The sequence below is a fragment of the Strigops habroptila genome, chromosome 1 (genome assembly GCF_004027225.2).
Source record: "Strigops habroptila isolate Jane chromosome 1, bStrHab1.2.pri, whole genome shotgun sequence".
In the NCBI taxonomy this organism is placed as follows: Eukaryota; Metazoa; Chordata; class Aves; order Psittaciformes; family Psittacidae; genus Strigops; species Strigops habroptila.
In genome coordinates, this window is record NC_044277.2 from 19,807,871 (window position 1) to 19,868,093 (window position 60,223).

At 39.7% G+C, this 60,223-nt stretch overlaps 2 protein-coding genes across 3 annotated transcripts; one reads left to right on the forward strand and one right to left on the reverse strand.

The window, feature by feature from the left end:
* Window positions 1-757: 757 nt before the first annotated feature.
* Window positions 758-32,036, forward strand: DPYS (dihydropyrimidinase). 2 transcript variants are annotated; one of them, XM_030504039.1, is made up of 10 exons: window positions 758-1,149; window positions 4,859-5,017; window positions 7,046-7,225; window positions 8,419-8,608; window positions 14,990-15,146; window positions 16,129-16,270; window positions 18,950-19,092; window positions 27,973-28,180; window positions 30,301-30,406; window positions 31,902-32,027. In XM_030504039.1, the coding sequence occupies exons 1-9, from the start codon at window positions 970-972 to the stop codon at window positions 30,376-30,378; spliced, it is 1,437 nt and encodes a 478-aa protein (XP_030359899.1). In that variant the 5' UTR covers window positions 758-969; the 3' UTR covers window positions 30,379-30,406; window positions 31,902-32,027. The 2 variants fall into 2 exon arrangements, with proteins under 2 accessions (XP_030359899.1, XP_030359908.1); XM_030504048.1 differs by lacking the exons at window positions 16,129-16,270; window positions 18,950-19,092 and having other exon boundaries at window positions 31,902-32,036.
* A 7,624-nt stretch (window positions 32,037-39,660) lies between these two features.
* Window positions 39,661-50,627, reverse strand: DCSTAMP (dendrocyte expressed seven transmembrane protein). Its single transcript, XM_030487924.1, has 4 exons — window positions 50,553-50,627; window positions 43,851-44,909; window positions 40,924-41,244; window positions 39,661-40,785 (listed from the first exon to the last, which is right to left on the reverse strand). The coding sequence occupies exons 1-4, from the start codon at window positions 50,571-50,573 to the stop codon at window positions 40,660-40,662; spliced, it is 1,527 nt and encodes a 508-aa protein (XP_030343784.1). The 5' UTR covers window positions 50,574-50,627; the 3' UTR covers window positions 39,661-40,659.
* Between the last annotated feature and the right edge of the window lie 9,596 nt (window positions 50,628-60,223).

Sequence of the window (60,223 nt, forward strand, 5' to 3'; positions counted from 1 at the left end):
TGGCGCAAGGCGGTGGCTACCGCAAGATGGTTTTCACGTGGTCCTTCGACAGCGGCCACACGACCGTGCCGCTTGAGCCTCCTCCTGCTGCCAGGGTGAGCAGGGGCCGCGGCAGGCTCCAACGGCTGCCCCCGCCGGCCCGTGTAGTGTCCGTGCAGTGGCACTGCGTGTGTGTGTTTGGGTCCCGAGGGTTGTGTGTCCCAAGTGATCATCTGAGAATCAGGTCGGGAGCAGTTCTGATAGCTGGTGTGTTCCGGCGATGGTTCAGTCCCGCGGCAGCAGGGTGGACCCCCCCATAGTCCGCGGGGCTCGGCTGAGATTGGCACAATGCTTGGAGCACTGCAGCCCGGTGCTCCCCCCGTGCCCCTGCACAAGCTGCAGTGAGCTCAGGTCACCCTTGGGCTCCCTGGGCACTCCTGTGGAGAGCTCAGGTCACCCTTGGTTTCCTCAAACCTCGCTGCAAAGAGCTTGGGTCACCTTTGGACATCACAAGCTGATGAATGGCCACATTTTCAAAACAGCCCAGCATGTTTCAAACCCTGGGGTATACAGGGCAGGCTGGAGCCAGTGCCATGAGCCAGACACTCTTGAAAGCCTAGCCTTTTTTTTTTTAAGGCAAAGATTCTGGAGCAGAAAGGGCCCAAAGCCAACACTCTGCCATCCTGTGGGCGTCTCACTGCATTCGCAAGGCATTGGTCCTCCATTGGAGACTGTAGGAGGAGCTGCCAAGGGTAGAGGGACAATTCTGTTTAAAGAGCACTGTGTGGTATGTGTTTAGGGCCATTTGGAGATAACCCTTGCTCTGTGAGAAGGGTGGGCAGTGAAACGCTTTCAGGCAAGAGCAACTTTCTGAGCCTCACTTTTGCCTTCTAGGCTCCCACGCCACCCCAGAACCTGGCTCAGCAGAGGCTTCTGATCAAGGGGGGGAAAGTTGTGAACGATGACCTCTCCGTGGAGGCTGATGTGTACATGGAAGATGGAGTGGTGCAGCAAGTGGGACCAAACCTAAACCCTGAGCCACTGACTGGACTCGTTGTGCTGGATGCAACCAACAGGCTGGTGATCCCTGGGGGCATCGATACCCATACACACATGCAGTTCCCTTTTATGGGTAGCAGGTCAAAAGATGACTTCTATTCAGGAACCAAGGTGGGTGCATATATACATGTCTGTGTGCGCATTTAGGCTTTCGTAGAAAGGGATGCCTGCTGATTATTCAATAACACTTCTGAAAGAATGGAGTGTGAATCAAGCACAGGCAATTGTTACTGTCCCTTGGCTGGGACATTGTCATAAACAGTTGGGATACTCAGAGGTCCACCTTCAACCAGTGTATTATTTGGGTTCCTTCAGAGACTTTTCTGGCTGCAGATGTAAAGTGTAAAGTGTAAAGTGCAGTGATTTGCCCTGGCTGTCTTGTGGACTACAGCTTCCATTGGTGCATGCAACAAGCCTTATACTTTTCTGAGCAAAGGTTAACTAAAGCAACAGTGTAATTCCCCAGTGCCCTGGGATGGTAATCTGATTTTTCTGCTCTGTTTAGCAAGGGACAATGCTAAATTTCTTCCGTCATTCAGCCGCTGCACACCTTACTGTGTCTCTCAGTGAGAGTCCAGTTCAAATAGCTTTCTAAAAGTGTCTTATTTCTCCCAGTTTTATACTTGGAGTAGTTTGGGTTTGTTTTTTTTTTTCCTCAGCTTTTTAGCTGATCTCATGGCATTCCTTGCATTAGCAGTGTATCAGTTACTCCTATTAACAGTATTATGCATCATCTCCATATAGTAAAAATACACAGAGCTCCCTAAAATTTGCAAGGTACTTCTCTAAGAGCTTTCCTGTGCAGGCTGAAATCCTTTGCTTACAGAAGGGATCACATTGCCCTACTTTGCTTGTCTGTTAACCAGCATCCTTAGGGAGCCTGTTATATCCTGTCCTTCTCACAGCAGAACTGAGGTTTGCTAAAAAGCAGAAAACGATAGTGTAGTGCACACCTTCAAAATAAATGGATTTCATCAATGTGCCTTTTTTCTGATGTGCAAAATACCAGTTTTCCTCTTTGAAATAGCTGAAAAAGTTAAACTCATTTTAATAAACGGTGTGGTGCAATAATCACACAACTATTAAGAGCCATTAAAGTTTGCACTCTTGCTTAGATTGACCCTGTTCTTTAACAAGAAATTTCATTTCTTGCTTGCCCCACCATGTCATGAGAGTGTAATTTAGATTGAGTGACTTAATCATAGAGTCATAGAACGGGTTAGGTTGGAAGAGACCTTAAAGCTCATCTAGCTCCTTCCACTAGACCAGGCTATCCAAGCCCTGTCCAACCTGGCCTTGTTTTGTCTCCCCCTAATTGTGCATTTCCATACTCTTAACAAGGAGCTGACTTTTTCTAACACTGACTCCAGTGTACTGAAGGGAAGATTACAAATGACCTGTATGCTATCCTTAAATTACTGGCATATTTCTTTCAATAACAGTATTTGTTCCAACTCGAGATAGATTTGAATGCTGTTATTGCTGCTGTTATTTGAATGGAAATATTTTACACTGGATAGTTTTAAGCACTAGAATTGTTCTTTTCAGGGAGCACTAAAGTTGTAGTGGCTCATTATAATAGACTGTAATTATTCTGCAAAACTTTGACAAAAAATTATTTTGTCCATAGCAGCAGATCTTTGCTGCCATACCAAAATGGCTGCTATATCAAACATAACATGTCTCCAAGTCAAATGTAAGATAAGATGCAAAAGGAAAGCTACAGCATGGAATTTCCACCTCCAGAACTGATAGCTGGAAAGGGATTATAAATGTGATAATGGGAATTTTTTTCCATAGACAGGGAATGTTTTTTGGGGAAAAAAAAAAGAAAAAAAAGTATTATAGTTACCATAATGGCTTCCACAAGCAGATTTTGGCCTTCACATTGCTTTTTGTGACAAATGGTGAGAAAAAAATCAAGCCCACAGTGTCTGTTCTGCTTGTCTACAGACATCACAGAATATGTTTCCTGGCTGAATGACATGCAGAATTTAATTTCTGGAATACTTACTTTACATGATAGTACACGAATATGTATATTAATATTTTTTAATTTTCTGCAACAATCTTTTATTTCTCTGTGAAGACCACTTTTGTAAACTAATTATCAATGGTGTATCTAGAAATTTGACATTGCAAGAAGAACCAAACAAATGTGATTTGAAGCCAGAAGATGAATTTTTTTGACAGAAGAAAACATGTAAAAGAAACAGCAGTGACTGTGGCTTTCTTTTAAGATGCCTTCTCAAGGTGTAAGTGATTGCATTCTTAAAATGCCTCCATTGTTTAAAAAGAACCAAAGATGCAGACTAACTCAGATATAGGTGCCTGTACTGTCAAATCCCAATGTAGGGGAGATAAACTGTGCAGAAACTTGGGGGGGAGGGGGGAAGATAGGGATTTTTTTATTTAGATTTGAGGTTTTTTGAATCACTTTTTTGAGTCACTGATGAGGGAAGCTGCAAAACAGAGACTGCATACACAAAACAGGATGAGCAGATAGTGCCTAAGAGAAGACTCTAGATCCAGCCAAGTGATCAGATGCCAAAAAGTTAGATATTGTGGACCCTTTTAACCCAAGTTAAAGTGTCAGTGTGTTCAGAGCTATTTACTGAAGGTCATAATCTTGAAGATATCCTGGCAAGAGACAGAGCTTTGTTCCGTCTATTGCAAAATATGCTACAATGATTAGCTAAAATTTACCCATTCAGCCGAATAAATAAAGGCACAGAATACCTCTCTTGACAAAGAGAGAGAAAAAATAGATGTTAGGGAAAAAAGAGAATTTGAGTGAAGTTGTGGAGCCCATTACTTTTTTTTTTCCTTCAAGTCTATAAATATTCTTTAGTTCTAAATCCTGTTTAAAAAGTAAAAAACAATCTGTCTTGTTGAAAAAAATTTGACAGTTTGAACAACTTCACTTGGAGAAAATATTTGCTCAATTCATCACAGATTCACAAATGTTTATGTCACTCTCCAAACTTTTTTTTTGCAAAATATACTGACATATTTACAATTTTGCTTCTGATTGATAAATGAAGAGGAGGAAGGGGCTGATTGATCTAGAAAGAGGAAGAGTAATACAGCATAAATCTGATCTGAATTGGTTGTCGCTGGGGTGCAAAGGGATGTTGTTCACAGCAATAGAGAGGATTTCTCTGGCTAATTGCAACAATTATGGCAATCTGGAAGACTACAACAATTACAGCAAAAATTTGTATATTGGGTCAATTTCTGTTAGTTGAGGATCTGGTTAGTCTGGGAAGGACTAACAAAGATCCCTCAAAGGAAAAATAAAGGTAATAATTTGGTATTAGACAAGAGTTTAGGGATTTTCGAAGTAGGTTTTCAGACTGAATCTGTTCTTTTTCATTGTGTATCTGCCCCTCAATAATTTCCCATCTCACAGGGTTGGTTTTTTTAGCTACAAAGACTCATAAGAAGCATTTCTCAAGTTGACTATTGTCTTTTGGTGCTCTTCTTTCTCAGTGATCCCAGCTTCTTCAGGAAACTCACTGATGCATCAATGCCGCAGACTCATCTCCAAAATTTTCTTAAGATTTTGTACATGTGTGGAAACTTCAGTCTGAGAATTTCCTCATGGTTCTCCTGAACACCTGTTTGAGAACAGCCTTCTCAAAGGAGGCAAAATTAATCTCCACAATCATTTTACAAGTTCAGACTTTACTCAGGGGAACTCCTCAGTGAGTTTTGGCTTTTCAGTGTACCAATATTAGTTGTTGCACAGGCAGTTGGAGAGGGTGGGAGGAAGTCTGCATTCTCTCTGATTGCTAAGTATTAACTTTCTTCCTTTCAGGCTGCTATAGCAGGAGGAACCACTATGATCATTGACTTTGCCATCCCTCAGAAAGGCTGTTCTCTGATTGAAGCCTTTGACACATGGAAAAGCTGGGCAGACCCTAAAGTCTGCTGTGATTATTCCCTGCATGTGGCAGTTACGTGGTGGAGCAATAAGGTAGACACAATAGCTGATTTTCAGTTCCATGAATTGGTACCACACCTGCTTTGAATTACTCCTCATGTACTAAATATAGCTTGCTGGCAGTGTAATGTTATTTTTGTGTATTAAAAATACATTTGAAATAGTCCAAACCCTTCTAAAAGTACATGTTTTTGGAAAAAAAAAAAAAAAGTAAGTAAGTCTGCAGACAGCCTGTGTCTTTGGATAATACTGCACAAAGTTAAAGGAAGCAGTTGTGCAAGACCAAGACAAGGCAAGCCAAAGGGGGCAAGAGGTGTTTGTATAAATTTTGCCTTTTATTTCTTGAACACTTGATAATTTATGCTCCTGTTGAGTCTTGATGGTGATGGTTTTTTATTTGTTTGTTTGGAGGGATTTTTGGTGGTGGTGGTGGTGTTTTTTTGTTTTTACTGACTGCAGTAATATCTCCATAAGGTAAAGCAGGACTGCAGCCAATAGTTACTTGAATATTAGATTATATAAAAAACCTTTTGGAATTTACAGATTGGAAAATCGTCCTTGTTGTATGAATGTTTGCTGATAGCCTGAAACCTTTACTGAATAAATAAACTTTTCAGGTGCTTGACATGGGTCTGAACCTGACCCATGTTTTACAAGATCAGTTTGGATCTTCAGAGGATGTGCATCAGTACATAGATACATTAAGTAAATTCCATTTTAAAATATGAGTACTTTCTCTAATTTTTAACTTTTAACATATATGAACCAAAGCCTTCACACTGCAACGCTCCATCTTTGGTATTCCGAGCACTAAGCACTAAATAAACTGACTGCAACTTCTAGCTCAAAGCAAAGACATAAAATAAATTCTCCAGTGAATGTGTGTTTGAAACAGCCTTCGTAGAGAACAGTGGCATTGTACTGAAAAATCCAATAAAACTAGTGAGGTGTAAATCAATGAAATGTTGTGGTTTATGTTAAGAAGTTAACTTTTTTTAAAGGCCAAGATTGAAAGAAATAGAAAGGTCTGATGTTTTGTAGCTGTAAAAGATCTGGGTAAAGACGACTGATATTTCATGCCTTTCTAATTAGCTATCATCACCTCAGGATTGAAAGTATTGATTAAAAACATACATTCATTATAGAGTTTTCCCTTAGTCATCGTAAATAGTGAAGAAGAAAATAAATGACATGCCCCTATGTTTGTGCCAGAGCAGGATCTTGTGTCAGGTATTTATTCCCACTCAAGATATGGTCCCATCCCTCCTCTGGACAAGCCAAGAAAATTTCCTTGAGTTTTATATCAAACCTTTATTGGGCAGATCCAACCAGATAATTAGAGACAAGATGAAAAACAATGTTTTATTTTCTGAAAGGAATTCATCTTGTGGAAATTGTAATAGTATCACAGATACAGATTAGTGTCACCATCATTTTACTGGGAAGTGAGAGCCTTAGTTAGGTAATGGATAGTTCTGGTTAGCTGTAGCTAACCAGCTATACAAGAAACCTTTGGGCTAAAATCTGCATCTTTCTTTCTTTGGAAAAGATGTTTGTTTGATGACAAATATTTCAAAAGCTGTGTGTTGTTGTTTAGAGTCAGGACAAAGCTCTAGGAGATAAGATAGCTTTTTCACTGTTATTTGCCAGATGATGAAGCCTATTTTGATCCAATTTTGAAAATCAGTTTTGCTCACACCTCTGTACTGTATAAGTTGAATACATTGATTGTAATGTTGGATTGGGTGTTTTGAACATCAAGAGGTTTATTTGGAGTGAAATGCTGCTTTGCTTTCTTTTGTAAAAATCATTCCCTTCCTGCAATTAACCTCCAATATCTGCACTGGAGTGGTACTGGTTTATATACTTGAAGGATGAATTTGATTGATACAAGAAGAATAGTATAAGTCAGTCTTTAAATATGTGACTTGGACTGTTTGGACTAAACATATGTTTGATGGGTGAGTAAAGGCTCACCCTTCATAATTACGATTTCATTATATGAAATTATTAACAGGGTAAATATAATATTGCTGTTTTTTGAAAACTGCTGTCTTTCAGGTGAAAGAAGAAATGAAAAGTCTTGTTCAAAACAAAGGTGTCAACTCCTTCAAGATGTTTATGGCCTATAAAGATATATATATGCTCAATGATGAGGAGTTATATGAAGCCTTTTGCTGCTGTAAGGAACTTGGAGCAGTTGCTCAAGTCCATGCGGAGAATGGGGAGCTAATTGCACAGGTAGGCATTTGACATTTTGTCCATCAAAGTCAAGAATAAAAATAGTCCTGTTGCCATTTATAAGCACTTCAATAGCTGTATTAGTACCATCACTGTGTCACAAGGAAAGGCTTTTCTACCCTATTTTAGTTCCAGGGAACTGACGACAGACATTCTTGTCCAAGATTGTAAAAGATGCTTGTGGTGAGCTAAGAAATTGTAACGTGGAGTCTTGGATTCGGGCTAGACAAGAGGCAAATGATCCTGTTATAATGAGAGTTATACTTGCATTATAGTACGTATACTTTCAATATATATATACTTGAGTGACTAAGAGAACAATAGTCAAAACCTGATCATCAACCAAGTTAAGAGTGGAACACTTAGCCACGTGTTTAGACATCAGGTATGTAATGCCTCACCCTAGGTCTCTCCAAACATAGTCAGCTCATCTAACAGGAACGAATCCAGAAGTACGGAGAAAGCTCCACTGGCTGGACACAAAAGTCCCACCTTTCATACTTACTATTTCATTATGCAAAATTATTAACAGGTCCCTCTGTGCCTAGTTAGACTCTCTTCACACTTGCTATTGCCATCTTAGTGCTGTGTGGAGGCTCTGGGAGTATAACTACACTGATGTCTTTGAGTTTCTTCAACTATTCTAGTCAATAGAGCTTTGACTCTGCCCCAGGTCCCGGAACAGAGATGAATTTATTGCTAAGTAATCTCAAATCAGCAAAGCATAAATTCCTGGAATATAGTAGGGTTAAAATCTTAGGCCTCTTAAAACCTCAGAGCCTCATTCAGGGGCTCTGGATGTGTATCTGTGCATAGTAAGGATCTTTCTTTTTTCTTTCCAGTGAGGAGTTACTACTGTCACCTCAGTCACTGGCTGTGACCATTTAAGAGCACATATTGAGAGAGGGGTAGGGCTTTCAAAGGGGTGATTTATCCCTGCAAGCCAGTAGAGGGTGTACATTAAAGTCACTTAGGTATTTTGAGACCTGTGTTTATTAAGAGATGTATTGGATTTCAGATAACACGACAATAACTTCCTTTGAAAAAAAATCATAACTACCTTGTTATTTTGTTGGGGTTTTTTTCTCAAACTATCTGTAGTGGCTTATTTAAGATCCATTTGGCCAGTGGCATATTCATGACACCATGGTTGCACTTTATCTGACTCTTACATGTTTTTGTGTGATGTTCAGGGTGCAAAGAAGATGCTGGCAATGGGAATAACTGGCCCTGAGGGACATGCACTGTCTCGTCCTGAAGAAGTGGAAGCTGAAGCTACACAAAGAGCAATTTCCATAGCAAATGCTGTAAACTGCCCCCTTTTTGTAGTCCACGTAATGAGTAAATCTGCAGGAAGGTTGATAAGTACTGCACGAAGAGAAGGTAAAAGTCCTAATTCTTTTGTGCTTGGGCTATGGCATTGGAGAAAGGGTCATGGAAAACCCAACATAGCATCAGTGTTCTACTTGTCATGGGTGCCATAACCCCCAGAACATGGGTGAATTTCTTGGAGGGGGATGTCTAAACTGTGTGTGTTTTGTGGGGCCTAAAGAGAGCTAAGCAATGTGGCAGAACAGCAATTGGGATTGAGACTTTCCATTCTCCCCAGAGCAAATTTTTTTCTCCCTTATGCTGTACCTCCAAGATGCTTTCAAAATCATGTGACCAGTCCAAGACAATATGTGCTCTTCTATTCCTCTCCCTTGAGTTATAATCTGCAAGCCTTTACCAGCTATTTAGATGAGAAATTCTACAACAGAGACCACACCATGTTTTTGCAGACAGTGCCATGACATGACAAGGATTCCTGTTTACTGTGCACTTATAAATCATGGTGATGATGGCAGCATCTGAAAGCATAGATCCTGTCAGGGAAGGGTTTCTCAGGTCATGCACTGCAAGGTTTAGAAATAGTTCTGGTCAGCCAAAGGAAGCCTGATCCTCTTGACTATCCATTGGTCAGGCTAGAAGCAGCCTGAAAGATGTAGGGATTCAGGATGTTCTTACCTCCTCATCTGTGGGTTCATCTAGCCAGGGCAGCCTGTGGAACCACAGCACTGTGAGGAGACATTATATGGGTGGAAGAAGCAGGACAGAAGCCCATGATTTGAAGGGCCTAAAACTTTATGGAATATCTATCCTCATCATCTGACCTTACATGAATTAAATACAGATCTCAGTTTCCTTATTTCTTGACTTTAGATAATTCTTACCCAGCAGGTGAAAATTATTAATAGCAAAATCTGGAGTATGAGAGCTTGACCAAAGTGCATGAAACCGTTGTGCTAATATAGATGGATATATGTAGAATATATATTATGACTTCTAGTAAGACTTATCAGTAATTCAAGTTTATAAAGGAATCTACCAGAATATTTTTTACTAGCACATCTTTCAGTACTGTGCTATATTAGATTCCTCCACTAGATGACAGTGCTGCTGGTGATGTAGATTGTATCCATCAGTGTACGGTTATTTATACATTCACAGGTGTGATGTCAACATTAACTACAAGAGGATTAAAGATGAAAGACTGGCTGTGAACATGAAAGAGCTAAGATATGAGGCGGTGTTTTATAACACGCTATTGAAGTAAAAAATTCTATGCTGATTGTAAATACTGTAAAATATTGTTAGGCTTTGTTGTAAGAATAGTCTGCAGTGCCAGTTTGATAACTAACTTGATATACATATGCTGCTTCAATGTGTAAAATGAAGAATTTGGTACAACTGAACTGTTATTGTGGTGCAAATTGAATTTTATAGCTTCCCAGGTTGATGCGGTCAGAGTCATCAATGCTTGCCTTTGTGCACAGCAATATATAACATCTCTCCATAATTAATTTCTTTTTTCATGGATGTATACTGTTTAGGAAACAAAAATCTAGGATTGAGTAAGACATTCTGAAATATAGCTAGTGTACCACTAAGATAGTTACAACAATTATAGTTTTTGATGAGACTGATCTGTATAATTTCTGGCAATTAGAAATTCATTGCTGTTAGTTTCAGTAGAAGTTATTTTCCATTCTTCAGTTATAAGTAGTAATATAAAACAAGGAGTTCTAGACACAAAAAAAAAAAAAAAAAAAAACCAAACTCAAAGTATTGTATGAATTGCATAAATAAAGCCCAAATATTTTGCTGAAAGATTTTCAGCTTGGACAGGTTAAAACCACCTTAATGTAAAATCTATGTAAACTGTTAAATATCAGAAAGCTCTCAAACATTTGAAATATTCACTATAATGCTTTATTCATGTTTATTCATGTTTATTCATGTTTTCAAGATTATGTCTCCATCTCTTCCTACTATTTACAATTGTGAAATTTTTCATGCTAGTTTCCAAGCATGAAGTACAGTGTGTGGATGCATATTCATCCCTGCCCATGTCACAGGAAGATTAATATCCCTTCCTATTCCATCACTGACCTCAGAAGGGGAGAGACTGATCTTCAGTGAGTGTAATCTATTTTCTGGGTGACAGTGTGATACCAGAATTGAAGCATTGCTTCTCAAATTCTGTGGGTTAGTAATTTTCCCAGTCAAAAATATAAGTCAGAGCCCAATTCTTTTTTGACCTTCATTTAGCTGGAGACCAAAGGCCTGATGCAGTTTGCTGAAGACAGTAGGCATAATTCTGTTGTCTTCAGTGAGGTATGGCTCATACCTTACAAGCTAAAATCAGTCTTATAGGCTGTAAAAGGATACTAGTTCTTATACTACAATAAGCAAACTTTAGGGAAATAGCACAAGTAACTGCCTTCTCTCCTCCATGCCAAAGTCCACCATCTATGTCTACTCTGATCTTCAGCAACACCACTTACTGAAGGAAATCTCCAGATTGTAGCAGCATGTTTTTCATGTACATCAGTAACAGCTACAGTGCTGCTGAATAGTCAACAGAAAATCCAAGATTTCCGTGTTGCAACTGTGGGAGGGACAGGCTAACAGATGCCCCCATCCTGTTCTTTTTCTGGGGCCCTACCAGCCTTCTTTGCCAAAAGCAATTGGTCACTAGTTCACCACTTGAGAGGGTCAAAACCAGCACCTCTCTGTGAGAACTGTTCTTGCTTGTCTCAGTGGGTTGTTTCTTCATCCCTGTGCAAAACATGATCTTGAATCTTGCTCAAATAGGTAGAGGAACTGTCTGATTCCACAAAAGGGCCTTCTGATATCTTTGTGTGCGTGACAGTCTTGTTCCCTTGAGTGGAAAGACAAAGAGGATCCTCTGCCTGCTATTGTGTAAAGTCTTTCCTAAAATGAGAAGACAAGGCTGCAGAGTGCTGGTGTCAGTCAGGGCAGCTCCCTCGCCTTGTAAGGACTACTTGATGTGAACTTACGAGGGAAAACTAATGCAGCCCATTCCTTCAGCCAGTAATGCCAATGGGGAAGCAAGGCTAAAAAAAATGTGATTTAGGGATATAAAATGTATACTGCCACTTAAAAATGTTTTCATTCTAAGTGTACTAAAGGCTAGAGATCATGTTCTATAACTGCAGCTGTAACTGTGCTGTTACAGGTAAGGAAATAAGACTTTCTAATGCAGATGAGTATCTTTACGTGAATATAAAGGAAAGCAGTATCTTTCTAAAAAGTAATTTTTTAAAAAAGTCTCCCCCTTTTAAAAGAGTGCATACAAAAATATGTACTTGGTCAGATACAAGAAGCTTGCTTAGACTTAGAAAGTTGGTACCTCCTACCATCAGTCGCAGGTTAGGTCTCCTCAGTGAGAGGAAGGGCATGTCCATAGCTGGGGGTGTACAGACTGTCAAGCTGATTCTGAGCACAGGAGAGCAAATAAAAATGCGGGCTGTTTAGCCAGCTCATGCAGGACAGCTCAGGTCCAGACTGGAGGTAGTATAATTAATGCAATGCTATGCCTGATTCAATAAACCCTTTCTGTCAGCTGGTCAGTATCTGTGCCCTGTATGACCTTATTTTAAGCACTTCTGAAACTTTTGCTAGAATAAGCACACAGGGACCAGTTTTTCAAGCCCGTGAATGTTAGTTGGTGTTTCTCAAGATTATAACTCTGAGTTCTGATAAGTGGTAAAATAAATTATAATTGCATGTTCTTCCTTCTTATAAAGTAACTTATGTGAAAACAGTTCTTGCCAGCCAGTTTGGACAACTGATGAAGAAGTCACCAAGTCCACAGCTATTTTCCAGAAGCTCAGAGGTGTCAGAAAGACCCATCAGCAGAACGCTTTCTGCTTACTGTTTTTATTGAATGCAGGAAAGCATAATAAATGGAAAGACCTGATTTATTACTGCATTATTCCACTTTTATGCCTATAGGCAGAAGCCAATCTAGCTAGAAGAGCTTAAATGCAGAATTTTCTTGCTGCCAGTGGAGCTAAAAGAGCCTTAATGCAGAATTTCCCTGTTATTTGGATTAAAGCAGAATCTTGATATTATTGTACCCTTCAGGCTGGCTAGTCACGGTCGAAGTGAAATGTGAGAAATTGCACAGTCAGCAGAAGGGTCCAGATGTAGTCTGTTAAAACTGCAGTGTTCAGACTCCAGATCACTTGAGGAAATGACTTGTACTTCTTCCCATTCATGGGAATGAGGGGAGCTGCTCAGGTCAAATTCTGACTGCAGAAATACTGTCATCAGCTGTGGTACATGAGTTAAAATCGACTCAGCATATAAGTGAGCTTGGAGACTTTTCATTTTATGTTATAAAACTGAGATAAGAAAATTATTTATGGAAGCTAAACATTTACTCTTTTCCTATCATTTTAACTCTTATTATTTATAGCTATGTCCTAATGATTCATAGTTCAGGTTTACTTTGGATAGAAGTTTCTTTAGCTTGTTTAGATATAGTAAGAAAGACCACCACACCACATTCCTCTCCTTCCCCTTCCTACTGACTTTGCTTATGAAAAATCTGCCAAAAGCCTAATAGGTTAATATAGGAGATTGTTTATATATGCAGAATATTTCTGTGTATATCAGGGTTTGTGTCAGTCTGCCCTCCAATACTGTGTTTGGAATTTCCCAGGGAAGGTCAAGATCCCTCTGACTCCTGCAGCACCTCTGAATTGGGAAAACACTAATCTGACTCAAACCTCCTCATTCAGAGTAGTCATATCACGTCTGTGGATGGCCTCATATTCAGTGCTTTAAGTTTTGTAAATAAGATGCAAAAAACAGTAAATAACTGCTTAGGTAGTGATTTGAAGTCCAAACAATAGTGGTGGTCTCGCCCTTGAGTCCAAGTGTAAATCTATGATATATGTAGGTAAGTGGGACTGGGAGCTTAGAATGCTCCAAATGAAGCCATAAATATGAGACATGTCAGAGCATGCTGAGGTGGTTATAGCAAATTAATAATGCTAAGAGGGAGTCTTTGGGTCATGGAAGAAGTTATGCTGTATAGTACTTGGAGTGAACGTACAGTACAGTAAAGTCAGAGCAGGTCTTGAAACCCTGTAGAAATGACAGTAGAACTATGGGGTTTAAATTATATGAGGACTTTATGCAAGTCTAACACAGAAGATTTAACGAATGGCACTATTGCAGTGGGACGCATATTTTGAAATTAACGGAGCCCCATGGTAGCAAGCTGTGCCAGTGTAGCAGTTGTAATTCAGTAACTCACAGAAATACTAGAATCTAATGTACAGAGAGAAATCTGCAAAGGTTTGCTATGTTGTTTTCCATCAGGACTGCGAATGTATGACTGACTTACACACAGGAAGCCAGAGAAAGGTAATTGTCTTATATTGTCAAGCCATTACCAGCTGAGCCCTTGCTGGGGTAATGCAGTGATAGTTCTAGTAAAAATTGTGCCTTGAGTGAAATCTGGGATCCGCAGCAAGTTACCTACTGTCTGTAGGGATCCTTGCTGGAATCCAGCAGAGGCTGCCTGTAACCAGCACCAAGCAGCCTATGAGTGGGTCCGTGAAGTCCCTGCTTGCTCTGGTTCTTTGGTGACCATCACAGTCAGGGGCATTATCACCTGTCACCTACAGAACTGCAAAGTGGCTGGACCACCTCTTCAGAGAGTGAAACATCTTGTTTCACCTCCCATCTTGTTCTGGTGGGTTTCAAACCCATGTTTCTTAAGAGGAAAAGATAGTGAAAGTATGTTAGCTCTATCCAAAGGCTAACAGCTGGTGTGGGTTGGTGTCCTCTTCTGAGAAATCTAGAATGCCATGCAGCAAGAGCTAAAGATTAAAATTTGGGAGATAACATTTAAAATTATTGATGTTAGTTTTTCATTTGGGAAGTGTTTTTACATTCTTTAGTTTATGTCTTGTGCCCTATCGTTCTTCCTGGAACAACTACAGCCTGATGATTAAAAGTATCACCTTGAGAAGTCTGTATGCCGTATATATTAACTTACATAGTCAATAATTTCAGAGTACCAAACAGGTGCTACCAAGAAATTTACAGATCTTGAAAATAATTAATGCAACTGAGGACTGCGTTCCTTTTGAAATCTCAATCACAGGCCTAGTAAACAATGTGTAAACCCCATTATAATATATCTGTCAACAATTTCATTAAAAAACTTGCCCAAGCAATGTTCTTATGAGGAAGTATATTGGGAGATCACCAGCAGAATATTCAGAACAGAGATGCTGTGTTATAGCTTATTTTATTATGTCCTTCCATATGTTAGTGTTTAATTCGAAACACTTATTCAAATTTAGATCCATTGCCATCAAAAAGATCCGCAACAGAGAAAACACAAGATATGCATTTTTATGTTGTTTGTTGATGATACTAGTGCATTATGTTTTTCAGGAAAGGTGGTTTATGGGGAGCCTATTGCTGCTAGTCTTGGCACCGATGGCACCAACTACTGGAATGAAGACTGGGCTCATGCTGCAGCATATGTCATGGGACCTCCACTGAGACCAGATCCATCTACTCCTGGTTTCCTCATGAACTTACTGGCCAAGTAAGCAGATGAACAAACAGTGACAGCTGATGCCAAATACACAGCAAATTCTGTCTGGAGTATATAACAACAGGTTGATGCCCTGGAGATTTTCAAAGTACAGAATGTTAACACTATCAGGAAGGAGGGATGCAAGGTGAAACCAGAGATGAAAAGCATTTTTTGTAGCAGAAATTAGAAAGTGTTCAGATTTTGTTTCTCTGGACTCTCGTGGCCTCTGTCCCCATTGATTTTAACCAATAAGACTTGCCTTGCTAATACTGCATCAAAAATTGAAGCATGACCAGGAGGACAGTAAGGCTGTAAGTCAGTGGGAAATGTGTAAAAAGTGGGGTCACAGCTAGGGGTTCTGGGTTTGGTTATCAGCTGCCTTTTTCACTTGAAATTTGGACACTGCATAAAAATTAAGCCTGCTGACTTCTGAAGGTTGTCCACTTCCGCTTTCAGAAAGAAGTAGGAATAGAAGTATCCTTCAGATATCTGCAGTTAACAGCATGTGTGGTTTGCTGGTATTTCATTACCAATAAAGCTTAACTCCACAAAAGGGTTGAATTTGACCAGTCTGTGAAGGTATGCCTGAACACTGGCTGATGGTTGTGCAGATCTGTGGCAATTTCGAAGGGTATGTGGAGTGACACAGTCTAAAATTGCCCTAAGTGAGGACAGAACCAAGCCCTTTACTCTGGGCAAAGTGTGTTAGTCCTCCATTTGTGGGACACTTTTGATATATATCCAAAGTAAAAGTGTTAGTTTTGCTGCTTGGTTCCTTCTGAGGGGTTTCTGAAGAGGAAACTAATTTACAGGGGAACTGGCTGTACTGTGGAGCTACTCTTGGAGGATGGGACTGACGACAGGAAGGCAGGGCATATCAGTTTTTCCTTGCAGCATGGATGGCTGGATCTACCAAGCTTTGCAATGGATTTTCCTATGTGGCACTGTCTGGTACATGCTCTGATTCATAAAGAACTTTGTCTCTCCATAGTGATGACCTATCTGTGACAGGGACTGACAATTGCACCTTTGACACATGCCAGAAAGCTCAGGGGAAGGATGACTTCACAAAAATCCCTAATGGAGTGAATGGTGTGGAAGATAGGATGTCAGTCATATGGGAAAAAGGCGTTGTAAGTATATCAATTATCCTGGGTTCAGCTGTAACAGTTCTTTTTCTCCTTCCTAGCAGCTGGTGCAGTGCTGTGTTTTGGCTTTAGTCTGAGAACAATGCTGATAACACACCAATGTTTTAGTTGTTGCTAAGTGATGCTTACCCTGCTCAAGGACTTTTCCGTCTCTCACGCTCTGCCAGTGAGGAGGGGCGCAAGAAGCCAGGAGAGAGCAGAGGCAGGACACCTGACCCAAATTAGCCAAAGGGGTATTCCATACCACAACACATCATGCCCGGAATATAAAATGGGGGGAGTTACCCAGAAGGGACCGACCGCTGCTCAGGTCAGGCTGGATATCAGTCAGCGGATGGCGAGCAATTGTATTGTGCATCACTTGTGTTTATTGGGTTTTTCCCTTTCCCCTTTTAGTTTCATATTCTCTCCCCTTGTTATTTCCCTTATTATTATTGTTATCGGTGGTAGCAGTAGTAGTTTTGTATTATACCTTAGTTACTGGACTGTTCTTACCTCAACCTGTGGGATTTACATTCTTTCGATTCTCCTCTCCATCCTGCCTGAAGGGGGTTGGGAAAAAGCCGGGGTGAGTGAACAGCTGTGTGGTTCTGAGTTACTGGCTGGGCTTAAATCATGACATCAATAGATCTGAACATGGAAGTAGTTGATTTCTCCAACAAAATATAATCTCTCAGCAGTTATCAACCCTCCAGTTTCATCAGGTGTATATATCATAGGATAACTCCTTTGATAAAATACCATAATAGAGTCCTTACTACCTTACTGTCTCTCACTTTATGGTCCTGGGAGATAGAAGAAGATTCTTAGTGCTTAAAATACAGCACGACAGAATCATTTCCATAGTTTAGAAGCAAAGGACTGCTAATGTTTCGGCAGTAGTGCGCAGTAGATTTACTTGCAGCATTTTTTTCAACAAGTGAAAGGAAAGTAGAAGGAAGGAGTTATCCACAGTTTCAACTTGGTCAGTTCTATATTTTTTCTTCTTTGATCTCTCTCAAACTTAGCTGTTGGAGAAGCTTCTGCACTGGGTGTGTGCCTGTCAACTTCTAATTTGTGTTTTCAGCCAGAGGAAACAAGCTAAGGATAAGAAATGCTTCTTTAATGTATGGCTCAGTCCTGTGATATGATGAGATAAGCACCTTCAAGTGCCATTGACTTCAGATTGTCAGTGCCAACACAAGAATGTTCAGTGCTTCTCAGGACAATTCCCTTCAGGCCCTAAACAAATATAAATACAAAAGCTAATGGCAAGGCTTTTTGAATACAGGGTAGTCTGATGGGAGACAGGGAGGGAAGGTGAGGCAACCTGGTGAGGGATCTGCTGCTTAGTGGATTTTATGATTGCTCTGGCTAATACAATACTGTTAAGTTCTGGAGGCTCTAGTTCAACTTTCTAATTAATATTAAGTTCTCCAGCAATACTGAAGTCTTATTGATAACACACTGCAAGGCATGTTTATTTGTCACTGTAGAATTATCTACCTCACAAAAGCTGGTAAGGATGTGGTTCAGAATCTCTCTTTTTATCTGATTTAGGATTCAGCTCAAGTTGGCATGTACAAATGTACAGACCTCAAGTTGGCATGTACATGTACAGACCTCTGCCTATGTTCACCTGTGGCATATCTCTAGTGTGATTATTTATTGTGTAAACTGGAATATAATCTAGCTTGTGGTTAGTATGAAAGTAAAACATGAGTAAGTACATCAGTGCTGCTTTTGAACAGTGCATCTTGTTGGGCAAGATAATTTTTCAGAAGGTTCTTCAATCAGGAATATCCTCCCTTTTCTTACTTTTAAAATATTACACAGCTGTGAGAATTTGTGTGGAAAGCTTCTCTTCCTTCCCACACACCATTAGTTAGAAGAGCAGTGTTCACCACTCATTAAGCTTTTCTTCTTAGATGCTCACAGGCCACCATACAAACACATTTTCATGACATTCTGATTCCTAGACTGACCTATGCAGTATGACTGCCAGTGTATCTGGCTTTCCAAGCAAACAACAGTCACAGAAATTGGATTACAACTAGTTATGTAGCAGTGAACAGTCCCAAGGCACATTTACATCCATTATTATTTGCCATTTTGCTGATGTGTCACATCAGCAAATTTGATTTTTATACTGCTTGTTCTCAAACATTTACTGAACAGTTCTGTTCTCTGTGTTATTGCTCAAGACATTTGCAAATCAACTTTCCTATATTACACATTGTGTCTTACCTCTCCTTTATCATCTTCTAGGGTCTCCTTATATCGTCTCACCATTTTGCAAAACCTAGATACTTATTATGAGAGATGTTATGTCTCCTGAGGAGACTGCTGAGCAGGACTACAGATGCAAAGCCACATTAAAAAAATTATTTCAGATGATTTGGGACTGGATCCACTGAAAATATGGATTTAAAGTTGTTGTTTTTTCCTTTTGCTGTAGGATAAAAAAAAATTATTGTATTCAGTGAGTGTACATTGCAGTTTGTGCATCTCAGACAAATAGTTATTTTTATTTCTTTTAAACTCTTCGGTATGACATTACAAAAAAACATTGATGTGATGCTGGCAGAGACCTGTCACTCATCCTAGCCTTTTCAAAAATAGGAACATTTTTTTCATTCCTTGTTTTAAAAAGTAATGAGTTTGCTTTTGTGTACTCCTGTGCAGCACAGTGGAAAAATGGATGAAAACAGATTTGTAGCTGTTACCAGCACAAATGCAGCAAAAATCTTTAACCTTTACCCAAAGAAGGGGAGAATTGCTGTGGGTTCTGATGCTGACATCGTTATTTGGGATCCCAAAGCTTCGAGGTATGTATGGGTAGTTATTTCCTACCATCCAGCTTCTCCACAGGAAAAAATATCTATCTGTACAGCAGATAAGCCTTTGGGTTGAGATTATGGTGGTTTTTGATAGCACTTTACATGAATTATTTACATGCTATTTGCACCCTGCGATACTGTATGTAAGCAGAGGTCTTTGATCTCTGGATGGCTTAAAAAAAATTCTCCTGAATTTCTGACCAAGTCCAAAAATAACAAGGTCTGCACATTATGCTACCAGGGCTTGGTATCCTGAAAGTAAAATTAACCATGCTGGGATCTTAGAGTAACTCTGTTAAGTGCTGGAGTATGTTTAGCTTCCTCCCACTGCAAAGAGCAGAGAAAGGACCCTGTGGTCCTGCAGGATGATGCATTACAAGCTTGTGTTTTGAACTTACAGCTATTTCAGACATATTCAAAAGTGGTCAGGATGGGTGGTGAAAGTATGGGGTCTTGCCCTCCTAATGTCTTTTCCCTAGCCGATAGAGCAAATACAGTGATAAAGCCAGGAGTGAGCTTAGTTCTGAAGCTCAAGCTGTGCATGCTTATGCTTTTATTTATGGAGTTTTCTGATTTTGTGCACAGTATGTCTGTTAGAACAGAGCTTGTCACACCAACAACAGATGCACAAAAGGTGTGCTGTCTCACTCTGCAAGACTTGATGACATGGTGCATTTTTGCTACAAAGGGCATGCAGTGTCTTTCTAGGAGCCTCAACTCACACAGCATACTGTGCATTACAGCTGATTCCTGCCTTCACGCCATCAGACAGCTCCATACTCAGGCCACTATATATTTGTCAGGAATTATATGTCTTCGAGTCTTGCCCTGGCTCTTGTGCCCATACTGGTCTTGTTTAAACTGCCTGGAAATGGTCTGGCAGCTGGCTGTCACAGAGCTAGCTCATCTGGGGAGTAGCCTATGGGCTGTGAGAGTGTATCTCTGCTCTTCAAGTGCTGAGCAGGTTGGCTTAAATCTGCAGGCACTTTAACAGCTGAGTCTTACATCTGATCACATCCAGCCCTGCACACAGCAGCACGAGGTCAGGATGTGGGCTGGGCTGGGCGGGGCTGGTTCTCGTCTTGGGCTCAGCTCTAGTGAGCAGCGTGAGCATACAACCGTGCTGAAGGCCCACATTGATGCTCCTTGAAATCTCTTCATCAGTGTCATCCAAATAGTCAGTAAATCCACAGCAGATAGATGGCAATCAGAAACCCTAGATGAGTTCTGTGGGCTGTTAGGCATGATGGCGGTACGGCCGGCTTTGTTGAAGGTTATCACAGCGTTTGGTGTTCCTAAATCCTGAGCTGTTGTAACTCAGATGACATTAGATTTTCAGCATTTGGGTTTTTTAAAAAAAGAGAGTTGAAGACCGCCCTCATTGTAGAGGAAAGTTTTGAAACATAACTGGGGAAATCTGATTTTGGAAGCCAAATGGAGGCAAAAAAAAGACCTAATCCTAGATTTACCTTGCACAAACAAAATTTTCTTGACCCATTTTCTGTTTTTTAATTTTTGACAATGCAATACTTGCTCATTTCAGTGCATTAGTGAGTACCAAAACCATGTGAGAGTTAGAGGAAAAGCATTCTGTGTTTTAAACTGCAAAGCTTGAGGATATGCAGGTTGTTATTCAGAAGTCCCACAAAAAAACTGGCAGCACCAGCAAAATAAGTTTTAGGAGTGTCAACAACGCCAATAAACATAGAGGCCTGCCTAGAGCTGGGTCAGAGAGATTTTCATGTGCATTATGCCTTCTGGCATGTTGAGCAAGCATATTTTGAGATACTAGCAATGAGTATTTCAGGACAGTGAAGCTATGTACTCTGATTATAAAATCCTGAAGGATTCATTTCTGAGCTCGCTTCTGCTCTGCCTGGGGACAACTGAATCTAGAAGAATAGCAGAATTCTGAAATTGTTCTCAAGGTGCTTTGTCAGCTCCTGTAATTATTTATCCTTTTGCCTCTCAAACATTCCTTCTGCCTCCCTTCACTCTCCTGAGTGCTCAAATTGCATTTTGCCCACTGCAGCTGTGAAGGTGCAGTTCTTCAAATATTTTTTCAAATATTAAACTGCATTTTCTTACTAAGCAAGCTGATTTTAAGTTCAGCCAATACTTTTTTCCTGATTTGGTGCTGTTCTCATTGTTTATCCCTTTGGCTTTGCTGGAAACAAGCCTCTCTACAGGTATGATTGTGTGAACTACATGAATAAGTATAAAAAAATCTCACTAGTGCTTGTCTATTCATTTCACTACAAATCCTGAAGAGGGCATAAACAGTCCAGCAGAAAAAAGGATCTAGCTAATGGACCTCAGCCTTTTAAGATATTACAGAAGGTACAGCCTCGTGCTTTGTTGACTCTAGGGAGTGATTTTCAGTTTCACAAGAGGCTTATTCCTCTTTCTTGCTAAATCCTTCCTCTTTCGAGAATGACTGCTTTTCGCGTTTGTAAATCGAAATCTGGTAAGAGGAAAATGCAGTTTTCCAGTTCTGATTTGATTCTACGTTGCTGTAGTCTTAAAATACTGGCTGATACTAGCCTAAAGAGTTAGACAGTTGCTGAAGTATTGCTGTGAGGAATTGGTATTATAACAATCTGTCAGAGGAAGTCTATAATGAAGATTCTTAAGTCCTTCTGAAAGGTAATGAAGCTCTTAAAAAAAATAAAAACTTATATTCCTACAAAATCAGCTTCATTTCCCCTCCCACATCATTGCATAATAGCAACATATTGGGTGCTATCTGGGCATTCAGGATTTTCTCTTTCTAGGTTGCAAAAACCTAGTGAATTCAACGTGACAGCTCTGCCAGCTGGGAGCAATTGCAGTTCAGGGTTCTGCTTTCATCACTTTGCCACTTTAGCTGAGGCTTGCCTTCTATAGGTCAGCTTCATTGGCTGGTCTGTTTCTGTAGTGTTTTCTGGTAATTTCTGCAGAAAATGTTATATAAACAGTTATCAGATTCGCTACACTGTTTAAAAGCTTCTAAATACTGGGTTTAGCAGGTCTGCATGAAAGAAAGCATTACTAGGAAGAAACATAATGAATAAATTAGAAACTTTTCTAGTAAAAAGATGGGTTGTGAGTTCTGACATTAGATCTATTTCTTAGCTTCCTTATACTCGTCCCATATTCATTAAAGAGCACACAAATACCAAAGGAACCTGTTGGTTTGTTGCAGCCATGTGCTATCAATCATCATCTTGCAGATCTCAACACCCTCAACATTCCAAGTACAGCCTGTGCTCACATTACTGTTTTGTGAGCATTCCTTGGAAAATGCATGTAGGCAGCAAATATGTACCATCTTATTTTAATCTGTTCTTTCATCAGGAATGTTCACTGACTTCTTTCACCTACACACAAATAATATAACAGCCCCAAGTCTGTGAAACAAAAGCAACTGTAAAGACTGTTCCAGAAGGAGAAGGTAGAGTAAGCAAGGAAAAGGGAATGTCACCTGTCAGCAAGTCAGCATCCTCTATAGTTGATGCCTTTAGCTATTTGAAAGCAAGCAAGAGTACAGAATCTCTAGGGCTGGTTTCAGAAATGCTCAGCAAGGAATCTAAATACTGCAGTACCCAATTCAGACCATGGAAAGAGCTGAGCATCCCTTGTAAGGTAGGGGCAGAAGGTGCTAAAGATCTCGTAAGAAACATGAAGTTCCTGGCGGATGTTAGGGCTCTATAAACTTACTGTAGCCTGTCGGACCCTTGCAAATAAGCCCTGGATCAGGCCCCAAAGGCAAGATCAAACACCCACAGGGATAAAAAAACCTGTCTCAAATGGAATTTTTCTAAGTCCAGCTGCTTCATTATAACAACATGCAGTCTGGGAAGCCTCACCCATCAGGTTTTTTCCACTCACTAAATAGACCCTAAAAGGTCTTTTGAATGCAGAAGCAGAGCTGGCTGTGCAGTAGCAGTCTCTCATGCCATCCTACTTGAGCTCTGCTGGAGTGTCCCTCTATGGCAGGCCCAGAGTGTGCCCCACATGTACCAATGGAGTTGGGATCAACCCTGATAGCTGGGCCAGTGATGGCTGCAGCCCCAAATACACATCTGATGTAACAGGGTCCATGATTAGCAGGGAATGCAGCAGTCCTGAGATGAGCAGGAGAGGGAGAGAAAAGGTGTGTTACTCTGTAATCTACCTGCTACAACATGACTAGGGAAGATGCAGTTAACAGCTTGTTTCCAGTGTTGTTTATGCATTTTAGGGGAAACAGTCGCTGAATGCAAATCTGGGAGGAGTCAGAGTGTCCAGGTCTGCTGGCATATGTTTCCTCAATGCCTTTGTTTTTGTGTAGCTGTGTTCATGGGGAAATCTTTTGTATTTGTTAGAAACAAAATCTTCAGCCTATGTCTGCCTCATTTGTGGTGAAGTCTTCAGCCTCAGAGGCTTAAGTGGGAACAAGTTACAACATTTAAGCACTCTTTGCCTGTCATTTTTCATAAAATGAAAGGGGAAGAAATCAAGATTTTAGCAGATGATTAGAATAAATAATGCTGCAACTGTCTTGCTCTTTTGATGAAGGAGTACAATTTTGAATACTGAGTATATGGATAACTTCATCTAGACACAATGAGGCAAAATGAAATAATATGGTATACAAATAAGTATGCATAGGAGAAATGTATTCTGGCATTTTCAATAGCCCCGTGTTCTTTTGCACAAGTGGAAGCATGTGCATGCATGAATGTACACTAATTCACTAGAATCAGAGTTCCTGTCAAAGGACTGTTATCTCAAATTAAGGGGACATGGAGAAAGAAACAATAGGCACAAATTAAAATACAGGAAATTCCATTTAAACATTAGAAAGAACTGTGGGTTGTTTTTTGTTTCGGTTTGGTTTTGTTTTTTTCCTGCGAGGATGATCACAGGTTGCCCAAAGAGATTGTGGAGTCTCCATCTTTGTTGATACTTAAAACCTGACTGGACATGGCCCTGAGAAACCTAGTTTAGCTGACCCTGATCAGAGCATAGGGCTTGGAATAGATCTCTCCAGAGATGCTTTGAACCTCAGTGACTTGGTGATTCTGTGAACTGTAAGAAAATAAGCCTCTCTGAGTGAGCATGATGTACGTTTCCCTAGTAACGTGCTGTCTCACCAAATGTCAGCTGCTCTCTTTAGAGAACTGAATCTTAGAAATGTTACACCCCAAAATTGAAATCTTTCTTATTTTCTCCTTATATAACTTTGCCTTTTTCTCTCTGGTAATCACTTCCAGAGCCTCTTTAGACATTGATAGGCTAATCTTTATTTTCTTTTCTTTTTATGCTTTTCTGAAGGCTTAATTTCTCAGTAGTGTTTCCCTCCTGCACATTATACAGGCTGAGAATTTTCACTTCCATCTCATATCAGCTTGGAGTGATTGATAGGATCAGACTGATGGGATTGTTGACAAATGAGTTACCATAATCGAAAAAATAATTTTGTTGTCACTTGCTACCCACTTCAAAATGATGAATTTTAAGAGATATGATTGCATAAAATAAAGATCCCATCCCTCAGATAAGTCACTTGGACTTTGAGCTCCCAAACATTAACTTCCTACCCCTTGCATCTGTTGTTTTATCCACAAATCCCCTCACTTGATATAGCTACTCATAGGCAACACATATTTAAAGATATTTTTAAGAAACTAGGAATACAGCTTTACGAAAAGTTGCCTACATGTATTTGCATATGCAGTCATTGTGATTCCTTAATATAAAATAGGCCATCAGGTTTTTAATCCGCATTATAGGCTTATAGCTAGCATTTTTGCACATAGGTTTCAAGACTTTCTCTTCCTCTCTTTTTTCCTGTTCTTTTCTTCTCGATCAAAATGAATCTAACATTAACAAAGTTCAACTTATTTAGCATTAAAAATGAGTGATGGCTCAGGACAGCAATGAAAAGTGAACAGTCTATTTTTCCTAGATTTTAAGAAAAGCAGCTTAATAATATAGAGAGTTCAAAGGCATCTGAAAGTGACATGAAGAGGCAACTCTCGAAGGCTGGTGTTGTTCAGCAAACTGGCATTTCTCACCTACCCCAGCTCCAAAAAGCTTAGAGATACTGCGCTGTAAGCACTGAGAGAAGTTGCTTACAGCTCAAATACTCACCCTTACATAAGCTGGATTTCTATGGCAGCTGTCAACGAAGCAGTTGTTTTCTTGTCAACAATGGACTCATTATAGCTCATTATATCTGCCATTGTTACTATGTTTTAAATTAAGGAAGCAATTCTAAAATAGGTGTCTTCCCTTTACTGAGATGTTGAGCAGCTGTTCTTGCGTAAGGGCTGTCAACTACAGAATTCCTTCATATTCTTGTACTTGGAAATTTTTAGGAAAACCGTGTGAGGTATACATCCAGTTTTCATTGAAAGTAATTACGTTCTTCATTTTCTTATAACCACCTTGGAAATTAAAGTGATAACCCTTACAGCAGGCAAAGTCTTGGATTTCTTAGATTTTAAGTAGATTATAGCTGTTCTTGCCATTAGCTGAACAGTCAATAATGTTCAGACATTCGAAGCAAACAATGGAATTTCCCTAAGATTCCCAGCAAGCTGCCTGCTACTGAAATGGCTGATACAGCAGTAAAAACTATATTGCATAAGGTTGTTGAGTTGTGAGCTTCAGACCCAAGCATACTGTCTAGTTCTGGTTTATTGGTTGATTGCTTGCCACCTAAAACTTTCACTGCCATTGGTGATGTCAAAGGGTTAAATCACAGGTGAATTTTGGTGATCTGCATCAAGGAGAATGCTCTTCAACCTTCAGAAAGGGCAATGTGATCTAAGGCTTGTTTCAACAGAAGAGTTATAAATGAGTTCTATACAAGTTTGTTGTTGAGACAAGCTCTGGGAAATGTGTTTTGTCATATTGTAAGGTTTATCTGTACAAATAGGTGTTACTTTTGAATGTGCTGACTTCTGTTCATTTTGTATCCTTTTATGAAGGATGCACTTACCTCCGAGGCATGTTTACCTCTAATGATCCTGCTGTAGCACAATTCAACAGCTCACGAGTTGAAGGATCTTATTTTTCTGTTTGTTAGCTCAAATTATCTTTTCCATTTTAATTTTGTGTCCAGTGTTATTGTGCAAATAGATTTGATATATACCCAGAGAATGCTAAAGAGAATTATATTACAGTTGTTCTTACTTACTGCTCTAGCAATTGGATCCATAAGGCCAGTGCAATGAGCTAGAGGAATATGTTCGCAAACTATTTGTAAGGCTATTATAACACTCACGGATAAAGTTGTTTGTCAGTGTTCATAGGATCGGTGAATACAAGAGAGGTCTGACTTCTATTGCTCACTCTTACCATTGTGAATCCATAAAATGACGCTAATACTGGTAAGCAGGAATGCGTAAATTTTTTGTCCAGTGTTTGCTGAATAAAGAAAAGTTTTTATTCCTGTGGGCAGATTGGTGATAGAGAGTATTTCTATATACACAGCCTTTGAAAAGTCAATCAGCAGCAGGATTTAAATGTGTCCCTTAGCAGAACTAATTTCTCTTAGTTCAGCGGAATGATAGGAAAGGAAAACAAAGTATTCTTCCACAAATTCTTTTTTTCCTCTGTATAAGTAACCATTTGAAATCTTTGGTATGTGATTACTTTTGAAAATGAATATACTTCAAGAAAGATAAAAATTTTATTGTGGTTTTCTCATTTTCATAAGGATATTAACAGAAGTTTTATAAAATTCTTCTCCAAATAGATTGATATTTTAATCTACCAATATTTCATATTATTTTTTACTTTGATAATTCTTTTGTGAAAGATGTAGTCTCTGGAATAATGTTAATGCTATATATGCATGGTAGGTTCTTGACTGTGAGAGCACCTGTTCTGGAAAATTCTGACTGCTAGACAAAAGCATGACACTTCCTTCCTTTCAGAAAATATAGATAACAATAAAAATATAACTCTCTATGCTATTAAAAAAAAAATGTAGATTGGAAACAGGAAGTTAGTAAAGTAATTTACTAAAATTCAAACTCCCATTTTAGATAAGAGTAACTAGTAAGTAGCTCAGTAGGGAAAACAGATAATAAAAAAAGAATGCACAGCCTGCACTTCCAGATGCTAATGTCAGCTCTAGCATTGGCTCTGCTTTTAATGTAGCCAGTTAGAGTTGGAGAAATAGGCTAGAAAAATGGTGACCATGAAGAGTGAGGTCTATGCATAAACAAAGCAATAATACTGTAGCTCAAATGAGTACTTTTGAGGTGTAAAATTTGCTTAAAGCAGTTGGAGAAAAGGTGTGTAGAAGTGTGATGTTCTCATTACTATTTAGCAGCATCGAGATATTTGGGCTGTCAGCCAATGGACCAATCCAACTCACATTAAGCGTTACCAAAATTCATTACCATCTACTGACCTTCCAGTGAAATAGTCTTTGTGTTATTCGTGAGTCTCAATCTTTGAAACGTCGCAGCCATGCTTTTCGAACTTGAAATTGCAAGTCATTCTAGTTAAAAGGTCAGAGCTTTTTCTGACCTTATCATGCATAGATATTTGCTTGACAAGGCAGAATGAAATCATGTTATCCAAATAAAATATTACAACCTGATTTTTTTTTTACGCCAACCTCTTTCTTGTGGAAAATTTTGCGTTTCAAGGCTGCAAAGTTCTGTCCTTTTGACTCCCTCTTCATTCTTTTGAAATACAATTACTGTTCAGTGAAATGTTATTGCTCTGTCCTATTTTTACAGCTGTTCCATCATGTACTGTACAATGTTGTATTTTAATAATGCTGCTAATTTTTCTTCCAGAATCAATTTCTCAAAATTTTATAATGAAGTGAAATGCAAGAATCAGAGCAATTTTGGGTGTTGTTTTGTTTTGTAAACACAGGACAATATCTGCAAAGACACATCACCAGGCCAACAACTTCAATATATTTGAAGGAATGGTCTGCCATGGAGTCCCAGTTGCGACAGTTTCAAGAGGCAAAGTAGTTTATGAAGGTGGAGCTTTCAATGTCACAGCAGGAGAAGGAAAATATGTCTCCCGTCCACCATTCCCTCCATATGTCTACGAACGAATCAGGCAGCGGGAGCAGGTTAATTAAACTAGTAAATCTCTATAATGCTTTGTACAACATTAGGATAACTAGCTCTTGGGAAGAGAGGTTTGGGGATTCAATGGTAATTTCCCTTACTAATCAAAATCTGCCAAGGTGGGAGGAAATGAAACTAAGGACTCAATTTTTATTGCTCTTTATCTTACAGAGAAAAATTATAGACTAGTTCCTGCTCTTAGGGTAGTCTGTACAGCTTGTAGACTAAGCCTGGGTGCTTGTTGAAATAAACATGTCTCGCTTCCAGTAAAAGTGGACAAAGTTTTGCTCATAAGTAATATGACTAATTGCTGCATTTTATCACTGAATTCACTGAAAACCAAACAGGCATAACATCATATGCAGGAAGAAATCTTATACTGAGGAAGAAATCTGTAATTTTCTAACTCTTTCATGAATCGGATATTTGGAGCTAAACCCTGTAGAATACTGAAGACTTAGCTCTGTTCCAGCAGGAATGTTTTATAAGCTGAACATGTGCAAAGTGCACTGCTGGACCAAGCAAGACAGCTCTCTTGTTCTTGGTTTTTTTGGGTTTTTTGGTTTTTTTGTTGGTTTAGTTTTTAGCCTTTTTTTTTTGAGAGAAATATCACAAAATACGTGAAGATTGAATTTTCAATGCCTATTTACCACACAAGCATTCATGAAGAATGCTTTTGCATCCTTAGTGTAACTCACTTATGAGCAGCACTTTCAAAAGCAGCCAGACTAAATATATTTTAAAATAACAACCTGAATCAATGTGATTCACTGCAAGATCTAAAAGTTGAATCAGACTAGCACACATGTGAGATATAGCCCATTGAAATGCTTCCAAGATAATTCTGTGTGTTTCTTCCTGTTGTTGTCTTGGTGGACTGAGAAAGGCATGTGAAAGTGACTGAGTGAGGCTTTCCTCCAAAAACACACTTTCAGAGGAGTTGGTGGGCTGCCTGCACATAATGCAGTGGATAGGCAGGGAAGTCCCTCCTGATACACAGTTTTTCTCTGGGAACTAAAAGAACAGGAAAAAGATTATTGCATTTATTATTGCATTTTGAGAGTTTGGGGGGTTTTTTTGGGTTTTGTTTTTTTTTGGTACTAGTATAAGTCAGTGTAAATTAGATAAACGAGATATTTTCAATTGCATTACTGTTAGCATCTATGCTATTTCTACTTTGCTTTTATTTTGAAACCAGATCCCTCATTTAAGTCTGTCCAGAAATTTTATATATTCTATTCACCTTTTCAATGTGAATGAACATTAATGTTTCTGGGGGAAAGGAATGGCAAAGAAAATAATCTCTGCCTCTAGGACTTCCAAGACCTAGTAGAAAAGTGAACCAGTAGTCCAAACTGAATTTGTCTGGAAAAAAGATCTTCCCTTTCCACTGAACATGTAACTGAATTGAAAAAATTGCTCCAAAGGTCACTGCTCACCTACAGTAGACTCATTCTGCATTTTTATTCTAGATAGATAGATTCTCTTTGCAGTGTTCCTCTTAGAAATAATTGTCATATGGATCTGTCTACAGTGGGATATGTGTCATGCACAAAAAGTCGTATGTGCCTGTTAGTCTATTTAATCCACTGGACACTGAAGATGCTTGGTACTTTGTTAATGAGAGGTGCTTATTATTGTATCACTTTCTTTGTTGTTCAGTGTTGATCCCTTTGACTTTTAATGCAAAATAAGTGCCATGTAATGGTAATAAAAACTAGCTATTGAGGACAAATTTGTACTGCCATTACAGTAGCAAAAACTTGGGCTATTCCTTTTTGTGTAAGAGAACATTGCAGTTATTTAAGTCTCCTAAGGAAGGGCGAAGCATCAATAAAATGAGGTGTAACATGGTCAGTTGCTTTTTTAGAAAAAATTGGTTTAGAATTGCTTTGTTACAGTGCTGAACAGATTGAGTCACCCAGGTTCTGATGAAAGCTGAGAATTGAATAGTTTGATCTCAGTGTAAGGGATCTTTACAAGAGACAGGTTTGATGAAAGTGTTGGGATGCATAACATACATGACTGGGTTATCACAGGACTGCTATTTTCATTGTGTCCAATTAGCAATTGAAAGGGGAAGACAAATAATAGTGAAAGATTTGTAATATTTTTTTTTCAGGTCTGTCAGCCTGTTCCTGTTAAGAGAGCACCTTATACAGGCACGGTCTCAGAAACATGGGTCACACAAAAACAATAGACTCATTCCCCAGTTGTGGCTTTTGCAGGTAACGATCTCTTTTGATTAATGAAAACTTCTTTGCTTAATGTTTCTCTGAAACTTCAAGAAAGTGAAAGTGTAGCAGGGCGTCTAGCTTGTGGCAGGCTTGTCTGAAATAAACCTTCTCAGAAGCTGAGTTGTCTTCGTATCTTTAAATTTGATGAATATGTGTGGCAGCCCAGGTGGGGAGGACCTCTTTCTGATTGGAGCCTCATTAAAAGAGCTCAGTTGAGAGATGCAAATGGAGTTTAACTGCTAGGCTGAAAAATGGGTATGAAGGCCCATAGAAAACCTGAGTTCAGTTAGCACCAAGAGTACAAACAGAGCATAATTGTTTGGCTTTCAAATTTACAGGGAAACAAACAAACAAAAGCAGCTTGATGTAAAAGAAAATATTCTTTAGTGTCCCTGTGTTACAGACAATAACTTTCCAACAATTGTGCTGTTTGGTTAAGCTGATAGATCTGGTTTGCAAGGACCACAGCTGTATTCATGCAATAGAGGTGCTGCAGTCAGTGCCAGCAGTGGTATAATGGATGACTGAGCCACTGTAAAGCTCAGTGCTGCTAACAGGGGAATAATATCCAGCATCTCCCCTTCCCTCCTCTACAGTGTCCACAGTGCCTAGCTTGGTATTGACATTCCCTCACCTGTATATGCCTGGGTGCTCGGTGGATCTTTCTGTGAGCTGATTTACTTGCTAAGCCAGCAGAAAACAATTTGCTTCTTTTTTCTGGGTTAGTTTTCTGTTGGCTTTGTGAGTTGAACTGTCTCTCAGAAGACCTAGCAAGGGAACCGAACAGTGCAGCGTATGGGTAGGATCAGGCAGCTGGGAAGAAGGAATAAGCAACAACACCTCACTCTTTCATTGTTTAACAAGCAAAAGAAATGCGTCAGGAAAAAAAGAACCAGGTAAGGCCTTCAGCAAGCCCAATTAAGACATGATGCTGCTGCATGCCAACTGCAGCTGAAATGTTGTCTACTGCAACAGGGGAGTTGATTAATATGGGTCAGGGGGACACTGAGTGACAGTAAGCATGACAAAATCCAGGCTGAGTTTTGGGTGCATATGTGTACCAATGATGAAATCAGCTAGTCTGGATTTCCCAACAGATGGATGTAAAGCCCTCACATAAAATGGATCAGTTCTTAGTACTAATTAATATGAGGATAGGGACAAACCTGCAGTGGTAGGAGAATGAAGTTAGCTTTTCCACATTTTATTGTAGCATTCCTTTAAAACTACCTCATGGTGAACCTCATCCAGGGCATCAGTAGCAGCAACAGGGTGCAGCATCCTATTTGTTTTCCTCTGTCATAAGGGAGAAAGCTTTTGTAATAGAGAGGACTAAAGGCTAAAGCTGCAGTAGAGTGAAGGAGCAATAATCATTCTCTCTAGCTCCTAGCACTCTTTCTCCATTATTACCTCTCTGAGTGACAAATTGCAAAGTGGAGATTTTCTTTGGAAAGATTATATCACATTGTCTTCTTCTTCTCTGTAGATAAAAGCAAATGAAAATGACCCTGCTGTCCCTACCAAAGAAGTGCATTCTGGTTCCAGCAATCAATCTACAATCAACTTCTCAAGAGCCAACATGAAAACAGCAACCAATAAACATTATACTGGGCTTCCCGCATGAAAGTTGTCATTGCAATTTCACTTTAAAAGGAAGTTTTTTGTAAGAATTGGAAAATTCTTTTTAGAAAATTGATTAATAATAATAACTACAATATAATGTGGTAACAGTTCTATAGGTTCTTAAAAGGAGGTAAGTTTGGGGATGATAGTGCTTAATATTTATCTTTAGAAGGTATCATACCCTTCTTTAGAAGGTATCATAACCTTAACATATAAAGTAAAAGCAATGAGCAATGGCCTTTAAGCACATTTTCTACATTCTTGCTCTGTTAGGTCACAGGAGATGAATCCTAATTTTCTAATTTCACATGTTAGGAAGATCTCTGTTGTGCTTAGCAATGCAGAGAATTCTGATAGAGATGCTGAATTTGACTTTTTGTTTTTCCCTTCTGGAAGAAGTTAGGACAGAAAAATGCTGGTTCAAGTGAGCTGCCACTATTTTAAAGCTGCTGCTACATGTCCGTATCCCTGTCTTTAAAGGAGTGTATACATTTCGTCTCTGCACAGCCAAGCATTTTTTGGTGTGTTCAAGTGTTTCGTCTGTTACACCCTAGGCAAAGCTATGCTAACCATACTGGTGAATTCACCTACAATACTCTTTGGGGTTCTGGCTTTATGAAGAGACATAAACCACAACTTCAAGGCTTATGAAGTGGGAACATCAGAGCACGAACATAGTGCATTGATTTCAAAAAACTTTTTCTTTACTAAGAAATGTGAGGTTTTTCCCAATGTAGCTAATACTTTGGGTTGTGTAGAATAGAATTCCTAATTTAAAAAAACCCAAAACCTCAATTGCTCAATTTATTTGATTTCCCATTTGAGAGGTAATTGTATTCTTAGAAGCATGATTCTCTTACTGTTACCGTGTCTAGACAGGTTTTACCTAGGACACCTATAATGTTGTTTAAAGTTGCATTTTCACATATGATAGCTTTTCTTTTTAAGCAACTGTCACTGTGGAATATTTAAGATAGAAATGAGGCCAACACAAAAACACACGTTCAGTGAGTTCATAGTTCTATGTGTAGAAACAGTATAACCTGTTTTTCTGTGCAACCCATGGGCCAAACAGGCACAGAAAGACTTTCATATTTTAAGACAGATACAGAAAGCATGTTATTTTTAAATGTTATTTTTAATTTGTAGTGGAAAGCAGACTTACAGTTCCTGCTATATTCATAGGCATACAGTGATGTATGAGCTTGTACGAGAAACAAACTACTAAGTCTGTAATTCTTATGTCTCTAAATAGCAAAGTAGAATTTTCTTTGTAAGATGGTGGAGGATAATCATGGGGATGTTCAGAAAGAGCTATCACAGGTTGCCATTTCTCAGGTAGTCTTTGGGGTGGCAGAACAGCAGAACCAGGCATCCAGCACTATTACAATGACTATTACAAGTGAACGGGGTTCAGTGTTGACTTCTATAATGGTCTGCGTCTGAGTTTGTTGTCTATTCTCCCTCTGTAATCATCAGAGAGGAAGGTTCTTCTGGAACATTATTTGTCTCTGCATCAAGATCTAAACCAGGCTAGGTGAAGCTGTCCACAGTTGTTCTTTGGGGTGAGATGAGTAGTTTTCTTGCAATGCCAGTTTGTCTCCATTGACTACAAAGAGTGTGACTATGATGCAGATGTCTACTCTGCAGTTGTCTTCTATGTAGACTGTCTTTGCTTCTCAGACCTGGAACTATCTGGTATGAAGGATGCCTGTCTTATGTTTTGTCTCGTCAAGGGCGTGTGTGAATTGTGACTCCATTCTTTTCAATTGATGTTTTGCTTGGTAGAAAAGCAGAAATTTGGGAAGAGTAGGGAAAAAGGCATGGGGGAGGAAAGACCTATTTCTGCTTTTAACAATATCTTATATTTGTATAGTCTTTCATCTGAGGCTTCAGGTTTTAATAATTATTAGAGCCTTGCAATTGCATGATATAGCTGTGAGACAAGTAAAGATAGAATAAGTTTATGGTTGTGAAAACTATGGATGCTTAAACCTCTGAAATCACCCAAGTGATTGAAAATATATGTAGTTGCCTTATGTTTAACATCCAGTGCTGGCTTAAGTGAGTTGCTCAAGGCCAAAATGATTCAATTATGACAGAAATGAAACCGAGGAGTAAAGACTGCCAGTCCTTTGGATACTGTGGACATGCCCAGGACTTTCAAATGTCCTTTGGGTTCTTGGGATACCTACTGAGATCAAAGTGATAAAAAGGACTGCAGATCATGAAAGCCCAAATGAACCGAGTTAGTGATTTTTCTAAAAACAGATGTTTTCACAGTGTGATAACGGTAAATAGTTTTATGAGTTACATAAAAACCCATTTTGTAACCTGAGCTCTCCAAACCATGGAAGTGTATATCCATGGAAAAAATTATAATATTTTTAGGTTTCCTATAGATTTTTATTTGATTAGAAATGAAGAAGCTTCTCCCTTTACAATTAGCAGAGTTCCTAATCTTCATGTTGGTATTTACTGCCCTGTAGCATGGATTATTCTCCTCATAGGAGGTATCCTTTGGATTTTGTTCTTAACACCTACTTTTTAATTCCAATGACTGTTTTAACTATTGTGCGGATGTCATGAAAAATTACCTGCATATTGTGAACAGGGATTTACACCAAAGTATCAGTTGTGGTTTTACATCCGTGAAAGCAACAAGTTATTGAGCCTGTCAGTTTTGTGATACTTGTATTTTTTTTGCCATGACATGCTGGCCCTAGTACCTGAATCCTGCCTCTGTTTACAAGGTGCCAAGGTGACCTTGAGAAATTGTGTGACATCCAAAGTATTTCAGCTGTACTATTCAGGCATTACTACTAAAGTTGAAACTGTCAGGCTCCAAATCCCTGCAATCCTTGTTCCTTTTACACTTATGTGGGCACACTATGGTGGTGGGATCTTCATAGGGGTATAATTTTGGAACTGTCCAGGTCCCTGTTCCATAACACCAGTAATGAGTGACAGCAGAGCCAAATTCAGTAAGATGTTTTTTCTAGTAGGCATATAGTTAATTTGGGTTGCGATGGGATTATAAAACACATTTATGTCAATACAGATCCTGAACTGGAGCACTAGAAGGAGCACTGAGAGGTCTCTCAGTCCTGCCTGAGGCTGTAGACCCTAACAAGACTTCTATATTTGTCCTACATCTTCATCCCAGCTATCACTTGCTTGTTACATTCTCACAAAGTTGTTGCTGGGCTGTGCTATAATTGTTTTTCTAAGACAAGAGATGCCTCACATTAGGTTGGAAAGCTGGTTTAGAGGTAACTTCGGCAGCCCACACAGTTTCCTTGAGCCATTCACAGAAAAGAAATACAATGCCTTTCCCAGATGTTTGAATCCTACCTCATTTAGCCACAATCCTCAGGCTTCTGCAGCACCAGCTGAGAAAAATGTTTGCTTTCTTTGATTTGTCCTTAAGTCCATTGGTCACTTAGGTAGCGTAGACTATCTGATTGCTTTAAGATGTAGCATTGCTGCATTAAACCCTTTTTTCTCTGAAGTAATACATCTCAGTACAAAGGAGCTGAATATCTGTTTTGTCAAGGCTCAAACACAGAACAGGCTTTCCTTGCTTAGCACTTCCCTTTGCAATTCTGCTGGTTTCCCCTCGTTCTTGTATGGTAAAGTTGAAGACTCAAATAAATTGTGAAAGTAAGGAAAAAATCTCAGTTAACCATATTTTTATCACTCTCCCCAGCCAGACAGAAATCTGGGATCTTTAGAACTTGATTCTGCCTGGTGATGTGGATTCTAGGTGCAGAAGCAGAGAAGAAATTTGGGAGGTCTGATCCTGGCATACCTAATATTGCTTTCATCCCTATAAAATCATAGAATACCACCATCTGCCAGAGAAATCCTCATATAGCCAGTATGTGTTTATTGCCCGGTTGTCTGTTTGCTATCATTTTACTGCTTGTGAGGGGCTTATGGCTGTGGTGCAAGCGCCTACACCTTCAGTGCTTCTCTCTTCAGCCTGAAGTACCAGGGGATCTCTGCAGGGCAGCAGTACTGGGGCGTGTGGCTTTCCTGGGCCACTGGAGGGCAGGGCTGGTATTACATATCAGGAATGAAAAAATGAGCAGGAAGTTGCTCTCATGCACAACAGCACCCATGAAGCACGTTTGTGTATTTTGAAGTCTATGCCCATAGAGTAGGCAATAACATCCCCATTTTCAGCCTTTTTTTCATCACTAGCAGAAAGCGATCCTTTGATCCTTCCTTAGCACTTTTGCGATGTAATACAGAACTAGAGGAAAGGCTTTGCCTGTTCATTTCTTCTTTAAGTGCCAGCATCTCTGGGGTGTTTAAACTGTGATGAAAACACAGTGAGTCAGCATGACAATATTGACAGAGCAGGGATCAGGGTGAAAGCAGTTGTAAACCCAGCACCCTCTGACTTTGCACACCCAGCTGCCCACACGGAATGTTGCAACAAAACACGCAGAGAAAAAATAGAGCCTTAGCTTAGCTATGAAGCAAGCCGCGTTTGGCAGTATGGGCTGGTGATAAGGAGAGTTCCATAAGGATGGTTGTTGAAAGGAAGCGTCCTTGCTTATATTGTGCTTTGGGAGGGTCAGGAGCACTGGCATGTCTCTCTGAATTATCATCACAAGACAATCAGGTCAGCCTTTCATTAATTTTACAAACCAGTTTTGATCCATTTGGGGCATTTTTCACAGTAAATCAAACAGCTTCTACACTGGTGAAGGACATTTAAAAAAGGAAGTTGAGCTCATCTGTGAGCTGGGGGAAGGAAAGGGATGAATGAGTCAAAAGCCAAATCCAGACTTCTCCTCAGACTCTTGTTCTGAGTGCTGAGTACATTTCTGACAAGCCCTAGAGAAACAGTTAGAGAAAATGCCCAGTAACGTGAAAGATATTAAAATTTTCCATTAACTCAATAAATGAATAAATAAAATCCTTAATTATAACTGTACCTGTAGTTCACTTGTGCTCAGCAGAAATAAAAAATACATGCTTTTATATGTGGGGAAGAATCATGTCAGAGAAGAAGAAAAAATACCAAAAGAGGAAAAAACACTTTGAATGACAAAGACAGGGGAAAAGAGCCGAAATAAAATGTAGGAAATGTGAGGAGAGAGTAGACAAGAAGAGAATCAGAAATAATTGTGGATGGAATACTGAGGTTTTATTGTAACTTGTAGAGGTTTTGGGGGGTTTTTGTTTCAATTTTTTTTAAAGAAAAGGAACAATGTAATCATGTGATTGAGGGTTATGGTAAACAGAGAGACCAAGGGAATAGCTGAACAACTTGCAAAGGAGACAGCTGAAGATAAACAAGTCTCCAGGCTTCCCCAGCTCACAGGACAGAAACAAATGGGAGAAAACAGAAACCAAGTAAGTTCTGCAGAGAATGAGAGGTATGTCTGTGTAATGCCAGGAGAAAGGCAGACCTGCCCTTTCATCTGTACAACTAAAGAGAACTGAAGGAATAGACCTAGTACTGTAGATCAAGGTAAGAACTGTTCTACCACTGAGAGAAACTTCATTGTCACAGTGCAGAATGTGACATTTTCCCTGGTAACCCAGGTTTAGGGAGATGGGGAAGAGCAAAATTATCCCTTTGCCTGTCATTCAGCTCACCTTCAGTACATGGGTATGCATGGGTATGGTCACAGAAGCAAACAGTGCATTAGTTCACTCAAATGAGTTACTCCAGTCACTTGTTGTCACTTGTAATGGCAACAATATTTGCCAGGTAGCACCCTGGTGCTGGCCCAGCACATTCACAAATTAACACAAGCTTTTGATGTGCATGTCTAATATTTTTTCTGTACTGCTGTGCATAAAAGTCACCAAATCATAGAGTGCCTGAGGCTGGCAGGCACCTCTACAGATATCTATTCCAGCCCCACCACTCTGAGTTGCTCAGAGCCATGTTTAGTTGGATTTTGAGTATCTCCAAGGATGGAGACTCCATAACCACTCTGGGCATCCTGTTCCAGTGTTTGACCACCCTGACAATAAAAAAAGTTTTCTTATGTTTGCGTGATATCCCAGTCAAGTCCTGGCCTTTATGTTTGGAAATGGCTTCCAGAGGAAATTGCTCCATCACTTCCTGACAAACTTGTAGTTTCACAGATCCTTCTTCTTGCATTTTTGAAGATGGGAGTGATATTCTCCATCTTTTAGTCCTCAGTAACCTCTCCTGATGACCATGACCTTTCAAAGATAATCAAAAGTTGCCTCACAATGACACAAGCCAGCACCCTCAGCACCCATGGGTGTCTCCCATCATGCCCTATGAACTTAAGTATGTCCAGTGTGTTTAAGTGCTCCCTGGCCATGCCATCCTTCATGAAGGATGTCTTCTTTCCTCCAGACTTTCCCTCTGGTCTGAGGTGTGTAGTATGGCTAAAGATCGGTCTTACCTATACAGACCAGGACAAAGAAGTACCTTAGGCTTCTACATGTACTTTGTCACTGGTAGTGGGGTCAAGCATTTAGGTAAAATGTTTACCAGAGTTGAACATTTTGTACAGAATTACAGCTAGCTTCTCAAGGATTGCCTTTTATCACTGCCATGACTCTTACCAGTGTGAGGGGGCAAGCCAAGCAATACTCGGTAAGCTGTCCTTCCAGTTAGTGGTGGGATCCCCAGCATTCAGGTACAACATGGTTCTGTAAAACCTGCAAAGTCCCACCTACCCTACCAAAGACTAATTACTCTTTTTCATAATCAGTCATTCCCACTAGGCTTAATTTCCTTATGCAAATGCAAAGTATAGACATAGCATTGTTCTAAGAGTGTACTCCAAAACTCAAAATCTTAAGATTTAGGTATCTCTCCCAGCCATTGACCCCTGTCTGAGGCATTTTGATGAACCATTCCCATGTGCTGCAAAGCTTTCACTTGCTGCTTGCAGAACAACAGAGAGAAAAAGTATGCTAGGTGACAACACACCATCAAACAATACAGGCAAGAAACTCCAAAGCAAATATCACCTCCTGATGCCAAGTGAAGTGAGTAATATTTTGTGGTAGTGGTGTCAGTCAGACCTGTCCTCATCTCCGGGTGTTGTAATCAGTAGGAGATCAGGGCCTCTCAGCAGCCTGTCCTTTGGGACTGAAAGGAGCACAGCCAACTCCCAGCAGCAATGAACTTGCCAGAACTCAGCGAAAAATGCTCAACTCTTGCTGACATTTAACTCTTCCCTTTCATCTGCAACGATAACAAGAATGAATGAATATATCCCTTTGTCAATAGTACCTGGATAGCTAATCTGGTCTGTGAAAACAAATTTAAAGCAAGCTTCATTTTTCTCCTTTTTCACCAGAGTGCTGCTTGCTACTGGACCTTGACAGTAGTACTTGGGATATAAATGACATTCTGCAACTATCCACGGCTGTCTCACTGTAGCAGAGAGGATATAGTCAGGCCACTCAGAGAACATTCAGCACAACCCTCAATAATGCATTGCTTTAAACTAGCACCTCATTTTCTGGAGACAAATTGTTGGCACATTGGCAACCTGAACCACTTGTGTCCATGGAAGAGTAAGGCTTCATTTGGAAGATCCAAAGAAAAAAAAGACTTTGTGTTTTTCAGTGTTTCATGTGGAAAGTAACTTCTGACACTTGCTAGTGGAAACTTTTGAATAAGTCTTTATTCATTCAGATAACAGAGACAATGATCAATGACTGTCCTGGGACCATGCATGTATTACAGAGCACTTTGCTATTATGCAACTTAAAGAAGTTGGCCATAGCTGAAGATCAGGAGTACACTGCCTGTGGTGGATTTTTAGCTCTACATAAAATCTCTGGTGGTGCCACATCAGTCGAGCTATCAGAAAAGATATGTCTTTATGCTTTCAGCATTTGTTCTTGTGTCATATGAAGGTCAAAGCACCAACATTAGTTAAATAGCTGAAGCACTCAGTATTGGCTCAGTTTTGTTTCAATGAAGTCGATGGTGGCTTTATCAACATAATTAAGCCCATTTTTGCCACTTCTGCAAGCTCCTTCAGACTGCAAGATTCAAAGCATTGTTAACTTCTGCTTGCATATGCCTATACCTCAAAATCAGCTTGTTTGCGCTCACAGCATCCAATTCCTCTGTATTCTAGCTCTTGTGAGCACTCTCACTTCTGTGCATGCTTAATTGCCTCTCTCGTGATCATCAAAGGTACAGGACAATCTGCACTAGCCATTGCAACTGCAACTAGTCTATGGATATGTGAAAGGAAGAGGCTAAAACCAAGTGAGGAATTCCATGTGGGAGACTAGGATTAGCAACGTCTGAGAAATGCATCACCAAAAGTAGGGGAGACAAAGTGGGAGAGTTCAGCTGGGCTAGAAGATTGACAGGGAATATAAAGCATTGGCCCTGAAGAAGAGACTGCTACAGAGGCAGGAGCAGGTATATGAAGCTAGGGATGGGAAAGAACCAGGCTGAAGGGTTTGGGGCAGTTGAGGGTTGATAAATAGAAATATCTAGAAAATTCTAAGCCCTCTAGTTAGGTTCTTGGCCATCCCAGAAACCAATGCACAACCTCTGCTGCATCTTCTATCTTCAGTGTCTGGTAAATGTGAAGACGACAAACAAGCTGTGCCATTATGTGTGCAAAACACAGGTTCCTGTGGAGCTAAAACATCTCTGCCTTAGCCAAAGATTCACTTGGTCTCTTCCATGCCATGCTGTCATTTGACACGCTCCTTTCTTTCTTCCTCGCTGACTCACTTGCCTTCAGTATTGGAAACCAAAAGCTGACCTGAAAAGACATAAATACGATACTATGATCATAATGTTACTGAGTTAGAGATCACCCAGGCACTAACACCCTGTATAGTTAGTATAGCTAACACCCTGAGAGAGGGAGAATTTTTTTCCCATAGAGTTGATGGCTCACCGTTTTAGCAAACATGTTCTTTCCAGTTTTCTCTTGTAGCTTTGCTCTTTTCTTCAGTAATTTTGCATGCAAATAATGTATCCGTTTCATCTCTGTGTCAGGATAAAATGAGGTCAACACAAGTATTTTAAGTTGGGTCAGGAGGCCAGAGAATAACCCAAAAATGATTAAGAAGAAGATAATGACTCCAAGCTGGATCCATGTTGTGGAGAGTGCAAGCTCTGGCTGAGGGAGGCAGTCGTGCTTAAACAAAGAGATCTTGAAAGGATCAGTCTTTGCAATATGCTCTCTCATATCAAAGATAAAGCTGTTCTCATTCCTCTGCACAAGAAAAGGGGAGAGTTTATTATAGTACTGATTCCTTCCTTTCTTAATATTTCTCCCATTGGACATTCAGATTTACAAAGGACCATAAATCATCTAGTCTATCCAGTGTCAACGTATTTTCTATGCTCATAACAATACATTTATTGGTTATTTCTAAATATTTCAGACTGCATTTACACCATTTCTCCTGGAACACTGTCCCACAATTTGGAACTTACCTTCTCAGTGGCTTTGATGATAGACAAATATTTAACTAATCTGGCTATAACGGATTAATATATTCCCAATAATCTGCTCAGATCCTCATTTTGAGGGTCCTTCCATCAGAGTAAAACAGCAGAGCAGAGTATGTCCATCGCTTTGGCTGTGGCTCAGTGCATTATAAGCAGAGTTTCCACACCCACCCAGGCAGGTGCTCTGACCACAGGGTTATCATGCAAAAAAAGTCACCTCTCCTCCTCTAATAAATGCTTTTGCTTAGAATGTCTTGCATTGCTTGTGGACTGAAATGCTGAATGAATAAGGGGAACTTCATTAGACATACTGGTGGGACCAGTATTTCATGCTGGCAGGCAACTTTCTGCTTCTGGACACCCTGTCCCAGCTTCCACCTTCTCTGTACTTCTCTTTTACATTTGAGTTTTGTCAGGAGCTCATTACTCATCCATGCTGGCCTCCTGCTGCCTTTGCTTGATTTGATTGAGATGAATAATCCTTGAGTTTGGACCAGAGGATTTCTGAATATCAAATAGCTCTCCTGAACCTTTTTTCTCTCAAGAACCAGGGAATTGGGACCATTTCACATGCTGGTTTTATGATGCTAGAACACAGCTGCTGTGCATCAGCAGAGTTTATATAAGGTGTAAAGCCCCCTTAGCATGCTTACCAACCTGCCTCCTCAACATTTCTCAGATTGATTGACCAGATGATGAAAGCCTCTCTGCTTTTGCGCAGGAAACTGACTTCTTCAGGTTGAGTCTGACTTGCTATACATATGCTGATTGCACAGTTACAGTGAATTCAATGGCTTTTGTACCTACCTTCCTAAAAGAAACTTGAGGTAACAATTAGAAAGGTAAAAATTAGAAGTTGGCAGCCTCCATCCTCTAGAAAAAGTTTTCCATTGGCATGATCTGGGAACCTTTGGCTTATATCTGTCATACAGATCCTGAAGTTTTGTACTCTTTGTTAAGATAAAATTGGGCAATCATTTAATTTTTGTCCCATGGAAGAGTTTGATATTTTGGTATACAACACAAAATATCATAATCTGAAGTATGACAGAATTTGATCAGCATCTTGACTTGTTTTCAGCTGATTTTGTTAGTAGTTCACATTTGTCTGAAGTGCTGCCATTCTTCAATGATGCTGTGTACTACGTCTCCCTTCCCCTTCATGGTTCAGTCCAACCAAATGAACATCCTATGACACACAGGGACTACCAGTGTGCCGTACACTGTCTAAGATGAACCTGAAATGGTTCAGCGGTGTGTCATAGAAAATGTGGTCTGGCTGAAGAAGCCATCTCAGAGCTTCAATATGTCACATATGGAAAAGTGAGAATGGGAATGTCTCTGCCAAAGATTGTATGTCCTCTTTTGTTTCCTTGTAATTTCAAGTAACACACTTATTGCAGTGCTCACCTTAATTATCTTTCTCTGTGTAATTGCTTTTGGCTAGATGAATGTTTAGGGAATGAGAAAAAACGGGAATGAATTCTCATTATTATGTGCTCTAAGAGGAAGTAATAAAAAATGCGGAGTAAGAAAAAATTGATAGAAGTAAGAGTATATATCATATTGTACTAAAAATCATGCATCCCTTTGAAATCTTCTTATCTTGAAAGTATCAAATGGTTATATGCTTTTGGGAACTGTTTTAAGCCTGATCTTGCAAGCTGTCAAACTGAGCGACTTTCTGGTGCATCACACAGCATCACATGGGTCCTGCACTCCAGTGGCGAAATCTCCAGCTTTAGAAGTGTTCACAGACAAGACCCTGAGCAATCTGATCCATCTCTGAAGTTGGCCCTGTTATTAGAATGAGCTTGATGTAGATGGCCTCCAGACATCCCTTCCAACCTAATTTCTCCGTGGTTCTCTATGCTGCTACTGCTTCTGCTAGAAGAACCTTCAAATTTCAGCAATGTGTTATTATTTCATATGTATGCATCCAAGCTTATTTAAATGATGAGCTCCTCACACTACTGAGCTAAAGAAAAGTAGACATCTCTTACATCAGTGTCACAGTGGCATTTGACTATAAAAGTGGCAATTCACACGTCAGCATTGTGAGTTCCCAGTTTTAAGCTTTTGGTCTTCTCCACATGGATAAATAAAGGAATGAAAGTCCTTCTTCCTGTATTTACCATTCTCTAGAAATATGACGACACTTTGGAAAGTGCAGAGAACTGTCTGGTTCCATCTAACATACATATCTGTAAAGGCAATGGTCTTTTTTGAAACAAACGAATGATAATGTTATGAAAGAACTGATGGTTGTGTGTCTTCAGCAGCATCCTGCAGCTGCTGAAGATGAACTTTTTCAACATTAAACTAAGAAACATACAGAAATATAATTAGGTTGTGATAAGTACTTACTTGCTGAAAGAGGCTGAGTTGAATCTCTATATCTGGTATTTCTTGGAGATGTTTATTCACAGAAACAATTAACCAATAAAACAAATAATCTACTGCAGCAAACAGAAGCCAGATGCAAAGATGAATAATTACAGTGAAAAAAAAGTACTGCATGTTTTTTCTGTCCTTCCTTGTGAGACAGAAAGATGGGATTATCACATAATCTTTTCTTTCTTTTTTGTTAAGTGGCAGAAGACAGGGTCTTTCCTGTTGCTTCTGGTGCTCATCGAATACAATAAACTGTTTTGTGATGTAAGTATTCTTAAATTTGGCACTGTGAGAGCCCACAAATTTTTTGATAAAGAGGCCGGTTCCAAAAGAAGCTAGAAAAATCCCCACTATAGGCAATACTTTCTGGCCTATATAGGGCGGTATAGTCAGCATAAAAGATATCTGGTCAGCAACTCTCTGGATTTCTTGCTTTGTGTCATTTAGCTCTTGTTTTAATGCATCATCTGAAATTGAATAAGATGGTGTGAATTCATGCCTTAGAAACACTATATGTTTATAGAGATCAGAGGAAAGCTTGGTCACCTCGTAAATCCATTTTACTGCCTCAACATAATATTTTATCAAGGTAAATTGCTCATACTCCAAATGACAGCTTATACTGTCTGCCAGAACCTTTAGGTTGTGAAATATATTTTGGATGTTGCCGGCCACCATGACACCTGTGCCAGCAGTAATAAGAGCATTCCTGCCATTTCGCAGTCCGCAAGAAAGAAGGAACAGGACACTAAAACAGCGCAGGTGCTTGAAACACGAAAGCACGATAGAAAGCAAGATCCAGATGAATCCAGCTAGCAGTAAGGGACCCAAAGGACTGTGTGCCAGGGAAAAGTGCATGCCAAGAAATAAAAGAAAGCTTGAGAAGAAGCCAAATGCAGAGCAAACTGCAAAAAGCTGCATCAGGTACTTCCAGCCAGGTTTCCTTTCAGATACAAAAATTCCCCATGCATTCTGGGCTATCAAGACAAATGTTCGCATTTTCTTCTGGTGCTGACACTGTGATGGCTCAAACTAAAAGGAAAGAAAAACAAAAATACTGTTAGTTACAGGCTCACACTTCTGACAACGATGTGCTTTTAACAGTACTTCACATTGCAAAAGGTCTGACTCACACAGTGGCTGAACCCCCTGTGTGAGACCCAAATCTTTGTCCCTAGTATCACATATATAAACATGGAAGGAATGACTCTAAAAGGTATTCTTTTTTTTTTTTTTCCCAAGTATTTTTATCTTTTTACTTTTTGTACACTTTGATTTCTCATCTGCTATACAGACACAGTGGTTCTTATGTACATACATGCGTGTGTATATGTATGAGACGGACACAAGCCTCTGGTAGCACCCAGTGCTTCCGCGCAGGCACAATCTTTGCCTTACAGGGGCACCGGGAAGAGGAAGAGGGAAGCATGGAAACTTCCCATCAGTACCCTGATGCAGGGGAGCACAACCTGACCCACAGGGAGCTGCCAGAGTAGTTGCCAGGGAGGGAGGAACAAGTGGACAGCATACGCATGCTGCCCAGGGATGGGGAACGAAGATCTTTTCCAGCTGGAGGTGGGTCTGTACAAAGGGAAGGAAGTATGTTTCAGAGGCATCATCCTTTCTTTGGGTCTCTCCTGGGATAGCACAGCTATAAATTGGTTCACATACACTTTTAACCCTAATTGCTTGCTTGCACTTGTCACAATCTCTCTTGCCTACCAGCATGTCCATTCTGTAAATTACAAGGTATTTCTGTAAGATTCAGTTCAGCTTGATGGGAGACAACCCAGTGCTCTCTATCTTTCCTTCTACTTGTACAACACAATATTTATAGTGCAATTTGTCCAAAGGTGCAAGATCTATATATATGCATATTAGCCTTTAACATACTAGAGCAAATGAAATACTAATTAAATAAACTGTTGCAATTTTGTCTTAAACAGGGAACAGTTTTCTTCACAAATACATCCTGAAGATATTACTTTGTCTTTTGTTTAGCTTAAACACAGCAGGTAGTCAGGAACTAAACTATTATTTTGTATACTGGCATTTGACTTTATGAGTTCTGCTAGCATTCACTGTACCATTTTCCCCTTCCTCTCACTGTAATTGGTTATCAGTTATGTTATTATTGGCTTTGCATGCAACAGGAGTTGAGGGTGACTGAAGCAGGCATCTGACCCCAGCTGGGACCTTCTTGGACTGCTGTGCTTGGTGTGCTGTTTTTCCTTGGCCTCACTTGAGTCTGATCCTTTCTAGTGCTGAGCACCACCCTGAAAGACGCTGAGTTGTTTGGTGCTTAACTGCTTCAGTAGGGATTAACGGTAGTCAGCAGCTCTCAGGGTAGGCTCCATCCTTAGCATTATAACTCTGCTTGGGAAGGCTGAAGAAATTGCCTCCCTTCAGGACCTCAGTGAATTCAGCTGTAAACTGAGTATAACATAAATTAGAAGCTCCTTCACAGGAGCAAAATTAGTTAATTAATGTCTCCAAAGTATGTAGAAGTCACTATGTGTTGTTTGGCAAAGCGGTGCAAGTGAAATGGGAAGCAGAGGCAGCAAACAAGCCACCAGGCTCCAACTTTGCTATGAGAACTGCTCTCTGCTTTCATGGATGGTGCTTTGCCTCTTCCTACTGAGTTAAATATTAATGAGGCATTTTTAGGAAACTTAGTTAAAAAGATGTTCATAACCCAGGAGTCAAGTAGAACCAGACCTAACAGCCAACAAACCCTGGCAGTGAATCCTAAACTTGCTAGATCAAACAGTACATGCCATTCATCTTATTTGCAGAGCTAAGAAAAATTGCCCTGTACAGTAAATAGATCTGAAGTTCTGTTCTTGATTTAAAAAGCCATTAAAAAAAAAAAGCAAAAAAGCTACCATTAATGTAATATTATGCAAAACCATTCATCTGAGAAAATAATACATTTTGAGTTTTCTTTTACAGCTATTCTCAAGCATAGTTTTGTGTGTTTGTATGTGTGGGTATGGCGTATTCCTGTTAATGTTTATAAGCATTCAGTAAATGGCTGCAATATGTGATGGGGGGTTTGGCATGACTGCATCTAAGAACTGGAGGGAGAGTCAAGAACAAAGTCCTAGAATTAGCAAAAGCCATGCTTCTGGACCAGGAGGCTGGAGACCTGCAAAATATGGACAGAACTTGAAAATAATCAGAAAGCCTCCTTTACTGGGTGGATTCAATACTGTTACATGGGATTACTGCACCACTCAGCACACAAGACAGGTTTGTCCCTAACCTACGTGAACCTACAGTTCTAAGGCAGGAAAGGCACCATAAAAGGCCACTGGGCTTTGGAGGCTGTGGCATGGATGCTCAGGTGTCTCTGTGTTGGGAAAGGGAGCGTTCCCATCCCCTGCAGAGCCTATCTCAGAGCTCAGCCACTGATGGGGCCAGCGTCAGGCACACAGCGTTCATCTCTGTGACTTGTCTGACACCTCCATTTCTCCCCTGCTGATAAGACATCAACAACAGCCGTAGATACTCAGCACAGGAGAACTATGCAAAGGATTAAAACCGTAAACTAAAAAAATGTGGAGGCTGAAAATTCTTCTATCAGCAGGCACTTAAACAGCTGTGAATGCTTGGGAAGGGAAAATAACACTCTGGCTCAGAGGTAGAAATAAATCTTTGGCTCGACTAAAAAGGCTAATTCAATGCTTAAAGAAATAGTAAACCTTAAGCGCTTTCCAGAATGACTCTTCTTGAAAACATAAATCACAAAAGCTCTCCTTGAAGCTGTTAGGTGCAGATATGAATTCTAACAGGAGGCTGAAAAGAATAAAACCTTCATTTCTATTGCAGTCTGAAGCAAAGTATATTTTCTTCTGTCCTGTAGCATTAACTAATGTGGGGGCTGCTACCATTATTTATGTAGCATAAGGAAAGAATTATTCTTGGAAAGCAGTTTCTTGCTCTTAAGTGCCAATTTCTTTCCACCATAGTTTCTTGTGATGTGTGCCACAGGGGGGAGCTGGAAACTCTTGTGCTCCAGCTCTACCTTTGAACCTTATTTTTCTATAGGGTCTAAGGGGAACCTTTCTATGCCTTAGTTTCCCTCTCTGGGAAATACTTACTCAGATCTGGAAGTGTGATATTCATCTAGCATATGTCATGCTGGCAGAAGTAATTATAAGAACAAATTCTCAAAAGCAGCCTCTCCAACAAGGAGTTTGGGCCATACTTCCTTAATGCTTGTGATGTACTGAAATTTTAGTAATATAATTAAGAGGTATTTTTCTAGTTTCATTTTAAAATAAAAGAGGAAAATTTTAAAGAGTTTTTAAGATCCTGCTTGTGATGTTTGATATTGGCTACAGTTTTTAGGTAAGCAGAGGATAAGTACGTAGCATCAAGGGTACCTAGAAAATGTCTTTCCAATTCAGCCATGAGTGCTGTGCTAGAGCTATGTCGTTTTCACACAGTATGTGTTCACATCATGTATGATTTCTTCCTTGCCTGCTATGGAGACTCCTCCATATTTGTTGTCCAAAAAGTTGTGGCCACCTTCACTACTGATTTGGTCCTGTCCTAGTCCCTTGCTCACCCTATCTCTGATGATGGCTTGCTACAATGTGATAGACTAGACTAGACTAGACTAGACTAGACTGGACTAGAATCGAATAGTTCAGTTGGAAGTGACCTACAATGATCATCTAGTTTAACTGTGGTAGGTTTAAACTCCTTATATTTGCAGGGACTATTTCTGAAGCATTCTCTACCTTCCACAGGCTACTGTTTGCTTAGAAGTGATCAGCAGGCCTACATTTCTAGTATATAGATTAGCTACCCATGCAAACTCTTTGCCAATTTTTAATATAATGGAAGAAGCAACAATCTCCTAAAAATGTATAGTGAGAAAAAGAATGGGATTTACTAAATAATAAGCTTTTTTAATAGAGATACTGCTGATTTGGCAAAGCCTGACAAACAGAGTCAGATCTTTAAGTCTACTTTGTGTTTTGACACAGACCTAACTCCGACAAAGCCTGGGGACAAGAAGTCCCATTGAATTAGGACTGATTAGTACCACCAAGTTTTATGCCCCCACACAAAGTCTGACATGACTTTTCTCTGTGCAGCACTGTTGGTTGAGCTGATCTCAGGAGCAGTATGGCCATTTGGCAGTTCCTATCCCCACACAGTGCACAGGATCCTCAGACATAAAAATAAAGTCTTACTAACAGAGGCATTAGGTTAAATGGGAAACTTATATCACTTTAGTGCTAAAGCTTCAGCTACACAGTGATCTTTGCCTCAAAGATGCTGTTTGTATTTTATACAGGAATTAAGGAAGAGAAAGCACACAATAAGAATATAAAAACAAGTATTTCCTTTTTTGGAGGTTTCAGCAGCCTTCTCTCCTAGCCTGAACCAGTTACATCGAAATGTAAGAGAATTACTTCCCTTTTTTGGATACTATAATCAAAAAAACCAACGGTGAAATTATGGTTTAGTAAGAGGCAAAAATACAGGAGGGAGTCTCACATTATTTCCTTTGGTCAATGCAGGGTATTCAACAAAGAAATGAAACCCCAGTCAAAAATCCAGCAATGCTACTTGAACTATCCCCAGATTTTCATTGAGACCCCTCTCATTTCTTATGTTCACATTGTCTGCTTTTAACTGCAGGGGAAAGAAGAGTAAATGGTACTAAACACAGGCAAGGACTAAAATATCAAATCAATTATGCGCACATAGAAACTTGAAATTCTAAACAACATAACAATGCAAATAAAACAACAATTCATACACGTGCAAAACCAAACAAAAATAACAACTGACCAAGATCTCTTTTTCTTCATATATTTAAAATACACAGCTCAGGAAAACTCTGAACACTGCAAGACATTATGAAGTCTTTAGGATGCCACAAATTGTTTAAATGTCATCTAATATCAGATGTCAATAGCATTGAGGATTGAAGTAGGTGATCTTTAAAGGTCCCTTCCAAATCAAACCATTCTGTGATTCTGTAATGTCTACATCCGAGCTATCTGTCTTTCTGTCAGGGAAGCGAAAAGGGCAATTACCCAGAGCCATACTTCAGACCTGTTTTAGAAGTCCACCTTCACATGAAATGGATTGCATTCTATGAGAGCTTTTTCTCTATCTTGACTATGAATTATTCAGACAGAGCTATCCAAAGCCAGGTGAAATGAACATCTCCCTGTGTTTCTGCATTGCAAGCACAGATGATATTTGACTAAGCTGAGCAGGACACAGAAAATGTGTTGTGGGAAACCATAGAAAATGGACATATGCTACTATGGGCCACGTTACGTTTGAAAGCTCTGGTGCAGCAAACCCACAGACAGATTCTTCTCTTACAGTGCAAGCAGGAATGGAAGCGCAGTTTGGGAAACCCAAAAGGTAGTTTGCTGGTTGACAAAAACAACTCTACAAAACACAGAAAATTCCAGTATGAGGGATGGAAGGAAACATGAGAGGTTACATAGTCCCTTCTCCAACATACAATATCACCAGACATAGTTTTGGGAGAGCTTAGAACTAAATCGTTTCACAGACCCTACAATCAGTAAGGTGCAATTAACTTAACTTAAAGCAAGTCCTTTTATCTTAGAACAGCTAACTCAGCCCATGACTACTATCCGTAGTTCCTTTATAGTAACTATAAAGATTACTTACAGGCCCTCCTGTGAAGTGCATGAAGGATCTTCACAGTGTTGCGTGCCTCTTGATTTTGGTGAGAAACCAAGATGGCCACTAGTAAAAAATTTCATATGAGTAATTTGTTTCTCATACCCTCCTTCAATGAGTCAGGCACACTACAATTTTGAAATTATTCTGGTTTTGACAAAGATTCATGAGGAAGTAACATATCACAAGACCAAAATAGCATACAATTTGCAAGTGCCACTTTCCACCTTTTTTCTGTCAAAATAATAGATATCAGCAAATGAGTTCTGCTCTGGAATTTCAAAGACTTCATTTTACATTGAGTAATACCTTACATCTTGAACATCTAAGCTATTTGGGTGCTTCCCATTGAAACTGGCAGCAATTCAGTACCTAAATACCTCTGAAGCTCTAATCTTTTTTACCCTACCAATGCTTCCACTGAGATCTATGGAAACATTTCTGTAGACAGTCTGTTAGAATATGGTCCTTAGAATGGTACCCACATTAAATGTCCAACAAACACACTCAAGTTATGTAAAACAAGTTCTTGGTTAATAAAGATAATTGATATATAGGAGGGTAGAGCTGCTATTCAGAGGAATTTTGATAGGCTGGAGCAATGGATTGACAAGAATCTCATGAAGTTCACCAGAGGAGAATGCAAAGTCTTGCCCATGGGGAGAAATAACTCCAGGCACCAGTACAGGCTAGAGCTGACTGGCTGGGAAACAGCTTTGCTGAAAAAGCTTTGTGTCTTTGAGGAAAACAATTTGAACATAAACCAGCAATGCGCCCTCGTGGCAAAGAAGGACAACTGCATCCTGAGCTTAGCAGAAGTGATTCTTCCCCTTGACTCAGCACTGGCGAGGCCACATGTGGAATGCTGTGTCCAGTGAAGAAATCCCAGTACAACAGAGCCATGTGATCTAGCTGGGCCTGCTTCAAGTGGGGAATTGAACAGATGGCTTCCAAGAGTTCCTTCCAACCTAAATTATTTTATTCTTTACCAGATGCCTTACCAGTGAAGGCTGAGGAATCAAATACATTTAAACTTGCTTCTGATCTCTACTGGCACAGTACCATGTGCCATGTTCATATTCTGCATTGTTCTAGGTAAGTTTAATGAATATTACTCAACTATAGAAAGTAAAGCATTATACCTCGGTAATAAAAAAAAAATCCACAGCAAAATATTATTACTTTAGTAACTTCGAGGTTGTAAAGTAAAGGTGAAATAGGTCTGTCTTCCAGGAGTTTATCTGCATAAGAGACTGCAAAGTAACTTAGGGATTGATGTTGACATCTTAAATATCCTACAGCTTTTGTAACTTGAATAAGCAGACATATGATCTCTTATTTTTGCAAGACAGTAGTTTTCCTGCAAGGAAATTAGAAGTTTATTTTTTGGATGCGCCAAATGGATTTGCTTCTTGCTCATGGTACTAAGGAAAAGAAATGATGAGAAGTGCTAAGAGTTGAAAATCTGGGAGTGATTTCATTATCACAGTGATATGGGAACACAATACACAACACAGATTTTTAATAACTTCTGATTCAGTAGTCAAACAAGATCGTATTTCTTACAACTTTCTGGAAAATACATAAGAAATTCATTTTGCTTTAACTTTGGCACTTAGAATAAACTACTGGTTTCTGTAGGCACTACAGTTTGTATGCATATTTGTGTGTATGGGAGAGAAAAGATAATTCTGGACACACACTTTAAATAGGTCATACAGATCCTACTAATTATTGGATTGATCCATTGAAACAATTAGTCCTTTTATTCAGTTGTCACCCAAGCCATCTGATAAAGAGGACTACAGATTTACTTTAGAAGAAGCCAAAGGCTGATACACTGCTTTACAAGGACAACAGCAACAGAAAGAGTAAGAGGAATCCTACACTCAATCTTCTACGCACCTATGATACCTTTCCAATAACATCCTCCATACACTGTCTCTTACAGCCACTTCCAGAACTAACTTGCGATTACAGTTTTGCTGCTGATGTTTAAGCTTGCTGATCCTTTTTTTTTTTTTGATAAAATATATCTATTGCTTTTATCGGAAATGCCGTAGGTTGTTATGTCCATTGCAGGGATGCTACTACCACACCTAAGGAATTCTGAATTGGAGATTGACTCTCATTTAGACTCTGGTTTCAGAGATCCAGAGCTGTACTCCAAGCTCAGTTCTGTCCTTGGACTGTTTATAGTGTCCAATCAGCAGCTACTGAAGTGCTGGCATGTACATTATTTATTTGCTCTTGGTTGCAATGTCCCTGCATGTAATTTTCCAGACACCTGGTTTTCCAGCATGTACTGATAGCACTGATGTAGCACCTTCTCACTGTAAGACCAGTTTTCACCTCCACAGAGCAGCCATACCTCTGCTGTTTCAAAAACAGCTACTGAACAAGTTCAGAAAGCTGTCAGGTGGCAAGATGAACGTAGCATAATGTTCATAGCATCTAAATTATGCATAAATGTAAGGGTATAATTAGATACAGTAGACCATCTATAACCGGAGAAAGTCTCTATTATAGGACAAATGAATGAAATGATCTTTCAGCAGAACATATCCTTCTTAGTATTATATAGGGGAAAATTCTGTTAAGTGACCCAGGTGAGTGTGTAAGTGGATATTAAGTCAAACCAAGTTTCCATTGAGCCCAACATCTCAGCTTTGATAGCAGCATATAGCATATGTTTACCTAATCACAGAACGGTGATTCTGGGCCATCTGAACATGGTCTAGGTGACCTTGCTTGAGTGTGTGTGTGGGGATGTCCAGAGATCCTTTCCAACCTTAACAATTCTGTGATTCTGTGGCAGTTGAGGTTCCTGTTGGTCCATTTCTCCAGCCTTTGAGTCCACTCTGAATGGCAGCACGATCATCAGGCACTCCTTCCAGTTTTGTGTCATCTACAAACTTGCTGAGGGTGCACTCTTTCCAATGTTATACAGTACTGGCCACAGTATCAACCCATGGGACACACCACTAGTGAACTTTGTCCAGCTGGACTTTGTGTTGCTGATCAAAAACTCCTGAGCCCAGCAGTTCAGCCAGTTTTCAGTCCACTTCACCATCCATTTATCTAACCCATGCTTTGTCAACTTGTCTATGAGGATATTACAGGAAACAGTCTTCAAAACCTTTCTGAACTTTTGGAGCATCCACTGATCTCCCCTCATCCACCAAGCCAGTCACCTCATTGTAGGCTGTCAGGTTTAGTAAGGATGACTTCCCATTTGTAAATCCATGTTGAAGACTCACTGCAAATTGTTTCCTGGATTAGTTGCTCCATTACGTTACCAGAGATCAATGTGAGGCTGACCAGACCATAGTTGCCTGGATCCTCCTCCTTGCCCTTCTTTAAGATGGAAATGACAGTTGCTTCTTTCCAGCCCTTAGGTACCTCTCCCAGGCACCATGACCTTTCAAAAATAATCGAGAACGGCCAGTGAAAGCTACATAAGCCAACACGCTGACCAGATCTTCCTCCATCTAGGGTAATACTTCCTTGCTCCAGACTTGCCCTTGTCTCAAAGGTCTGGAGTTCCTGAAGCCTGGTTTTCCTAGTAAAGGCAGAGCTGAAGGTGTCATTGAACACTTCGGGCTTTTCCATGCCCTTTGTCACAGCATCCCTACTGCACTAAGTGGGGGACCCACTTTTCCTTATGTCTTTCTTTTAATGCTGATCGACCTGTAGAAGTCCTTTGCGCTGTCCTTTGCCTGACTCACCTGATTCAGCTCCCTCTGGGCTTTGGCTTTCCTGCCCCCATCCCTATACAATCAGACAGTGTCTCTATATTCCTCCTGGGTCCCCTGTACTTGCTTCCACCTCCTCTCTGCTTCTTTTTTACGTTTGAGTTTTGTCAGGAGCTCATTGCTCATCCATGCTGGCCTCCTGCTGCGTTTGCTTGATTTGATTGGGATGAATAATTCTTGAGCTTGGACCAGGGGATTTTTGAATATCAACCAACTTCCCTGGAGCCATCTTCTATCCTGTGCCATATCCCATGGGATCTCTGAAAGATCTCTGAAGAGACATAAGTCTTTCTCAACAACCACCAAGCATTCATTGCTAATCACTTCCTTCATCTCTGCAGGCAGTCTAGAGAAGGCATTATTTTTCTCACCTGAGATTCTGTCTGTCTCCTAGCCATTTTTATACAGTGGAATAAACAAGTTTATAGACACAGGTTTTATCTCTTGGCCATGGAAAATTTGAAGAACTTCATAATCCCTTTGGGGGTCCAGGAAGAAAACAGGCTCACACAGCACCATTACAAGCAGTGGGAGTGTGCAACAGGACTTTTCTTCCATCCAGTTTTGGCACTGAAAGTTCATCCATAATAACTCAAATGCTGGCCAGGTCAGCAAGTTTTAGCCAAAGAACTGAGCCCAAAAAGGAGGGGCAGGAGGAAGGAATTTTTGCATCTTCTTGGACTATATATGAGAAAGAAAGTAGTTTGTGGTCATCTGGGTGGAAAAATTTTTTCCACCCTTTACATTTTCAAGAACAAGGAGTTGTGGGCAGGCTTTACCCATATTCATCAATTTGAATCCAGTCGTGGCAGTGATTGGCAGTGCTTCTAGCCTCTCCTAGAGAACAAAATAAAGCTGTAAAGTACATACAGACAATGCACACATCAGTCCTGCAGCCTGAAAAGTGTCCTGACATTTCAACTACCTAAGGCCATAGAGCCCTTCAGTGATACAGCATGTTGATAAAGAGCCTTAGCTGGTCTTTCTCAACCCATAGGCTGCAACCAGGGACACCTCTCAGGTGTGCTGTTATCACTGGGATTCTTTAGCAGTTCTTCTAAAACAGAAATTTTTAGTGACCTGCTCACAACACACCCTCACAAACTGCTCTGTCAGTACAACTGTCAACTACATTTTCTGGGACCAAGGTGAATGCCTATTGATGGGGTGGCTGAAGCCACCAGGTCACAAACCGCAGCATGAGTTCTGTTAGGGGAATATTCTCTAGCCAACAGCTGCTGGGCCTGCCTGGTTTCTGGACTTTCCTGCTGATGTTGTCTAGTACTGGCCACTGTAAAATGGGAGAAACTGAGAGTTTACTAATTTGAACAACAGCACAGTAATGGCTGGTGTTAATTTCTTCCGCTCTGTGTGCCAGTGCAATACAGATCCCTATGTCTGAACTAAAAGAAAGGATGGTTTCAGAATTAGTGCACTTTTGACCTCTTTTCCCATTTTTCTTCTCAATCCCTGCAGAATGAGTAGCAAAATTTGCATGCACATAAAAAGTATTAAAAATGTCACTGCTCAAGATCCTATTGTTCTGGCAGTTCCTTAACGTAATTCAACTGATAACGATGCTGAGATTAACACAGTTTTGATAATGCTGTGCTTCAACTATTGTAACATGAAAGCTGGATGTATATTTCTTTGGGTTTGTCTTTATGATGCTGAAATTTCCTTCCTTTTGTGACATACCTGTGTGCTGCAAGAACAAAGCAAGTTCAGAGCTGTGAACACTGTGTCACATTGAAATCACTCAATATTCTGCTCTGCCTGCTTCTGCCTAAGGAAGATCAGCTAGCAGGAATAGTCCCTCATTGCGGCTGGCTTCCACAGAACCAGGAAAAAAACAAAGATAGCGTCTGTAAATACTTGGGCTCTTGGTTTTGAGTCATGGTTTTAATTACTGTTTCTGTTTCACTGCTACAGCAGAAATTTAGATTAAAAGAAGACAATTACATTTTCTTCTAAATATCAGAGGAAATGAAATAATGACAGCGGATCATTACTCGCAGCAAGCAGAGCTCAATCGGATGAGCAGTATGTCTGGAGCCAGTGACACATCTATGAGTAAATGGCTCTCATATCAAGATTGCAGATACTTCTGATACACTCCAGTTTAAAACCCAATCCAAATACTGCTAAGCTTGGGTAAAGCTTGTATCTGATGCTGGTAGCTGAAGCTAATCTTCATATGATATAAAGGTAGTGTCTGAGTCACTATGAAAACACTAACTTGCTGCTTGCTATAAAGAATTATTCCTGTAAGTTGAGCCGGGGAAGCTTCCTAACAGTCTCCAAGATTAGACTTCTAGCAGGGAGTTTTCAGCTGAATAATCATCACTGATGGCCACATAAATACTCCTGACTTCATCCCATGAAAATGAGATCTTGATACCTCTCTACAGAGTCTTGATTGAGTGCTAAACAGATATCATGAAATGACTGCCCAAGGCACAGTTTTGTCACATCCTTCTTCTGTAAATGAAAGCTGGAATTGCTTCTTTCCACTGTTTTAAGTTACTTTTACTTTGTTTATGTTTCATAACCTCTTCTATGTTGGAGATGTCACTACCAAAAATTATGCAGCCAGCTACAGCTGCTACCTCCAACTGCAGAAAGAACAAGCATTTCAAACGAAACATAAAATCAACATTTCAAAAAGCACTGGTAGCAGTTTCACAGTTATAATGGGGAGCTGTACCTGCCTAACTAGCTCTACCAAGAAGGAGAATGCAGCCTGTTAAGGGGTTAAGGGGTCTGTAATAACAAATTTATTTGGAAATAAAAGCTTGTTGGGTCATAGCTGCCTGTGGGATTCCTGTCCTTCACTCTGCAGCTTGAACTGTTGGGCAAGTTCACAGACACATGTTTTTGGGCAGGATCTTCCCCTGGTGCAGTCACGCACCTTGTTTTGGATTCATGAGTTCCTGGCCTGAGCATTCCCACTCTTCTTAGAGTCACCCAACTGCTCATATAACCTTTTGCTTTAACTCATTTCAAAATCATGTTGCTCAGGAAAAGTATAGTATTAAAAAACCTTAAAATATTGTATCACTTTGACAATGTTATGCTAGCTAGAGATTGCACAAGAGGTTGTTCCAGGAAATCTGAGAGAGGAAGTAATCTCTACTAAGCCATAGTGGTGGGGATGGGTTGAGGAGAACAAGGCAAGTTCTCACGCTGAAGATGCTGCATAAGCTCCTGCTTAGTTGAGGGACACATGGGTATACTCACAAAGTACATTTTCCAGAAGTGTGTTCCAGATCATTTTCATCAGCTTAAAGTAAACCTGAAGCTACTCATACATTGATAACTGATTTTTCATTCCTTTTTTTTTCCTTTGTGTTTTCATCCTATTGTTCACTCAATACCTTAGTATCTTTTTCACCAAAGCAAAAGATAGCAAGCCATAAGAACTGAATCTTTTACATGACTCTAAGGAAATGAAAAACAAATAAGATAGATACACCACAAAGAGGTTTTACCCAGAGAGTTACACTGTAATTAAATACCAAACTATTCCAATCTAATTTCTCCATAATATATGCTATTCCAGATAACTGAAATCAGAGTTACTCCAGTGAAGGCATCCATGCAGCAGAGTGCCAAAGTGATAAAGGAAGAAGGTTATACGGAAAGAAGAGAAAAATGTACAGCATTTGTTGGACCATATCTTACCAGGAAATCTGATACATTACTAATAAATTCCTCACTGTATGCTATGAAAAGAATCAGTGAGATAAGGAATGAAATAATGTAGCCAAGGAACAGACCCTGGATACAATCTTTTCCTAGAATAATGTGAGTAGAATTTATAATGGATCTATCAAATCATCTGGCAATGTTGCTATAAAGTAGGTCTGACACTTCCACCTTTACCCCTCAGTTACTTTGAAGGAGTTTGTAACTTTGCTAACTTGATTGAAACTTGTAATAAGGTATTATTTTCTAGTCTTGAATGTTTGAGTTTTGTTAGTGACTAATAAGAAAGTTCCTTCTGACAAAAAAAAAAAAAAAAGAATTAAAAAGTAAGGCAGCCTAAGGCTTACAAGACAATACTTGACACAGTTCTTTCCAAAGCCTTCCCTTGTGTTGTCTACTTCTGGCCAAAGACTGAATTCTGTTCTCCTGTTTTCTGACTCTCACATGGTTTAGCTAAAGAATGGCTTATTTAAATTAAAAGAAAGAGGGGGAGGAAGTGGTTGATGCAATAAAGTTAGCTCTTGTGCACTAAAACCAGTATAGAAACAGTGTTCTGAGGAAGAAGAACTAGTAAAACAAAGGCGAAGGCACAGAATGAAACCCACAGAGCATTATAAAACAAACCTCAACAAGTACAAGTTTATAGAGTTATGGAAATAATTAGAATTTCATTAGGCATTAATATGTAGTGTTATGTGTTTCCATCTGTCCTGTGACTTTACAGGACATGCTACCTTCCTAGACAGCCACAGTCTATATCAGCTACAAAAATTTTAACAGTTCTTTAGCCATTAAACAATTAACAGCATAGGTCATCAGCACAGAGGTATAAAACCAGTGAAGGTTTGATCCTGAACTACTAGGAACTAAGAGTATATGTTATCCAGCAGTTCCCTTGGCTAATTAGGGCAAAAAAACTGTAGCTGAATGCTTCTGCATGGTTGTGGAAATGGGTAGTGGTGCCTTCATTTTAGCAAGAAGAAGAAAGAAAAGGTGAAGATAGAACAGGAAAGCAAGTGACCAGCATATATATGGTCCTAAAACTTAACCTTGACCCTCCCTCCTTGTGACAATCCTCTGCAGGCAGCTCTTGGGAGCCTCCGCAAGGAGGGGGACTTGCAAACAGCACCACCGTTAGAATGATGGTCCCATTCCTATCTCTGCAGGGCTTTAAGTTGCAGGACATCCAAAGGCGCAGAAAGAAGGCAATTATGAGTAGAGCTATGCTGGGAAAGCTATAAGAATGATGACAAAGTGAGATGGGGAAAGATTCATATCAGGCCATTCTAGCTTCTCTAATGGATTATTTTATATATTTTTTTAGGTTTATTTGGTTTGACTGTAATCAATTAAATTATTCTTTATGGAAACAAGCAAAGAGAGACAGCATACATTCTACCAACTGGAAGTTGTAGTTCATGACAGAAGGAAGAAGATAACTCAAATATAGAGAAGTTAGATGTTTATTTATAAATCATTTTATAATGCTAGTAAAAAGTGAGTTCACAGTGATAAAAACTGGAAAGTAGGATGCTGATTTTCGTCTGACCTACCCGAAGACTTTTGACCCCCAAATTCACTGAATAAAATCAGAGGATTAGCTATATGACATTTTCAGAGAAATTTGGTGTGGTGCAAAAGTAAAAGAAAAACTTTTTCTTATTGATGATAGTAAACACAGGGCAATACTGCTAGTTGTCTACAAAGAGGGAAGAATGGAAGAAATGTTCTGTGGTTATATTATTTCTTGGGATCTTAAACCAAGTCATTATAAGTTTTGAAATAATTCTGGTACAATCATTGCAGCAATTAATTGTTTAAGCTGTTACAGGTAAGTATTCCTAGCATACATCTAATAAAGAGAAATATAAAAAAACAACACTAAATGTTAAAATATGTGATTTACAAGAAAATGACTTCCTATTCTAGGAGATTTACTTCCTTCTGCATTTCTATGGGAAGCAACAGTATATTATATGGGAAGCTTCCAGTATATTATCCTTTCTTTGGTAATCACAACTTCAATTATCATTTATCATCATTTGTACTTTCTTAGGAAGAAAACAGCTAATCAGCCATTTCCTTTCCTGCAATCAAGACAAGATTGTGTTCAAGATAAGCTACTTTGGAACTACAAAGCATTCTGTAAATATGGGAAAATTAGGGTAAACATAGATTTTATGATCAGCCAACAGG

Bases quoted from the DNA above. Each gene is read 5' to 3' on its own strand.
- DPYS (XM_030504039.1), top strand. From the start codon at position 970: ATGGAAGATGGAGTGGTGCAGCAAGTGGGACCAAACCTAAACCCTGAG. The intron at 16,271-18,949 runs GTAAGTATATCA...ACTCCTGTGCAG, and splicing joins TCATATGGGAAAAAGGCGTT to CACAGTGGAAAAATGGATGA. The intron at 19,093-27,972 runs GTATGTATGGGT...TTGTAAACACAG, and splicing joins TGGGATCCCAAAGCTTCGAG to GACAATATCTGCAAAGACAC.
- DCSTAMP (XM_030487924.1), bottom strand. From the start codon at position 50,573: ATGCACTTCACAGGAGGGCCT. The intron at 41,245-43,850 runs GTAAGTACTTAT...TTTCTTGTGCAG, and splicing joins AACTCAGCCTCTTTCAGCAA to AGGAATGAGAACAGCTTTAT. The intron at 40,786-40,923 runs GTGAGCCATCAA...ATGTCTTTTCAG, and splicing joins AGAACATGTTTGCTAAAACG to GTCAGCTTTTGGTTTCCAAT.